The following is a 72089-nucleotide window of genomic DNA, read 5'->3' on the forward strand; positions in this document are numbered from 1 at the left end:
AGGTCATGAAGTAATTTGTTTTTACACATTTGAGGACTGCCGCACTCTGAGTGGTAATTACTTTCTTAACTAGTGTTAGTAGTAATATATGAGTGAATCAATTTCTATAGATTTTTTAAACTTTTTTGTAGATATTCCTTATAAAAGCCAATCGAGCTTTAAAACAAAAGACTACTTGTTTTCATCAATGCTCCCTGACGGATCAGTGAATGTTCCATCGTCACAGTTTGACGGCGAGGACGTAACAATGTAAACAATGCCACTTTATGTATCTCCTAATTAGAACCATTAATTTGAATTCCAGTTGAAATCTATTTGCGACATATTCACAGCTGGAAACTAATTAGTTGGTTTAGTGTGTTACGTTAATGAAAGTATTCTGTTGATGTCTGCCTCGCGAGTAATTGCCATTGCGAGAGCACCTTGTGTGATGCCATTGGATAATTGGGAGATACAGTGATCACCTGCCTACTTCATTTACTGTGCAATTACCTGAAAGAACAAGAGATGCTCATCGAAATTCGGTCGTGAATCATAATTGTACCGGCGGTACAGTATCTCACTTCGAGTATTTCGAGAGATGTCCATCTCTGTTAAAGAATCTGAAATATGTGATGCTGTAATGTTTTATTAAATGGCCCTACCAGCGATATAAAAGAGAACTCTTGGGGACAAAACCCTAATTAATCTTAAAAGAACGTCTGATTCTCAATGTTGGTGAAATTGTCGGCAGGCTATTTCTATTTCCGAAGTTGTCAATACTTACTCTACCATCTCGACTAATTCTATCAGGCTATCTCAAGCTAGACCTATCACGGCCCTTCTTAGTTAATGGATACCGTCAATTCCGATCATTGGATTTTATACATCCAGACCTTTCGGGTTTTCTCTCTATATAAGCGGAGGCGTTCTCGCCCCCAGTGTCTTGTATTGCTGTTGTGATTGTGAGCGCGTATAGATGGAGGAGGGAGAGGGTTCGCCTCGGGGATATCTGGAGGCGAGGGTTTCGGCGTGAAGGAAGTCCCAACTAATAATAAAAAACGTATCTAAGTGTACATAACTCCCTGTAAAGTGTGGGGAAGATCTTCGCAGCTTTCGTTTGAATGTAACTGTTAACTCTCTTGGTGCCAAAGTCGCTGTAATCGATCCATAAAGATGATGAAATGATGCTTGTTGTTTTAAGGGTCCTAACATCGAAGGTCATCGGTCCCTAATGGAACAAGATGGACGACATGATACATGATATTTAAAATTAAAAAATGTATTTACTGACAAGAGTTTAAAAAATGGTGATGAGAAAATGAGTATAAGATTAAAACAGCAGTGAATCTAATTCGCAATGTCTTATTTTGTAATAAAATGAGAGAAAATACAGGGAAAAAAGGAATAAGGCATTGCCTGGTAGTGCAGATATATATACATAATTTATATTAGACGTTAAAATAACACATTAAAATACGCAACACGAACTAAAATGAAGTCAATGGGATAAAAGCGCAATTGACACAAATGCACGAGGACAAAGGACATCATTAGACACGATAAAACAGACCACTAACCTCAATAAGCGGATGACGAGGTCGTCTGACTCCTCGTCATCTCACAAGATAAGGGAGATGGTACCCGGGAGGTTAAGACTACGGCGAAGATCGACCAGGTCCATACACTCCTTAAGGATGTGTACCACGGTAGGATGGTCGCCGCAGGTACACACCGGAGGGGGTGCTCCTTTCAAAAGATGTGAGTGAGTCACGATACCGTGGCCGATCCGAAGACGCGATCCACAAAGAATAAACTAAACTTGCCAGGGGCTCTCTGAGAGAAGCTTCATTTCTTTATTCTTCGATAGGCTTCTAGACCGAAAATAGCGCCTAATCTTGGCACGACCATTAAAGAGAGTTCAGGCTGCCATATTCGAACAACCATTCATTTGCTTTCTATCAGTAATATTGAGCGATATATACAGTTCCTTGATTTGTTTTCTCTTGACTCGAAAAGGCATAAGGTATAAGAAGAGTGGTGTAAACGAGTAGGACATTACAGAACTAATTGTTTCAGGAAACCTGCGCAGGACTGTCCTGGTCAATATTCCTCTCCTCCTAGTCGCTATTAGTACCAGCATCATCACTATAACTTGCCTGGTTTTGCACAGTGACATTCCGCACCGGCAATTCACTGTCTGAGACGAAATCGTCAATTGATCCAGCATACACACGACCGGAATCACTGTCCACAAAGTTCGAGAGGTCAGCACTCGAGTCACTTATTTTATTTTGTTTATTTTCACTCTCATCATTTAATTTTTACATGTGTGATTGTCATAGTTGGTGTATTTTTCTTTTCAATATGTTAGATTTTAGAATTTGAGATATTTAAACCCCTGCAGATATTTTTAGAACAAACAAAATGCGTTTCTTCTTTCTTGTACTCTATATGTGTGCCCTCCAGTATTCGTTTTACTCTATTTGTTAGCGTGCGGTAGTAGCAACAATCACATTTTCCGAGTATATGTGGTACCTGTTGAAGAGAACATCCAACATATCTTTCCCTGAATAAATTATTCATTTAATTAATTAAGTGAAGAATACATTTCATAATGATCTGTAAATGATGCTGAAATTAGATGACTGTGTTTCGTACTCCCTGATCAAGTTTCGCTTTCAAATCTTAAAAAACCAGAAGAGTTACTTTTTTAAGCTTAAAATTTCCATTAAAACAACTTGGCTCTCTTAGATCTTACATTAACATTTTCGGTTGGCATTAAAAGGGTTATGGTTTTCTTTCCTCATCGTAATGTACGGTAGTCTCCGGACTTAAACAACTATTTACCTTATGGTATGTTGTTTGAATGTAAGGGAGCACCAGTGGTTACCCTCGTAATTCTCCAATTGAATTTGAATTGATGATGGTGATGATGAAGATGACAATGATGATGATGATGTTGCTTGTTGTTTTAAGGGGCCTAACATCGAAGGTCATCGACCCCTATGGAACGAGATGGACGACATGATATATTGCATCCGCCCCCACCCTAAAATGTACCGGCATTGAATCTACAGGGTCGCACTTGGGTCAAGAAAAATTATAAATAAATAGGCGCTGAACTAAAGTAATCTTAAAGGCGTACAGGGGAGGATAAGCGGGTCATACATAACTAAAATGAGAACACATTCGAATTAAAGATTTAACTCACAAACCGGTTTATTCAACCTTAATGATGATGGGAAATGGCGCATTAAGATACACTGATGAACTACATTAATATTCATAATTGTTGTGAATTATCATGTGGACGTTTGTCCGTTATGCTTGATAGAAATGAGTACGTTTATCGCGAAGCGATGTATCGTGACATGAAGCGAATGGAAAATTTTACCATAACATTGAGGCTACATTATATCACTATCAGATAAAACTAACATGCACCGACAACATGTCTGAGCAATCCCTACTCTAATGAAGACCTAGATTTCCCAATGAAATGACGTAAAAGAAAAATGCACTCATATGGAACAACACCTGGGTTCGAACCGACCCTCGCTAGTATAGACATTGCCAGGCTGATGGACAGAACCACCGCTGACCTTATTTACAATCAAACATGACACAAAGAACACATAAAAATCATACATGATATGCAGCAAAATACGCGTGGCACTTTAATCTTCCTTCTGACGCTGTAGGCTTCCAATGCCTACGTTGAGCATCGAACTGACAACCCCTTGTGATGAAGACAGGGTCCTGTAATCCCTATCTATATTATACTCAAACAATTAACAATTATTCACTAGCAAACATTAGCATTCTCGGCCGGGCCACTTGTTAATAAATACACTACCCTGGCGTGTTGAATAAATCACATATTTAGCCGTCCAGAAAGGCCTATTTCTCTTTACTTTAAAAGCCCCTTTCTTTTTCACAAAGCTGGGACACTTACAAAAACACGACTGGTGACAGGGTCAGACGATCTCCTCCCCTTTCCACATGCTGTCAACGGCCTCACCATTAACAGGCGTAACATTTCCTTTCATGAGGACACAAGACCGCTTCACTAGGAAGTACGTCTACAATAAACTGAGGTCTCATAACTCACGCAAATCACCTTGAATTCAACACATATTTTCCCAACTGTATCACGTCACTTTCACAACGCGACTCCGGTATTACGATGCTAATATTTGCGCGATCATTATTATTATTATTATTATTATTATTATTATTATTATTATTATTATTATTATTATTACTGCCATTCTACATGACTTACCCGCTGCTTTGATCATACCTGGTCATCGTTTGGAATCTATTTAGCAATTACAATATAATTACGTACTCGCACAGCAATTAACATCTAATTACTAACTTCTAGTTAATCGATGGTTAGCACCTGGTTACTTTATCGTCACACGGCAATACATTAATTAATCAATTAATATTCACACGGATTGATATTTGACACTCGCATTATGATCACATCCTGGTAAATTTAATCACATAATCAATTTAAATCATAACGCTCCCTATCTAAGTATTTCAGGGGGGCTTTGTTTGTCAGTTCTGCCGGCGCTTTGTAGTTCCGTACCTTCACACCATATAGTACTTACCATTTTTACTTGCCATGCACTTATCAAATTAGAATAATTACTCTAATTAATAACTACTCTAACTGCAATCCCCTAAACTCATTACTACTGGTCTTCTGACGCAAATAATCAAACAAAATCTTCCAAGATAAAATAATTGAACAAATATCTACCACATGCAAAACTAAAGTATTATATTCCCTAAATTATTTACAATCAATGACTCAGACCTGTCGTCGGCTTCCTAAACTAAGAATTAACAACTACGCGTCCATTTCGGCGCTTTATTTCAACTGGACTACATCTTTAACCTTTTATAGCGTCAGCTTACGATAAACATTACCCATCCCCACCAGGCGTGCCAGATATTAAAATTAATACTCATCTCTATCACATGACGACACCCTCGTCAATTCAGGAGGTCCACCCTGGGCTTACTCTTGGTCCATGGGCACCGCGGTGATTACTTGTATTTCCATACCACCTTGAAGTTGAGAGTCCATGGTTCCTTGCTGGTGGAGCCGCTGGCAGTAAATCCTGTGCACAGACACGTCACTGTTTAATTCCACACTCTGGTTAACAGCGTTCAGCTTGAACGTCCGGTCACGATCTCGGATACGACTACGTAGTTCGCGGTTCAGTACCGAATCCCGTCTATCTCTCAGCCACTATTCAGTCTGCCGCTACGTAATACTATCGTGCTATAGTAATGATAATAATATTACTTTTAGCACTGAATGTTCGCGACACATCACAGTTTTATAAAACGTTAACACTGGTGTCACGGAGACCAAATCTATACACTGTTTATGCGAATTCTATTATTTCACTTGAAATGGGAGTTAACTTCACTTGAACAAAGAACTAATGAGGGCTTAACCAAGCATAGCTTCACCGTCGATAAGCCGCGAGTCCCGAGTGACGCTCGTCCCTTACTGCAGTGGTTTTTACAAGGGAGCGATACCCCTTCCACTAATTTGCGTGTTGCCTATCCACGGCACGCTTTAGGTGTAATAGTACGGCTAATCAGGTGACCAATATTTAGTTGATGTGATTGAGACATATCCATTCAATTATCCTTCGGTGGATCTCCTTTAATTAATTAAAATCTGTCGGGCTTCCCTTACCACGTGGGGTGAACTCCCTCCGTCAAGGACGTGTCATGAGAATAAACAGATGGCCCCGGTACTTTTCCACGCAGAAACAACACAATATTCTTTCTTCTTCAGAAAGTTATCAAGAAAGGGGACATTAGACACTCTAAATAAATGTCCTAGTGACATTTATCCATTTTAAATCGGGAGACGACTCCAGAATTTGAGTTTCATTAATTTCTAGATCGTAGATAATTAAGTTGGCTGGTCCGAATTCAAGATGGCTCCTATATTTCGTTTCGAAACAGTTGGTTTCCCCTCATTCTCTGAGTCTTGAGGAGGGATGTCTTCTCTCGAGTGATGTCATGGGGAATCCCAATTCATAACCACTCCCGGGTCCAGTTGGGCTTGCGTTCCGCTGCGGGCCCCCGCTACACAAAGGACAATATGGCGCAATAGGTCGCAAACAAAGAAATCTCGTAAAATAACTTTAAAAGACTCAATTTATCTATCTTAATGGGATGAATATTAATTAGTTTCGGTATTGCCTGTATTAGTGATAAGAATATTATTCAATTTCAGCATTGTTTTCCTTAAATAGCATTGCGTGCGTAATTACGAAGATCAACATCACCCAAAGTCCTTAGATCATGCCCCTGTCGGGTTGAATATGACAATTAAAATTTTAAAAGCTAAAAAGTTAGAGCTAAAAAACAGTGATGAAAAATGAGTATCAGATTAAAACAGTCAGTGGATCTAATTAGCAATGCCTTACTTTCTAATAAAATAACAGAAAATACAGGAGACAAAGGAATAAATCATTGCCTACTAGTACTTATACATTCTTTATGTTAGACGTTAAAATAACACATTAAAATACACAACACAAACTAAAATTAAATCAATAGGATACAAGCGCAATTGAAACAAATGCACGAGGACAAAGGACATCATTAGACGCGAGAAAACATACCACTATCCCTCATAAAGCGGACGACGAGGTCTGCTGACTGCTCGTCATCTCGCAAGATAAGGGAGATGGTACCCGGGAGGTTAAGACTACGGCGAAGATCGACCAGGTCTATACACTCCAAAAGGATGTAAGGTGATCGCCGCAGGTACACACCGGAGGAGGTTCTCTTTCAAAAGATGCGAATGAGTCAGGATACCGTGGCCAAGTGGACAACAGAGGTCTTTGCGGTGGAAAGCCGAAAGCAATGTTCTAAGGTCCACTGCTCCACTCTAATAATTGTAGGTCTGTAATTGTAATGCCATGTTGCGCGAACTATAGTACAGAGGAAAATCGATAACATATAGCGACGGTATTACTACTGAACCAGCAGCAGCGACAATTCCGTTTATGACAATCGCAAAAGGAGTAACACTAACAACCGATCCCAACGGGACTCCATTTTCCTGAGCGTGATATTGCGAATATGTCCTCCCTACACGACACGGAATAGACGAAGTGACAATAAATTCGCAATAAATACCGGCAAGTTACCACAGGGGGCCAAGATGAGGCAGATAGAGTATAGTCATATACAGTTGAAAAGATACCACTCAGTCGCAGAGTACAAGAGCGTTCAAGGTTTTACGTAAGTCCGCAAGTTAGGACCATAATGAATTTAGGCGTCACAAGTTTAGCATCAACGTTTCTCGACGTTGAGTATGTTTCCTTTCATGCATAGAGGATAACCATAGAACAGTCTTACTTGGAATGGTGTGCAAGAAGACGGTGTTCAAATGGCCAGTAAGGACGGCGTACAACGCACAAGGTGGAAAACAGACACATGACTTGCAAACGGCAGCACCAAATGTTGAGCTTCAATGACATCCAGCGGTGTACCATTCCTCGGTTGCTTCAGAAGACAGCAGCTTCAGGATGGAGAATGCGCGCGCAAGCTGCAACATGAACAAGCAGCAGACAACGAGGGAACAGGCACATCACACATATTTTAAGTAATATAAAATGGTCCGGTCACATACATTTGGGGAGTACATTTAATATAAAGTGGGTTCTCGCAACCCGGGGAACAATAGGTTTTAGAAAAATCACGGGGCAATAGTAAGTACCAACACTTACAGTGACATGAGATGTCATCTCAGAAATTTACAAGAGACAATACGTGCACACGGCACGGACCACTGTTTTACAATTTGGCAAGTGCTACCATAACAGGTACCAACCCACCAAATTATTACACGGAGCGATAAGGAGCACCTAATCCTCACTAGTTACACGGAAATACTAATGCCATAAAGGCCATACACATAAAATGGTACATACAGGATGTAAATATTAAAACATATAATAGGTGCTTAACATTTACAACTGAAAAAATTAACAATTTAAGCGGGCTTTACTTGACTGAGATGTACCCTTCGAATTCTTTTAGAATGGGAGTCATTTACCAAAACAGAAACAGGGGTCAAAAACTCAAGAATAGTACAAGGACCATGAAAACAGGGAGCAAGCTTACGAGTGAATTTATCAACCGCCTTACTTTGGTAATGAGTCTTGATAAAGACTTCGTCACCAACAGCCAGGTCAGAGGGTCGACGGCCCTTATTATTTTGTTTCTCCACTTTAGCATATGAAACCTTTAATCTATCTTTGGCTTTGTCCACACTCTTTTATCTCCTCAGGATATTTCTTCTCATGAAGTAGTTCATCAATCCTCAGTAAATTAGAAATGGGGGAAGAGGGGGTGAAGATGAACATAAGTGACATTTGGGTTTGCATATGAGACTCACGCACAGCGGAATTTAATGCATATGTTAGCCAGTGTAGAGAGGAATCCCAATTTTGATGATCGTTATGATGGAATGCAATCAACGCAGACTTAAGTTTCCGATTCACTCTCTCAGCATATGATGGGGGAGGATGATAGGGAGAAGTAGTGACAAGGGAGATAGATAGGTCAAAACAGAATTTCTTGAACAGATTACATGAGAAGTTCTTAGCATTGTCCGTTATTAGAAATTTAGAAGGGCCAAAAGAACTAAAGACGGAGTTCAAACATTTAATAACCGTAGGTGCGTTAGCTGAACGAGTCGATAAAGTCCAGGAAAAACGAGAATATCCGTCTACACACACAAGTATAAATCTGGAGCCTCGCCTCGAACGGGGTAACGGGCCAACGAAGTCTACGAACAGTCTTTCCATGGGAGAGAAAGCTTGGGACGATGCTAACAAACCATTTTTAGTGTGCAACGCCGGTTTGTTAATTGCACACACACGACAAGATTTTACCATTTCAGCAATTTAAAAATCCATGCCCTTCCAAATTAAGAAATGTCTGATCTTTTGAAGAGTTTTGAAGATACCAAGATGTCCACCAATAGCAGAATTATGATAGTACTTAAAAACAAACCGGAATGAAGAGTTGTGGACATACAATTTTCCACTTCTTGTCATTACGTGCTCTACAGCACAAGACACCATTACGCATACTATAGGGTTTTACAATTTTACCAGATTTGATATCGTTAATGATAAAATGCAACTCAGGGTCGTCCTTCTGATGCTTACTAATGTCTTGATATAACAGTGGGCAGTCAGAAAATATAGCTCTGACGCAACCAGAGACACAATTACATGGTTGAGGGAGATCGACGGTTATAGGACCAGTATTCTCAACAGGGGAGTCACCAAACATACGACTCAGACAGTCTGCAATGACGCTGTCAGTCCCTTTTATGTGACGTACCTCAAACTTGAAGGCAGAAATGCGAATTGCCCATCTAGTAAGACGACCAGTTCCACGCGGGCGATTAAGGACCCAACTTAAGGCCATGTTATCAGTTTCCAAGAGAAAGGGGGCATGCTCAATGTACATCCGAAATTTTTCTAAAGCAAAGATGACCGCCAAACATTCAAGCTCATACTCGGAGTACTTAGATTCTAACGAGCTCAATGCACGAGATGCATACGCAATGGGGCGTCTGCCAAGTTCAGACTCCTGAAGAAGGACTCCGGCTACAGCGCAACAAGAGGCATCAGTTTGCACGATGACATTTTTGGAGAAATCAGGAATGGCCAAGACGGGAGAGTTAGACAATGCGGTTTTCAATTCTTTGAAAGCTTCTCTTTGGGGCAGGTCCCTAACAAATTTAGCGTCTTTACGCCTTAAGGCATTGAGAGGGGCAGCAATTTCAGCAAAATTTGGCACAAATTTTCGAAAGAAGTTAGCCATGCCAATGAAACGAGCAACGTCTTTTGGGTTTTGTGGAGGAGGGAAGTCGTGAATCGTTTGAGTTCGAATTTTATCGATAGCAACCCCTTCGGGAGAGACAATGTGGCCCAGAAAGGACATTTGGGGTTTAGCGAAGGACACCTTAGCAATTTTGACAGTTAGGCCATCTTTCTTTAACCGAGTAAGCACCCCTTGGATATGTTGGATATGTTCCTGGAAAGTTTCAGAGTAGATTATAAGATCATCCAGATAATGATAAACGTAGTGAAATTTAATGTCCGAAAGGATAGAATCTAGGAAGCGCGTGAGAATAGCAGCACCAGTGATCAAGCCAAATGGCACGCGACAGAATTCATACAGATTCCAGTCCGTCGCGAAGGCAGTTAGATGACGAGACTCCTCTGCAAGAGGAATCTGAAGATACGCGCTGTTCAAGTCGAATGACGTATAAAATTTAGCACCATGAAACCAGGAAAAACAAGAATGAATATCAGGTAACGGTACAGACTGCAGAGCCACCTTGCGGTTTAGTGCACAATAATCCACAACAGGACGATAACCACCATTAGGTTTAGGCACAAGAAAGATGGGGGAGGAATACGCCGAGGTAGATGGACGGATGACACCCTCATTCAGCATATCCTGGATAATGTCCTTTAAAATTTTCATACGGGGAGTAGCCAAACGGTAAGAAGGAGATCTGACAGGGATATTATCGGACACATCAATTTTATACTCAAGGACATTAGTCAACCCAAGCTTATCGGTAAAAACATCCGAAAATTTTGCACACAAATCACGAATTTGACTAGCTTGGTCACTACGTAAATGCTCCAAGTTAATTTGGACAGTTTCAACATGAGCAGCGCTCTCGACAGAAGAAATTAACCTTGAGGGAATTATATGCCTGCCAATTAATGGAATTTTAGAATCAGGAGAAAACTTGAAAAATAATTTTCTTTCCTGAAGGTCAATCACCAAACCAACATGAGTCAAGAAATCAGCTCCTAAAATAAGATCACGACACAATTTCTTAACTACTACTAAGTTAAATTTCCACGTGAATTTTACAATTCTGATTTTGATAAGAATAGGCCCAAAAACACATGCAGTAGAACTGTTAGCAGTGACACAATTAACAGTTACCGGTTGCAGCTCAGGAAGGTTACAAGCGGATTTATACTTTTCATACCAAGACATGTCGACCAATGAATACACACTCCCAGAATCCACCAGAGCGGATACAGGCTCACCGTTGATCTCAGCTGGAATAAACGGCAAGTTTGCACATACATGGGCAGAGATATGCTGGCAATCAATATGACATAAAACATCATTAGACAGGGTACACAATTTCATAGATCTAGCTGAGTCAGGAGAAAATTTCACAAAACCCTTAGGATCGCCTAGTCAGATAGTTGATTTATTGGGATTATTCGGGCAAGAATGCTTACTATGTTCCTTGGACCCAAAAACAAAACAGGCGAAGTTGGGGTTAGAATAATTCTTAGGTGTAGTGGGCTGCTTCAGGCTCGGACACTTGTCCCGAAGATGATCTCTGGCACCACACGCGTAACATTTCTTAATCGGTTTGCTAACTGGGGTAGACATTTGAGAAACACTAGGTGGACAAGGTAACGGAGGGGGAATGTTCGCCACGAATCCTCATATCGAACACTCTCCGCTTCGACACAAGCAGCCTCCAGCTCCTTAAAAGTTACGGGTCTAGCACTAAAGCACATGTAGCACCGATACTGTGGTGAAATGCCCCTGACCAAGTGGTTCACTAAGTTCGTTTCTGGGATGTCTTGTCTCAAGACCTTGCAATAATACTTGACGTCTTTAATATATTTAGATAGCTTTTCGTTCAGGGATTGTCCCCTAAAGCAACAACTCCGGATCAGGGACTGCTGGGCAGTCCAAGGGATATATTTGTTTAAAATATTATCATGAAATTTGTCAACGGTCACATTTTCAGAGATGGCATCCCGTAATTCGTCTTTTAACATTCCCTGACAATGAGGGAAGCAGACCCTGAAGACATTCAAAGAAGACAGCTCAAAAATATACGCTGTTTCCAGCAATTCGACCCAGAATCTTAAGAATCGAAGGGTCTCTTCAATGGAATCAACAGAAAAATCGGCCAAACCCTTAAATAATTCTAAGACCGGGGGTGGCACAATGAACGAGGTACTAGGTGAGCATCCACGACATTGATTTTCATTTCGGGGAGACAAGGTACCAGTCGGACTATGGTTGGATGTAGTAAGATGTGCAACATTACTAGCCTGGTCATCAACATCAACAAGGGTAAGCATTTGGACATCGATAAATACTTCAAGTGCGTGAACAACATAAGACAAGAAAATGGCTTTAGTCAACAAATCGGACACAACTTGACGATTATCAGGGCTAAGATTTAGGGAAAGCAGATCCTTAATTCGATTCAAGTAGTGTTCCACTCTAACTTTGAGTCTTTTTAATTGAGCCTTAGTTGGTGTAAAATCAGCAAACGAGGAACATAATTCTCATCAATATTATCCGAGACAAGGACAATCGACTCACCGACTTCCTGTTGGTCCAACTCCGGTAAAGTGATGGGAAAGTGGGCGCCTTCGATGAGCCTGTCTAACTTGTCAGCATTGGGTCCCCGCTTTCAAGGCCTCGTATCTGCAACTCGTAGGCTAACTCAGCACTACGCAGGAACCGCGGGTCACTTACGGTGCGTACAGCCATCAGAGGAGAGTACATGGGTAAATAAAATAAATTCGGAATTACATTAATTCATTATATTCCCCTAACTACACTGGTGCACCAGTTCCTTACCATCCCCATAAGAAAATATTTATACGAAATAAAATTTTAGATTAACACAGGAAAATTGGGTTTTAAGTTAAATGAAGGGTCTCCGACAGCACCCAACGGAGGTAAAGTCCACACAAACCCCAACGTAAAACAAGCTCACAAGACACATCACGTTAAACACACGAAAACACAAAATTTCAACATAATGTCATCGCCCAAGATCAAACAGAATCAGGAGAATAGCCCAAATAAAAATAATTTAAATCGCAGAAGCACAAGAAGGCCAGGACAGTAACTAAGACGCTCAACACATATTAATATAGAAAAGGCAGGTAAACTTCACAACACCGAAACCGAAAAACAAAATGACATGAGAAGCAAACAATGCATTGTGATCCACATGGAGCACAAACAAAACTGTTATCTCGGCCGATACCACACGCAATAATAATAACAGCCGAGCACAAGAGATAACCAACAATAAGAAGAGCGACATCTCGCGCTAGGGCTGCCCAAAACCCTTGACTTAAACCAGCAGACGTTACATGTGCATTGTTGAATTGTGATGTTAATATAGTGCGGGATTACATACGTTAGTGAGTAAAGATCACCTTAAATACCCGCAATAGAAATAAAACAAGGAATTTCAACCCAATCCAAGTAATACCTTGCCATGATAAATTAAAAATTATACAAGATCAATAATAAGAATAATAATATTTTCTAATAAAAAAAAATAGTGCAGCATAGCATTAGCTCAAATCACGGACAAGAAGGCCAAAAAATACGAAATGATGCACAGAACAAAATAGGGAAACACAACACCAAAACCAGGGGGAAACACGAATACAATAACATTAGCGTTACATACCAAATTTTAAAATAGTAACCGCACACGCATCCAGGAAAGTGCAGAAAACAAAACACATATATATACGCAGGGAAACAAATGGATACTGGGAAAGACAACATTAAATCAATGCAAAAGCGAATTTCAAAGTTACGCAGACAATAATGACCTTCACTGCTATACCGGACAATCACTTGAAGCGAGAACACAATCACACCAAACTTAGATAAAAATTCAAACTATAGTTCAAAACACAACCTATAATATAAATGACTCACCTCAAGAAACAATAGTATTAATACAAATTAAATAAGAACGGCGTACTTACAGAGAGGTCATATGACTGAGTAACCGACGTGTTTCGAGCTAGCACTAGAACACTCACTAGAGATCATATAATTAATCTTACAGTACATCACACGACTATTCTAATACAACAGATAAATATTAATGTGAGAACAATCCCCTGCTGGGGGTAGTGATGCTTTCTTAGCCAATACCCGTAGGTAGGTTCATTGTTTCCTCTGTCTGAAGGCACACCATATTTAACAGTCAACGTCCGCTCCGGTCCGGATCAGCCAGTCGACAGACACACTCAGAGCAAGGCCACTAGGAGCGACACTGCCTAGCCTAGCAACACGCCCTGGAGGGCTCCGTCCAAAACACACCTAGCAGTACCGAATCACGCGCATAGATAGCGCAAGCATTCATGTTGCTGTACACAGAACAGTCAAACACACTAGAAACCACTCGCAGGATAATTTAATACAACCATGTCCTAATATCCGTATGTTAGATGAGTATTATTATTATCAACTCAGGCACATGGTGTAAAATTAGAGTTTCAAATGGATAATGCCAATATTACAGCTTATCACATCGGCACTTTTTGTCAATAAAACAGAGTCCGGCAAAAAAATGTCTAATTCACAAAAATGTTACTTGTGCGGATAGTGCACGCAATATAAGAAGTGTCGTGGAGACAGTTGATAGTCCAGATTATATTACATAACTAGCGAATGTACCCGTGCTTCGCTACGGTATTCTACATTGTATTCGAATATCGAAGTAAATAGTGTACATGCCGTAAATAAGACTGTTTTAAAATTGCATGTCTCTTAGCGTTATCCGAGAAAGAGCATGGGGAGGTCACCGTACGTTGTTTCCAATGTAAAGTGTTTGTTACGGATTTGTGATATAACGGCAGGCTCACTTGCCTACTGCCATTCACAATCGAGTTGGGAAATTTACATTATAATTGCAGGCCCCATTGCCTACTACGCGGACAGAATCGATTTGGGGAGTTTTCGTTAAAATGGCAGCCCCCTTTCCTACATCCAGACAGATAACAGTTTTGCAGTTTTTATTATAATGGCAGGCAATTACCCTGCTATCACTCGAAATTGAGTTGTGCAGTTATCATTATAATGCCAGGACCATTTTCCTACTTCCAGGCAGCTTACTTCCAGTCACACCAAGTTGGTGAGTTTCCATCAAAATAGCAGGCCACTATGCCTAATGCCAGTCACATTTTAGATGAGGATATTTCTTTATAATGGCGGGCACCCTTGCCTACTGCCAAACACAATCGGGTAGGGGAGTTTTAATCAAAACTGCATGCTCACTTGCCTTCTGCAAGTTAAATCGAGAAGTGAACTATTCATTACAATTGTAGGCCTTCCTTACTAATGACAGTTACACAGGAGTTGGAGAAGGAACCCTTTCATACTGCCAGTCAAAGTCGGTATGGGGAGTTCTGATTACAATAGCAGACCCACCCTTTCTCGATCGCTACAAATCGACATCAGTGAATATATATATAGATCGACATACGAAAGTATATGCGTGTTTACAATATTGAAGACCTTCATTTACAGATTAGCTGCTACTAAACGTACGTCATATCGACAAAGGATTATACCATGAGACACGCCGGATTTAGTGGCCTAAATGGCTGGTCCTATGATATGTCATCTATTCATGGGTCAGATTGAGTTAGAAACGTGGAACAGGGTAACGTTTTTGTAAGATTATCTCACATTACATTACTTTTCGGATAATTATGTGACAGCTACATACACAGCATTTGGCTCACATATGGCTACTGGGTGGGCCAATTTTCGTGAACAGTTTGATGATTCTGTATTTCATATAAGTAATCGAAAGTATGAATTATGCATGTGAAAATTACAACTTGACTAAACATCGATTAATAGAGAAAAATGAAACGTAAGAGGAATACAGATACGGCAAAAAGTCATAAGACCAAGGTTGTAGATCATTCCAAATTGAACGGAGATTGTGCAATCAGTTATGTGATAGGAATATCCGAAGGTCTGCACCATCATTAAAATTGCCTGCATATTTCGATATTCTTCGGGGATAAAAAGTGAAAAATTTAATGATCTTGGATGTTTTCCGTTCGTTACAGGCTAAAACGTATAATTTTGTCAAATTTCAATTATCTTCTTTTTCTTCTGGCAGATTATGCCGTAATCTGGATTTTGGGCGAGGCGGGTAAAAATTAGGACTTTCAGGAAACTAAACCAAAAATTATGCAGATGGTCATTATTACCCCTTAGACGGAAAGCTGTACGAAAATTTCGCCAAAATAGTCAGTGTAGAGGCACACAGTGGTTACGATTTGATTTATATAGATAAGGAATCTGCTCCATGTAAAACACCTTTTGGGCTATGTCCGCTGGACTTAGCCTGCAAAACTGACCATTCATGATATCTCCCTTATTAATCCTCCTGACGAAAAAATGCACATGAAAAAATGGTTTAGATGTGGAATTCCATCACGTTTGGTCGATTTCCAGTCAGGTTGGTCTTGTTCTGTATATATTGTGGAAGAGTAAAATCACCATTTCGATTCCCTATAAACCGCCAGTCCGTTCCGGAACATGAAATGTTATTTACGTTTAAAACCTACCTTTGGACAGGTGGATGCTAAATATAAATTTTGGTTCGAATGTCTTCAGTAGTTTTCAAGTTGTAAGGAATACGCTTTACACGAACCCGCTCGTGAGTTATGTCCGATGGGACTTGTACAAAAAAACGGTCCGTTAATGATATCTCCCTTATTAATCCTCGTATCGAAATGATTCACATGAGAAAAAATGTTTTAGAAATTAATTTCTCCCTAGGCAGGTAGATTTAAATTAACGATGGTTGTGTATATTTTGTGGAAGTGCAAAATCACTGTTAGGTTTCGTATAAACCCCCAGTCAGTTCAGGGATTTATAAACAATATTTGCCCTAAAACCTATCAAGGACAGGTGTATTCTAAATATGAGTCTTGGTGGAAATACATCCAGTAGTTTGTAGCACTCGCGTACCTACGGCGTAATTAAGGAAGAAAATATACAGTTAAGAAAGCTGAAAGTAATAGAACATGGATTATAACTGAGGACAGCCGGATAACGACAAATATGTAAATGCCAAGTTAATGTATTGGAAAATCAACTGCCCCTGAATAAATTATGCTAGTGGGAGTTATGGATATAATAAAGCGGTAACAGAGGAGAAATTTAGGACAAGTGATTCCTAGGTAAACAATAATAAGATGACTAATGGTGTTATTACTTAATCTATTCGAGGTCGGTTATAACATCCAACGATATTCCGCCAATATCCCGCAGATAGGCCGATTGACGCCTCTCTTGCCTTCTACCCAAGGAACAACCACAAATTTAAAAGCATGATGAGGAAAATGGGAATACGTTACTTCCCTGCTGGCATGAAGTCAGAGACGTTGCCATGGTAACCTGTAGGTTCGTTGACGGTCTGTCGGTCACTCAATGCAGAGCATGATACCAGCGGAAAATTGTAAATTTCTCCGTCATGTTAAGAGTAAGGTAAATTATGAACATAACGAAAGTTGTTTATAATGAAGAGACGTTTCACGTACGGTAAACGAAGTTTACAGAAAATCAATAGTATAAGAGAAAATGGAGGAAAACCAGACTGGTTTTCCTATAAACCCCCCGCCTATTCAAAGATTTTAAAATGATATTCATATTGAAACCTTTCACGGGATGAGTATACTCTAAATGTGAAGTTTGGTTGAGATCTATCCAGCCGTTTCGACGTGATGGTGGAAAAACCATTCTCGTTTTCCTATAACCCCCGTGTATTCAAAGATTTTAAAATGATATGCTTATCGAAACCTTCCCCGGGATCAGTATACTTTAAATGTGAAGTTTGGTTGAGATCTATCCAGCCGTTTCTACGTGATGGTGGAAAAACCATACTTGTTTTCCTATAAACCCCCGTGTATTCAAAGATTTTAAATGATATGCATATCGAAACCTTCCCCGGGAGGAGTATACTCTAAATATGAAGTTTGGTTGAGATCTATCTGGCCGTTTCGACGTGATGGTGAACAGACAGACAAACAGAAAGACAAACAGACAAACAAAAAGACACGAAACGTAAAAACCACCGGTTCGGTCTTGAGTTGACCTAAAACGGATAAATATCTGAAAAATTGGCAAAACAAAAGAAATTACAGACAGCGGACCCCCTACAATTTTATTTATATAGATTAATATTTCTTTTGCGTAATGACGCCACAGCACCCCGCCTGAAAGAGTACCACAGGGGGCCGAGATGAGGCGGATAGAGTTCAGTCACATGCAGTTGAAAAGATACCACTCAGTCGCATAGTACAAGAGCGTTCAAGGTTCGAAATAAGTCCACAAGTTAGGTCCATAATGAATTTAGGCGTCACAAGTGTAGCATCAACGTTTCTCGACGTCGAGTATGTTTCCTTTCATCCATAGAGGATAACCATAGAACAGTCTTACTTGGAATTAGATGACATCGAAGAATCAACACGGGGCATACATGGACTGTTCGGTGTGCAAGAAGACGGTGTTCAAATGGCCTGTAAGGACAGCGTACAACGCACAAGGTGGAAAACAGACACATGACTTGCAAACGGCAGCACCAAATGTTGAGCTTCAATGACATCCAGCGGTGTACCATTCCTCGGGTGCTTCAGGAGACAGCAGCTTCAGGATGGAGAATGCGCGCGCAAGCTGCAACATGAACAAGCAGCAGACAACGAGGGAACAGGCACATCACACATATTTTAAGTAATATAAAATGGTCCGGTCACATACATTTGGGGAGTACATTTAATATAAAGTGGGTTCTGGCAACCCGGGGAACAATAGGTTTTAGAAAAATCACGGGGCAATAGTAAGTACCAACACTTACAGTGACATGAGATGTCATCTCAGAATTTTACAAGAGACAATACGTGCACACGGCACGGACCACGGTTTTACAATTTGGCAAGTGCTACCATAACAGGTACAAACCCACATAATTATTACACGGAGTGATAAGGAGCACCTAATCCTCACTAGTTACATGGAAACACTTATGCCATAAAGGCCATACACATAAAATGGTACATAAAGGATATACATATTAAAACATATAATAGATGCTTAACATTTACAACTGACAAAATTAACAATTTAAGTGGGCTTTACTTGACAGAGATGTACTCTTCGAATTCTTTTAGAATGGGAGTCATTTACCAAGACAGAAACAGGGGTCAAAAACTCAAGAATAGTAGTACAAGGACGATGAAACCGGGGAGCAAGCTTACGAGAGAATTTATCAATCGCCTTACTTTGGTAATGGGTCTTAATAAAGACTTCGTCACCAACAGCCAGGTCAGAGGGTCGACGGTCCTTGTTATATTGTTTCTCCACTTTAGAATATGAAACCTTTAATCTATCTTTGGCTTTCTTCCACACTCTTTTAATCTCCTCAGGATCTTTTTCTTCATGAAGTAGTTCATCAATCCTCAGTAAATTAGAAATGGGGAAAAGGGGGTGAAGGTGAACATAAGTGACATAAGGGTTTGCATATGAGACCCATGCACAGCGGAATTCAATGCATATGTTAACCAGTGTAGAGAGGAATCCCAATTTTGATGATCGTTATGATGGAATGCAATCAACGCAGACTTAAGATTCCGATTCACTCTCTCAGCATATGATGGGGCAGGATGATAGGGAGAAGTAGTGACAAGGGAGATAGATAGGTCGAAACAGAATTTCTTGAACAGATTACATGAGAAGTACCTAGCATTGTCCGTTACCAGAAATTTAGGAGGGCCAAAAGAACTAAAGATGGAGTTCAAACATTTAATAACCGTAGGTGCGTTAGCTGAACGAGTCGAGAAGGTCCAGGAAAAACGAGAATATCCGTCTACACATACAAGTATGAATCTGGAGCCTCGCCTGGAACAGGGTAACGGGCCAACGAAGTCTACAAACAGTCTTTCCATGGGAGAGGAAGCTTAGGACGATGCTAACATACCAATTTTAGTGTTCCACGCCAGTTTGCTAATCGCACACCCACGACACGATTTTACCATTTCAGTTTTTTGAAAATCCATGCCCTTCCAAATGAAGAAATGTCTGATCTTTTGAAGAGTTTTGAAGATACCAAGATGTCCACCAATAGCAGAATTATGATAGTACTGAAAAACAATTGGAATGAAGAATTGAGGACATACAATATTCCACTTCTTGTCATTACGTGCTCTACAGCACAAGACACCATTACGCATATTATAGGGTTTTACAATTTTACCAGATTTGATATCATTAATGATCAAATTCAACTCAGGGTCGTCCTTCTGATGCTTACTAATGTCTTGATATGACAGTGGGCCGTCACATAATATAGCACTGACACAACCAGAGACACAATTACATGGTTGAGGGAGATCGACAGTTATAGGACCAGTATTCTCAACAGGGGAGTCACCAAACGTACGACTCAGACAGTCTGCAATGACGTTGTCAGTCCCTTTTATGTGACGTACCTCAAACTTGAAGGCAGAAATGCGAATTGCCCATCTAGTAAGACGACCAGTTCCACGCGGGCGATTCAGGACCCAACTTAAGGCCATATTATGAGTTTCCAAGAGAAAGGGGGCATGCTCAATATACATCCAAAATTCTTCTAAGGAAAAGATGTCCGCCAAACATTCGAGCTCACACACGGAGTACTTAGTTTCTAACGAGCTCAATGCACGAGATGCATACGCAATGGGGCGTCTGTCAAGTTCATACTCCTGAAGAAGGACTCCGGCTACAGCGGAACAAGAGGCATCAGTTTGCACGATGACAATTTTGGAGAAATCAGGAATGGCCAAGACGGGAGAGTTAGACAATGCGGTTTTCAATTTTTTGAAAGCTTCTTTCTGGGGCAGGTCCCAAACAAATTTAGCATCTTTACGTCTTAACGCATTGAGAGGGGCTGCAGTTTCAGCAAAATTTGGCACAAATTTTCGAAAGAAGTTAGCCATGCCAATGAAACGAGCAACGTCTTTTGGGTTTTTAGGGAGGAGGGAAGTCGTGAATCGTTTGAGTTCGACTTTTATCGATAGCAACCCCTTCGGGAGAGACAATGTGGCCAAGAAAGGACATTTAGGGGTTTAGCAAAGGACACCTTAGCTATTTTGACAGTTAGGCCAGCTTTCTTTAACCGAGTAAGCACCTCATTGATATGTTGGACATGTTCCTGAAAGTTTTAGAGTAGATTATAAGATCATCCAAATAATGATAAACGTAGTGAAATTTAATGTCCGAAAGGATAGAATCTAGGAGGCGCGTGAGAATAGCAGCACCAGTGATCAAGCCAAAGTGCACCCGACAGAATTCATACAGATTCCAGTCTGTCGCGAAGGCAGTTATATGACGAAACTCCTCTGCAAGAGGAATCTGAAGATACGCACTGTTCAAGTCAAATGACGTATAAAATTTAGCACCATGAAACCAGGAAAAACAAGAATGAATATCAGGTAACGGTACAGACTGCAGAGCCACCTTGCGGTTTAATGCACGATAATCCACAACAGAACGATAACCACCATTAGGTTTAGGCACAAGGAAGAGGGGGGAGGAATACGCCGAGGTAGATGGACGGATGACACCCTCATTCAGCATATCCTGGATAATGTGCTTTAAAATTTTCATACGGGGAGGAGCAAAACGGTAAGGAGGAGATCTGACAGGGATATTATCGGACACGTCAATTTTATACTCAAGGACATTAGTCAACCCCCCCAGCTTATCGGTGAAAACATCCGCAAATTATGCACAGAAATCACGAATTTGACTAGCTTGATCACTAGGTAAATGCTCCAAGTTAATTTGGACAGTTTCAACAGTAGCAGTGCTCTCAACAGAAGAAATTAACCTAGAGGGAAATATATGCCTGCCAATTAATCTAATTTTAGAATCAGGAGAAAACTTGAAAAATAATTTTCATTCCTGAGGGTCAATCACCAAACCAACATGAGTCAAGAAATCAGTTTTTAAAATAAGATCACAACACAATTTCTTAACTACCACTAACTTAAATTTCCACGTGAATTTTACAATTCTGATTTTGATAAGAATAGACCCAATAACACCTACAGGAGAACTGTTAGCAGTGACACAATTTATACTTACCGGTTGCAGTTCAGAAAGCTTACAAGGGGATTTATACTTTTCATACGAAGACATGTCGACCAATGAATACACACTTCCAGAATCCACCAGAGCGGATACAGGCTCACCGTTGATCTCAGCTGGAATAAACGGCAAGTTAGCACATGAATGGGCAGAGATATGCTGGCAATCAATATGACATAAAACATCATTAGGCAGGGTACACAATTTCATAGATGTAGCTGAGTCAGAAGAAATTTTCACAGAACCCTTAGGATCGGCTAGTCAGATAGTTGATTTATTGGGATTATTCGGGCAAGAACGCTTACTATGTTCCTTGGACCCACAAATAAAACAGGCGAACTTGGGGTTAGAATAATTCTTAGGTGTAGTGGGCTGCTTCAGGCTCGGACACTTGTCCCGAAGATGATCTCTGGCACCACACGCGTAACATTTCTTAATCGGTTTGCTAACTGGGGCAGGCATTTGAGAAGCACTAGGTGGACAAGGTAACGGAGGGAGAATGTTCGCCACACGACAGGAATCCTCATATTCAACACTCTCCGCTTCGACACAAGCAGCCTCCAGCTCCTTAAGAGTTACAGGTCTAGCAGTAAAGAACATGTAGGACCGATACTGTGGTGAAATGCCCCTGACCAAGTGGTTCACTAAGTTCGTTTCTGGGATGCCTTGTCTCAAGACCTTGCAATAATACTTGACGTCTTTAATATAGTTAGATAGCTTTTCTTTCAAGGATTGTCTCCTAAAGCAACAACTCTGGATCAGGGACTGCTGGGCAGTCCGAAGAATATATTTGTTTAAAATATTATCATGAAATTTTTCAACGGTCACATTTTCAGAGATGGCATCCCGTAACTCGTCTTTTAACATTCCCTGACAATGAGGGAAGCAGACCCTGAAGACATTCAAAGAAGACAGCTCAAAAATATACGCTGTTTCCAGCAATTCGACCCAGAATCTTAAGAATCGAAGGGTCTCTTCAATGGAATCAACAGAAAAATCGGCTAAACCCTTAAATCATTCTAAGACCGGGGGTGGCACAATGAACGAGGTACTAGGTGAGCATCCACGACATTGATTTTCATTTCGGGGAGACAAGGTACCAGTCGGACTAGGGTTGTACGTAGTAAGATGTTCGACAATACTAGCCTGGTCATCAACATCAACAAGGGTAAGAATTTGGACATCAATAAATACTTCAAGTGCGTGAACATCACAAGAGTAGGAAATGACTTTAGTCAACAAATCGGACACAACTTGACGATTATCAGGGCTAAGATTCAAGTAGTGTTCCACTCTAACTTTGAGTCTTTTTAATTGAGCCTTAGTTGGTGTAAAATCAGCAAACGAGGAACATAATTCTAATAACTCATCAATATTATCCGAGAAAAGGACAATCGACTCACCGACTTCCTGTTGGTCCAACTCCGTTACAGTGATGGGAAAATGGGCGCCTTCGATGAGACTGTCTAACTTGTCAGCATTGGTTCCCCCGCTTTCAAGGCCTCGTATCTGCAACTCGTAGGCTAACACAGATCTACGCAGGAACCGCGGGTCACTTACGGTGCGTACAGCCATCATAGGAGAGTACATGGAACAATAAATCAAAAGATTCATCAGGGTCCACCTCAGCTTACAAATACATACTTAAATAAATTTTTGGTGCCATTTTGCGTGCCTGCTTCGCAATTTTTTGCAAGTAGCTATTCAGCGTAGCTTCACCCACAAAACCACGCGACGACGCTACCAACTGCAACGCCCCTAACAATTTAACAAAATAAATGACGTGTGTCATAGGGACGTGCACATAAGACAAAATGAAAAGAGCCAATAATACATAACACATGAGAAAATAACACAACAAACAGGAAGTGTGCATGAACCAACCCAAAATGGAAGGAGAGAGGAGTGGATCAAGGGACTACGAGGCAAGCAACATCAAAATGACACCGACATTTTCAAAAAATTAAATATATAATTAAATAAAAAATATCATTTACATTACACACGAAATTATGAAACAAAAGGAAAATTCTAAAAATAACGAGGAAGTAATAGAAGCATAAATTTTCATTAAATAAATAATCTATGGGTAAATAAAATAAATTCGGAATTACATAACTTCATTATATTCCCCTAACTACACTGGTGCACCAGTTCCTTACCATCCCCATAAGAAAATATTTATACGAAATAAAATTTTAGATTAACACAGGAAAATTGGGTTGTAAGTTAAATGAAGGGTCTCCGACAGCACCCAACGGAGGTAAAGTCCACACAAACCCCAACATAAAACAAGCTCACAAGACACATCACTTTAAACACACGGGAACACAAATTTCAACATAATGTCATCGCCCAAGATCAAACAGAATCAGGAGAATAGCCCAAATAAAAATAATTTAAATCGCAGAAGCACAAGAAGGCCAGGACAGTAACTAAGACGCTCAACACATATTAATATAGAAAAGGCAGGTAAACTTCACAACACCGAAACCGAAAAACAAAATGACATGAGAAGCAAACAATGCATTGTGATCCACATGGAGCACAAACAAAACTGTTATCTCGGCCGATACCACACGCAATAATAATAACAGCCGAGCACAAGAGATAACCAACAATAAGAAGAGCGACATCTCGCGCTAGGGCTGCCCAAAACCCTTGACTTAAACCAGCAGACGTTACATGTGCATTGTTGAATTGTGATGTTAATATAGTGCGGGATTACATACGTTAGTGAGTAAAGATCACCTTAAATACCCGCAATAGAAATAAAACAAGGAATTCCAACCCAATCCAAGTAATACCTTGCCATGATAAATTAAAAATTATACAAGATCAATAATAAGAATAATAATATTTTCTAATAAAAAAAAATAGTGCAGCATAGCATTAGCTCAAATCACGGACAAGAAGGCCAAAAATACGAAAGGATGCACAGAACAAAATAGGGAAACACAACACCAAAACCCGGGAGAAACACGAATACAATAACATTAGCGATACATACCAAATTTTAAAATAGTAACCGCACACGCATCCAGGAAAGTGCAGAAAACAAAACATATATATATACGCAGGGTAACAAATGGATACCGGGAAAGACAACATTAAATCAATGCAAAAGCGAATTTCAAAGTTACGCAGACAATAATGACCTTCACTGTTATACAGGACGCTAACTTGAAGCGAGAACACAATCACATCAAACTTAGATAAAAATTCAAACTATAGTTCAAAACACAACCTATAATATAAAGGACTAACCTCAAGAAACAATAGTATTAATACAAATTAAATAAGAACAGCGTACTTACAGAGAGGTCATATGACTGAGTAACCGACGTGTTTCGAGCTAGCACTAGAACACTCACTAAATATGATATAATTAATCTTACAGTACATCACACGACTATTCTAATACAATAGATAAATATTAATGTGAGAACAATCCCCTGCTGGGGGTAGTGATGCTTTCTTAGCCAATACCCGTAGGTAGGTTCATTGTTTCCTCTGTCTGAAGGCACACCATATTTAACAGTCAACGTCCGCTCCGGTCCGGATCAGCCAGTCGACAGACACACTCAGAGCAAGGCCACTAGGAGCGACACTGCCTAGCCTAGCAACACGCCCTGGAGGGCTCCGTCCAAAACACACCTAGCAGTACCGAATCACGCGCATAGATAGCGCAAGCATTCATGTTGCTGTACACAGAACAGTCAAACACACTAGAAACCACTCGCAGGATAATTTAATACAACCATGTCCTAATATCCGTATGTTAGATGAGTATTATTATTATCAACTCAGGCACATGGTGTAAAATTCCAGTTTCAAATGGATAATGCCAATATTGCAGCTTATCACATCGGCACTTTGTCAATAAAACAGAGTCCGGCAATAAAATGTCTAATTCACAAAAATGTTACTTGTGCGGATAGTGCACGCAATATAAGAAGTGTCGTGGAGACAGTTGATAGTCCAGATTATAATTAATGTTTCTTTTGCGTAATAACGCCACAGAGGCCTAACATCTAGGTCATCGGGCCCTAATGGTACGAAATGAGACAAAATGAAATGACAAATTAAAAGCCCAAAAACATCCACAGACCACAAATCAAAACGTTAGGACGAAGAATGAATGGATGGATGGATATGAATTTTAAACGATCAGAGGAACCGACCCACAGTGCCTCACATGTACAGAAGCTGGCGTAGAACAATAGTATTAAGGACCTAGGGACTGCGCCTATACCACAATTCTCAATCGATGATACTTGTAATCGAAAGGGGTTCAAATTTCAAGTCAGTGGCCCCTCACAATGGTACTTATCGCTAGGAAAGTAGAACCATTTTGTCGTGTTGCGATAGTAATCAAGAGTAGCGTAGACTCGCGTTACGCCACGCATTGTCGTACGACTCACAGGTAATGAAATTCCAACGCGTATTACAGACCGCACATTGTGGCGCCATTTACACGCAGCGCAAACCTATGGTGTTTATCACATAAGGGTTCTAACCAAAGGGACTCGTACTATCCCGTGGTGTTCCTCATATAGTGCTACTAATCACAGGACCGACCTCTATAGCTGCAGTCGCGTAAGTGCGGCCAGTATCCAGTAATCGGGAGATAGTGGGTTCGAACCCCACTGTCGGCAGCGCTGAAGATGGTTTTCCGCGGTTTCCCATTTTCACACCAGGCAAATGCTGGGGCTGTACCTTAATTAACGCCACGGCCGCTTCCTTCTCACTCCTAGGCCTTTCGTGTCCCACGGTCGCCGTAAGACCTATCTGTGTCGGTGCGACGTAAAGCAAATAGCAACATAGCAAAACTAATCACAGGTACTGTAAAAGCCGTCGCGCTCTCGGTTGCTACTAATCACAAACCTATTTGGTACCCAACATAGGCGCGCAAGTAAAGGCGACCCATGGTGTTCCCCTGCGTGGTGGTACTAATCACAAGTAGTTTCATGGTTCTAATTGGATCATCCCTTGGTCGCCCCTTTTAATCGCCTCTTACGACAGGCAGGGAATACCGTGTGTGTATTCTTCGTCGGCGTTCCCCATCCACAATGGGTTGTGAATTTGGTCCGCGAGAGATATTTTATTTCCCTCAAGTCCGCCGGCAAGCCGGTTAGGACCCCCCTATCCGCCACCTGGGACGCGCCACTTTGGAGTATAACCTCTCCCCCCTGTTTCACCAGCGTAGTGGGCTCGTGGTATTTCTAGACTTTTCAGTAATCGGGAGATAGTGGGTTCGAGTCCCACTGTCGGCAGCCTTGAAGATGGTTTTCCGTGGTTTCCCATTTTCACACCAGGCAAATGCCGGGGCTGTACCATAATTAAGGCCACGGCCGCTTCCTCCCAACTCCTAGGCCTTTCCTATCCCATCGTCGCCATAAAACCTATCTGTGTCAGTGCGACGTAAAGCAAATAGCAAAAAGACTTTTCAGGGTGTCTAATGTGTTTTGTATTACTAATGGTGCCAGCTGTTAACAAAGGAGCTGAACGCTGTCAAGGTCTGGCTCACTGGCAACACTCCAGCAGACAAAACAGATACAATTGCATAAAGGAATGTTGTATGGGAACTTCTAAACAACTGACAAATTCCATTACGCCAGGCATTGATCGTCTTGTGCTTCAGTGCACTCTAGAAGGATAATGTTAGCGTTTTACACTTACATGAAGTCCGAATAGGAATAATGATTGATTGTTATTTTCAACCACTAGATTTAGCGTATTGTATTCTTCACACTCAAACAAAGTTGTTAGTATTTGATGAGGTTCTTGTCAGGGACCCGTCAAGGTGTAGAGTCACTCAAAATAAGAATGACCACATGGCATTGTATAAGTTTCTTGCTGGCACATCTGCTCATATCTGAGTCCATCGTGCACTGTTCCCAGTTTGGTTGTATCGCTAACGTTATTTGAGTGTTCTGGACAATGGATTGACAGAATGTGAGCAATTTTAGTTTGATGATGATCATGGTGATGATGCTTGTTGTTTAACCCTTTATATTTGATTAAATATAATATCATTGCGGTCTACTGTTTAGGTTTTGAGCAAAATCTGAGTCAATACATTGTTTGATTATGCGATATGGGCTGGTAAGTATTTTTACCAGACAGCATTTAGGATTTTTTTCCCACTGAGTGTGCACTGGTAAATATATTTACCACTTTGCTTACATGACTACTTTCCACTGTGTTTTGGAAATAATAGTTGTATCATGCAGATGGAAAGCAGGGAACAAGTAGTACGTATAATTACAAATGTCACACTGGCTCCGAAAATTGCACTAGAAACATGGGGTCATGGGGTCTGTGGTGAAATAGATGATAGCCTCTTCTGAGAGGCCTTTGTTCTTAAAAGACATTGCTGGAACAATATAACAGATATAGAACTAAGGCACATAGTTCTCCTTACAAACTATACGATTCAAAACAAGTCATCGTCTAAAATTAATTTGTAAGATCGTATTAGAATATCTTACAAAATAGCATAAATATGCATTCAGGCAGGCAAGTGCCTAGGGGAGCGAAGTTAATTTTGAGTTATATCCCCCCAATATATGTCCGATTTGTCAACCCCTCCCCTGAGGGAAGCCCTGATGTCAGCCACTACATGAGGCAGTCTATTCTTACATACATAATTACCCTGAAAATATATTTATTATTATTATTATTATTATTATTATTATTATTGTTATTATTATGGGATATCTGTGGAACGCAGAGGTGAAAGAATGTGCCGGGGTGAACGAGTCTAACTACAAAATCAAGAATGGAATTTAAAACTTTAACAAAGGTTATATTTTCTTTTCTTTTTAGAATTTGAAAAAAATCAACGAAGAACAATATAACAGGTCCCATAGGCACGTTAGAAATGAGTCAAGTAAAATACAAGGTAGTGAATTCTATAAGTCCTGGGCTTCAAGGCCCTCGCTTACATTTCCCGAGCTACACGCTCAAATTTACAAAGATCACAACTTTACTTAAGGGCAGAAATCCGCTAATACATGGAGCCCTTGCATCAGCAATTACAATATCAGGCCTCCCAGAGGCACTTTTACAACACTTGAAAAGAGCTGACACGCTCTCAATTTTTCAAGCCCATTCAAAGCAATATCAGACTTTACAATTACTTGCCATCAAGGCACAACTTACACAAATGAAATGGGGGTATCTCATATCCAACCTACTGGGCCTTAGCAGAAAAAGTACAGGTTAAGTAAATGGCCCGAAACACCAAGCTGAATGGAGGCGTGTACTTGCACTCCTAAATATGCATTCTTAAAACCTAAAAGGCACTAGGCGAATGAAACAGCGGCTATTCCCAAACTATGGAAGTGACTCGTATAAGAATAATATTTAAGACATTACAGAAAGGAAGAAAACCAGTTGCAAAACGTAGTCACCTCAAACCAATATGAAGGGGAGCTCGAGAGGGTAAATCACTCTCTATCCCCGAATTACAGTTACCGATTTTATGAAATTTTCACATTAGCCGGCAGAAGTTACATTTTAGAGAAGAAGGTTACATATTAAAGTTTCGGACCTTTCCCTCAGGTTAAACTGCGGAGCTAGCAAGAAATAAAGATGTTAAACGACCATTACCTTGGTGAAGAACTGCTGCCTGATGAAAGAGGCACCTCCCGCCAACTGCTTCACATACACACACTCAAATGGCCAAGAGATATGAAAATCCGCAGTTTATGAACCCTTGGGGAAAGTTCGAGACCTTTCAAGTATAATTTAGCCACACACTCTCAAGTTTATTGGCTACCTTAAAGATACACACCAAATCGAAGAAGAAGCCTGTGATAGGCCGAAAATTAATTACAGAAATTAGGGATTGGCTGAATTCAAAACTGGCGGAAAGAAAAGATCAATATTGCCAACCCAAAAAATGAACGAACGAAATTTATTAAAGATAAAACTTAAGAATACAAAATTTCTTCAAAAAGGGTACCTTCACTTTGCACCAGAGTGCATGATCATAGTTTTTGTAGTGATATCTGTTGCAGAAAGTCCAAACTTCTTGATAAATGGTAAACAAAACGCGCAGAATTTTATACAGTACTGGAAACTTCACAAAATTAAGGAGTGACAACTTCTGAGGAAAGGTTTAAGTAGATCTAGTTCCAAGTTCTGTCTTTCTCCTGTAGAGGAGTTCTAATTGGCGCAAGATTTAAATGTGTGGCGTAGAGGTGTACCGCCCAGTACAATTATCATTATTATTATTATTATTATTATTATTATTATTATTATTATTATTATTATTATTATTATTTTCTATATACGCCCCTGAACTCAGAGGAACTGAATACCATACAAACAGAATAAATTTATGTTTTTCTGAAATACACTTGAAGTGTTGTTTGGATATAAATCAATTTTTCATAATTTGGGAAACTAATACATCTTGTGACCGATACAACGTACGTTCATCACCTTACATTCTCGCTGCATGTTTTCATGTTAGTGAATATAACATGTTGGCCAGAATATTGTAGGAAAGGGCATATGTAAAACATGTAATTAGAAGCTCTGAGGTCTATTGAAAATGAGTACGTTATCAATGTGGAAAATTGAGCACATTTTCCGCCTTTCTTGGTACTTTATTTGTAGGCCAAGATAATTGGGATAAAATCTTTCGAAGTTAACCAAAAATATGCTATCTATGTTCACAAAATAATCAAAATATTCAAAAATATATATCGTTCCCTTATATAAATCAGGGAAATCCAGTATCTCGCTTAAAATGAGTTGTATTTTACGGTCAACACAATGCTACACGAGCGAATTTCAAGTGGCGCTCTCTGGTAAACATATGTACCACTTCCTGAAGTGGAACGATTCAAATAGCCGTGAAGCGCGAGTTTCGGAAAAAGTGGTAAATATTCTTACCAGAGAGCGTTACTAGGCTAGAAAGCAGACAGTTACGGCCACTTAGTGTATTACCATCTGAATAGTTTCTATGGAAACCCAAGTGGTAAATATATTTACCAGCGACCTATAAAGGTTAAAGGGGCCTAACATCGAGGTCATCGGACCCCAAAGTACGAAATAAAATGACAACAAAAAGTTCAAAATCATCCACTGACCAACATAAAAATAATCATGAAGAATAAATGGATGGACATGAACACACAACAAAACAAAAAAAAGTGGATCTGGCTCAAAAAAGGTCATAAATAATAGTATTACTGACCAAGGGTCCACTTATAAAGCACAATCCTGAATCGAGGATGCTTGATGTCTAAAGGGGCCAAAAATCCAGGTCTAAGGACTCCCACAATGGTACATGTCGCTAGTAAAGTAGAACGATGGTATTTGTCTTGTTGGGGTACTAATCAAAAGTGGCGAAGGCTCACATGATGGTACTACTCACAAGTTTTGTACTTCGTACAGGTAACGCAGACCTATGGTGTTTCTCACACAATGGCGCCACACACAGCAAAACAAACCGCTGAGGCTCCTCACCTAGGTGTACTAATCACGGGCGCCGGTATTCCCGTGGTCTTCCTCAAATAGTGGGTATTAATCACAGGCAACGCAGACCCACGGTGTCGCTCATATAGTGGTACAACTCACAGGCTACGCCGAAACCCGTGGTGTTGCTCGCGTGGGTACTGGGAACACACAGTCCATACCTACTGTTGCTACGAATGACAAACCTACTGCGTACCTAATATAGTGGCACTACTCGCAAGTAACCAGTCGATTGGAGCCCTGCAAACGAAGCAGACGTGTGTGCGGAGTGCTGAGTGTTGTGGCGTAAGCATAATGGGAATAAGCATAGAACTCTACCGAGCGGTCATCGGCCGATGGAACAATCGAATATAATATCAGGTATGTGGTTTAAAATGTGATATAAAATACTCTGAAATCATGCTGGCAGCGTTAGTGATTGCTGCATTATTAGTAATTGGAGGAGTGGAAAGCAACCCTGGGCCACTGAATTGGGAAGATATAGCTAAGTTCAAGGAGGTGATAAAAGAGGGCAGCCAAACAGACACAACGAGGGAGCTCATTATGGCACAGAACAAAGATATTCAGGATATGAAAGACAGCCTTCGGGGTGATATGGCAGGTATAAAAGAATCTCTAGATAAATACCAGGAAGAAATGAAAATTGCTAAGGAACACAGACTGGTATTGGAGCAGCGCACACGGGAGCTGGAGATGCAGGTCCGGAGATCAGTGCTTGCCCAACGTAGCAGATGTCTGGTCATACATGGGATTAAGGACAATAGAAGCGAGGACAAACTGGCGTTACTAGATGCTGTGTTGGAAGTGTTCACACAAGGAGTGAAAGTAAATTGCACGGAATCCGATGTGGACGACGTGCAGAGAATAGGAAGGATCCAAGGGAACAGACCGATTAAAGTACAATTGGTATCTGGAATGAAAACTCACCAAATTCTCCGGAATGCCAGGAATTTAAAAGGGACGGAAGTCTGGATCCAGAGAGACCTGGGAATTGAAGAAAGGAAAGAGATGAAAATCCTAAGATTCCACTTGGGGAGAGCAAGAACAGAGGGCCTTACAGCGTTTATTAGAGGCAAGAGACTATTCATCACAGGCGACGGTTGGAGAAAGAGCTACACGCCATCCCAGCTGGAAGCCCTGGCGCGAGGAGGAAGTGCGGTACCGGCGCAACACGGAAGAAAGAATGATGACGTGCAGGAAACAGGAGCAGAGCTCGTGTCGCCAAGGTTGCTGACACCTACTGACAGTGAGGGCGTTGCCACTACTACGGAGAGACGACCTGTAAGTAAATGTTTAACACCAGATGAGGAACCGGGTCATAGCTCATGTACTACTCCGGTAGCTGAAAAAAGCAGCTGCAGGACAGAGGACGATAAGAAAAAGAAGCAGGGACAGAGCTTGAAGGACTTATGGGCTAAGAAGGGAGTGTTCTCAGATGGAAAAGGTAATAAACGGGAAGGAAAGAAGTTAGGGGAAATTTATAGTTCCCCTCATGGAAGTATAGTACAAATTGATAAAACAATAAACACACGTAGTAAAACAGGTAGTGTCTCAGATAATAGGAAAGTGAAATAACTAGCATTGAAAATTGGTTTTGTAAATATAGAAGGCATATTAAGTAAACTGGGGAATGATGGAGTGTCTGAGCTTGTGGAAAATTTTGAGATATTTGCTTTTTTAGAAACATGGATGCCGGAAGGAAAGATTTTAACATGGAAGGGCTATGTTACGAGAAGTGTAATAAAAAGAAAACGAGGGACTCGAGGGAGAATTCCGGGAGGAATAACACTTCTGACAAAGGAAGAGTTTAGTAGTCAGATAGAAGAATTGCCTAACGATATGCAAGATGTAATTTGGATCAAACTTAAACTGGAAGGGAGTAAACAGAGAGACATATGCTTAGCCTTTATATATAACCATCCGATGGGGTCACCATATACCAATGTGAACTTTTTTGAGGATTTAATAGAGGAGATCAACCTAATGAGAGGTAAATATGAAGAAGCAGGAATCATTATGTTGGGGGATTGGAACGCACGAATTGGAGAGTCAATTCCCGCATATAGTAAAGAAGGAATAGAGCCAATGAGAGGTAGCAGAAACAGTCGGGATAAGGAACGTAATGTATATGGGGATAAACTACTAGAACTATGTACCGCAGAGAATTTATATATTCTAAATGGATGGTGGCGGGGAGATGAAACGGGAAAGCTAACATATATTACAGCGCAGGGAGGTAGTGTAATTGATTTGGTTGTGTGTACGGGAGATATTTTAGAGATGGTAAAGGAAATAGAGATATTAGAATGGGCCGAATCACATCATTCCCCGGTATCTGTTACCCTAGAAGTGTATGAGAAAGAACAGGAGGAACGTAACACTGTAACAGAAAAAGATAATATTAGGATAATAAATAAATACAAGTGGTGCAAGAATACCCCAAAAAGAGTATAGTCATATTTAAAGGGAGAAGAATTCCAGATAATTAAGAGTGGAATAGAGGTTGCGTTACTGAGTAGTAAGGTGGACTTAGCGGTAGAACTGGTAGAGAAACCCTTTAAAACTATAGCTCATGTGAAAAGGAAACAGAATAATAATAATAAAGATAAAAGGAAAGGATGGTACAATGATGTATGTAAAACAAAGAAAATGGAGGTGATTAGAGCCCTAAAGGCATATAGAAAAGAGGGGGAGCCTAAGGTTCGGGCACACTATTGTAAACTAAGAAAAGAATATAAAGTGTTGTTAGTAGAGCAAAAGAGGATATGGCAACAGGAGGAGGCAAAATTAATAAACATAGACTGTAAGAATAATCAAAGTGATAAGGTATGGAATAGAATTAATAAAATAAGTAGAGGTGAGAGAGGATATGCCAATGTTAAAATTGAGAATGGAGTCTGGATTGATTATTTTAATAAATTGATAGGAGGACAGGATACTTGGATAAATAATAGAACATGTATGGATATCTCGAGGGGCTTAGAGATTTGTATCCCCTGCTTAGATGAAGAAATAACAGAATGTGAGGTTTTAGAAATGATTAGAAAGGTCAAATGTAGGAAAGCGGGGGGGCTTCAGTGGTATAACTAATGAATTTTGGAAAGAAGCAGTAAAAAGTCAACAAATGCTGGAAATATTAGTAAAATTGTTCAATAGGATATTTGATTCTTTGGAGTTTCCTAAGGCATGGCAGACAGGTATAATATGTCCAATTTACAAGAAGCGTGGGGAGAGAAGTAATCCAAACAACTACAGAGGTATAACACTATTGGACTCCCTAAATAAATTATATACAGGAATTCTGGCAAATAGACTGATGAAATGGGCGGAAGAATTCTCCATCCTCTCGAAATATCAAAGTGGTTTTAGAAAACGCAGAAGAACAATAGATAACATCATGATTGTAAAAACAATAATAGATAAGTATATAAAACCGAAATCAGGAAAATTATATATATCGGCTATAGATTTTGAAAAGGCCTTTGACACAGTCAGCAGGAGTGCATTGTTCGCAAAATTACGCCTATTAGGGGTATCTAGTAAGATGGTACAATCATTGGAGGCAGTTTACCGAAGGGTGCAATGCAGTATAAGGGTAGGTGATGGGGTAGCATGTGGTCAAATAGATTCTTTATTGGGTTTGAAACAAGGATGTAAGCTATCTCCTACTTTATTTCTGTTATTTATAAACGATATATTAAACGGACATGGAGGTGATAACTGGATGAGTCCAGTTTTAGTAAATCAAGAAATACCAGGCCTAATTTTCGCGGACGATGTCCTGCTGATGACGTTAACGGCCGGAGGCATGCAAAAGAGCATTAATGCTGTGACAGAGTTTGCTAAAACGTGGTCATTAAAAATTAACATTTCCAAGACGAAAGTTCTGATCTGTAAGAAAGGCTGTAAACGAGCAAAGAATGAACAATGGACGATTGATGGTTGTCAAGTGGAGGTCACAAATAGATTAGAGTACCTGGGAATATATATAGCAAACAACGGGAAGTGGATCCATCAAATAAAACAAGCCAAATGGAAAGGTCTTGCAGCATTATCAGTAATTAGAATTCTTGAAAATAAATTCCCAAATATAGACTATACGATTCAGAGAAATGTCCTGCAAGCCGTAGTTGAAAATCGAATAGAGAAAGAGTGTGAGATGCTGAATCAGGTTATAAGTAAGTTCTGTAAAATTGTAATGGGGTTACCAAATTGTACAGCAAACTGTGGAGTAAGATTAATATGTGAAGAAAATATCCAAGTAGATGTTCTTAAGAGAGTTCTGAAATATCTGTTGAGATTGAAAGGAAGAGAGGGTGGCGAGCTTCTGCAGATCGCATATCAACATCAGAGAGATAATATCCAGGGAGAGTATTGGTTAACGAAAATCAGAAGTATATTAGATAGGTTGGGATATGGAAGTTATTGGGAGAGGTTGGAAAGATCAACGAATAAAGTAATCATTAGACGACTCAGAGATATTCAAAGACAGTGGTTGGTATCCGAGTGTAGAAGCAAGGCGACCCTCTCAGAGTTTATTAGGATAAGGCAGGATATGAACATAAATATTGTGAGTGTAAATAGAAGAGAAATCAGGGGTTTGATATGGTGGTTAATGGGAATTTACAAGAATAGGGGATGGATTAAAGTGAAAGATGCAACAAGGTGCCTTCTCTGTGGTGAAAACAGAGAAGAATTTCACATGTTGAAATCATGTAAAGAAACCATAGCGGTGAGAAGGAAATTTTTGAATAACAAGGAACAATATATGATAAATGAGGATGAGAATGGCTATAGGATTATTAAGATGATAAGCAAAGAATGGTATAAACCTGGTAATCTCAGTAAACTGTTAATTGTAATTAGAAATTCATGTAGAAGAGTGTTGAAAGAGCCTACAATGAGGGTAGGTCATATTACGGATGGATGATTGTGTGCCGAACCGATTAGTTAAGAAATTGCCAATAGGGCTATGTAGTAAAAGGAATATTAGTATATGTAGCACTGTAAAGTCGATATGTTAGTAAGCCATAACGTAATTAATTGTCAAACTGTTTGTAATGAGACAGGGCCCAATGGATATAATGTTTCATCCTCAGCTGCTGGCGATCCGTGGCTGAAGGTTGATAACATTCACTCATTCATTCACTACTCATTCCACATATTATTCATTCAATCATTTATTTAATTCATAACAAGGACTCTCTCCCCAGTTACTGGTTATCCGTACTGGGAGGGATGAGTATTTTTTCCTAACATGCATGCATGAATATCCATATACCCATTCATAAATCCATCCATACGAGTTTTCTCAATACAGTTAGGGAATTGGTAATTAATTAATCAATTAATTCATTTATTCATACACTCATGTAGATAATCGTAGGCGTGGCCCTTGCATGTGGAATGGCGATCCGCCTGTGCAAAGGGCACTATTTTAGAGAGGGAATCATAGCCAATTAATTAATTAATTAATTAATTCATACACTTATGTAAGGCTATAACCGAAGTAGGACGGGATAGGACGGGCCTATCCCAATCGAATATGTAGAGTGATCTAAATGCAACAGAGAAAGAAGAATAGGGAGGGGGCACATGAGGTGCGGGATTTCCGCTTACGTGTGCCTCGCAGAAATTAGGGAATGGTGAGAAATTAGTGTTTGACAGCTATTAGATCAGGTGGGGTCTTCCGTTTGGGCCTCAAGGGAAAGGGCCGGACGTGTTATCCTTGGGAAGGTGGCTCCTTTTTCTCACCCGGGGTGGATAACACGACCGGGCAGTAGTCATGCATAATCCCATCCATGCATTTATCCTGCCAACCGAATGCTCTCTCCTCAGTTGGTGGCTATCCGTGACTGGGAGGGAAGTGTTCATTCATTTATTCATGCATGCATGACAATATTATTCGGTCATGGAATCATAAAAAAAAACCTCATTCATGCATTTATGTACACCTATGTATAGTGTCTGTGAAAATGGAGGAGAACTCTGTACAGACTTATGATAAATAAATAAATATACTCGCAAGTAAAGGCGACTCATGGTGTTCTCCGCGTGATGTTGCTAATCAAAAGTAGTTTCATGGTTCTAAGGCAATCATCCCTTGCTCGTCCCTTTTAGTCGCCTCTCACGACAGCAGGGGATACAGTGGGTGTATTTTTCGTCTGTGCCCCCACCCACAGGGGTAGAGAGAGAGAAAAAGGAGAAGAAAGAAGGGATCCATCATTTCAAAAAATGAAGTAACGGACGAAGAAAGGCAAGGCCCACGGAGGGCGTGAAAATGAAAGACTCCCTAGTGCTCGAATGCTCTAATACAGTCGGGGTCGGAAAAGAACAAGAGTTGACCAAGGGAGGTCGGACAGGTTAGACGAAAGTGAGGAGCTTGGCACAAGTAAGTGGAAGCAATGCCAAGACACAGTTAAGAGCCCCGTGGTCGCCAATGCAAACTCCCAAGTTGAGAGCTCATTGGAACCTGTTATTCGCCTCTTATGACAGGCAGGGGATACCGCGGGTGTATTCTACATGTGCGTCCCCCAACCGCAAGGGGTTGTGTGTTTGGTCCGCGAGTGGTATTTTTATTTCCCTCAAGTCCGCCGGCAAGCCGGTTAGGAAACCCCTATCCGCCACCTAGGACGCGCCACGTGGGAGTATCACCTCTCCCCTGATACGCCAGCGTAGTAGGTTCGTGGCAATTTTAGTTCGATGATGCTTGTTGTATAAGGGGCCTAACATCGAAGTTCATCGGCCCCTAATGGAACGAGATGAACGACATGAGATATGATGTTAAAATTTTAAAACGTATCGACTGAATAGAGTTTAAAAAAAATGGTGATGGAGAAAAATGAGTATGAGATTAAAACAATCAGTGGATCTAACTCGCAATGCCTTATTTGCTAATAACATAAGAGAAAATATAGCAGACAAAGGAGTAAAGCCCTGCCAGGTAGTACAAATGTATATACATAATTTTCGCTAGGCGTTAAAATAACAAATTAAGATGCGCAACACAAACTAAAATTAAGTCAATAGGATGAAAGCGGAATTGACACAAACACACTAGCACAAAAGACATCATTACACACGATAAAATAGACCACTATCCCTCATGATGCGGATGACGAGGTCTCCTGACTGCTCGTCATCACGCAAGATAAGGGAGATTTTACTCGGGAGGTTAAAACTACGGCGCAGATCGACCAGGTCCACACACTCCGTAAGGATGTGTACCACGGTAAGATGATCGCCGCAAGTACACACCGAATGGGGTTCTCCTTTCAATAGATGGGAGTGAGTCAGGATACCGTGGCCGATCCGAAGACGACATAACATCACAGCTTCCCCCCGCGAAGCCCGAAAGGAAGTTGTCCATAACTTCCTTGTACCTTTTACCGCTCTCAGCTTATTTGCAAGAGAAGTGGCCTGCCACTTCGTCTCCCAATGAGACATAACCAGATGTCTCAGCTGAGAGCGAATATCACTTGCTGGAACCTGGAAAGGCAACGGGGGCAATGTAACTACCTAATTGGCAGCCTTATCTGCTAATTAATTTCCCTCTACACCCATGTGGCTTGGGAGCTACATAAAAGTGATTCTGGTGCTGGCATCCGAACACCCAACCAACAGGCCCTGGAACCGCTGCACCAGAGGGTGTCGAAGGAAACAAGAATCAATTGACTGTAGCGAGCTCAAGGATTCCGTACACAGAACAAAGTGTCGGCGTCCATTGGATAGTGCATACCGCAGAGCGTCACAGATAGCATAGAGCTCTGCTGTTTACACACTACAGGTTTCCGGGAGAGCAAAAATAAACCTTTCATTGTCGACAACGAACGCACAGCCCACTTTCGTTTCTGTCCTTAAACCATCCGTGTAGACGACGACTGAACCTGGATAGCGGCCAACAACGGACAGGAAGAGCCTCCGATAAATCGAAGGGTCCGTGCTTCCATACGGGGCAGTGTGCAAATCCACGATTATTTCAGGTCGTCGTACTACCCACGGAGGTCCCCCACTTGGTTGTCTGACGAAGCAAGGAATCGATTGTATGTCAAACAATTTGTAACTGCTACCCAAGCGTATCCCAATCGGCCGCGTCTCTCGAGGGCAAGCAGGGTACAGCAAAAGGTTGCCATGGTTGAACACGCAAGGATAGCTTAGATGAAGTGGCATCTGTCGCAAATTTGCAGCATACGTATAAAGCATTTGCTGGCGCCTCAAGTGTAAAGGCGGCACACCACACTCAGCGAGCAGGCTGGCAGCGGTGCTTGTACGAAAAGTTCCCGTCGCCAACCTAACCCCGCCTTGTGGATGCTGTTCAGCTTCGCAAGAACGCTTGGTCTTGATGAGCCATATGCTGCACTTCCGTAGTCTAACCGAGATAAAATATGTGCCCTATAGAATCGAAGGAGCACTGTGAGGTCAGCCCCCAAGTAGTGCTGCTAAGACTCTTCATGATATTCAGGTTCTTAGTGCATTACTCTTTTAACTGCCACACATGTGGCTCCCACGATAATTTACTATCGAAAAGGAGCGCAAGAAATCGGTCAGTAACAACTACAGGAATAGCTACATTTCGTTAATAAGGTTCAGGAGGAGGGTGAAAAGAACGTTGGCGACAAAAGTGGACAACACCGGTCTATGTGGTGGAAAAACGAAAGCCATCTTCGAAGGTCCAGTGTTCCACTCTCGTAATTGCTTGCTGTAATTGTCACTCTGCGTCTGCCATATTACGCGAGCTATAGTGCAGCGCAAAGTCGTCCACATATAGCGACGGTAGGACCGCTGTACCAGCAGCAGCAACAATACCGTTTATGGCAATCGCGAACAGCGTGACACTAAGGACCGATCCTCGTGGGACTCCATTTTCTTGAACGTGGTACTGCGAATATGTCCTCCCTACTCGGACACGGAACAGACGGAGGGACCAAAAATTCGCAATGAAGACCGGCAAGTTGCCTCGGAATCTCCATTGATGCAGGACTGAAAGGATACCTTTTCGTGATGTGGTCACCTTCTCTAAGTCAAAGAAAACGGCTACCAATGCTGTTTGTGGTGAAACGCGTCCTAGATAGAGCTCTTCAGGCGTAGCAAGTGGTCAGTGGTCGAGCGAGCGGCTCGAAAACCACATTGGTACTCGAAGGAGAGTCTTCCTTTATCCAAACACCACACAAGTCGGCGATTGTCCATCCTCTAAAAGAGCTTACACAGGCTGTTTGTAAGACAAATCGGTCTGTAACTTCCAGCATACTTAGGATCTTTGTCAGGCTTCAGGACAGGAATGACTATGCCCTCTCGCCACTGAGACGGAAAATCACCGTCATTCCAGATTCGGTTGAACACACTAAGGAGATATAGTAGACTATCATCACTAAGGTATTTCAACATCTGTTTATGAACGTTGCCTGGTCCAGGAGTCGTGTACTTACAAAGCGCCAAGGCGCTGCGGAGTTCCCACTCCGCAAAAGGCACGTTGTAGTCCTCTGAAACTTGAGTGGCAAAACTAAGGTTATTACGTACTGCCTCCCGCTTCAGAGCGAGGAAAGCACGATGGTAATTCCCGGAGCCAGATACATCCGCGAAATAACTAGTTACATGGTTAGCAATCAAGAGTGTGTCAGTGACGATATTGCCTGCAATGGAGATTGCAGGTACAGAATATGATCCTTGGATACCCGAAATAGTTTGAAACTTAGTCCACACTTGAGATGATGGAGTATTTGACATCATAGACGACACATGCCTCTCCCACGAAGCCTTCTTACTTTTGTCGAATAAGAACTCGCGCCTTAGCGCGGTGTGTCTTAAACATTACCAAGTTGGCCGCAGTAGGCTGTCAGCGGTAAGGTTTGTGAGTGCGACGGCGTTCTTTGATGGCTGCTGCTATTTCATTGTTCCACCAAGGAACGAGTTTTCGGCGAGGAGTCCCCGAGAAGAACGGAATGGATTCCTTAGCAGCAGCAAGAAGAACTTGGGTGACGTAAGTTATTTCCTCGCCTACGGTCCGCCTGATATCGCCATTAAAGACAGCTAGTGATGTGTACTTTAGACAATCAGCATGTTTAAGAATCCATCGTGGGGAAACCTCGACGGATTTATGTTTCAACAATGTAATGATGATGGGAAAATGGTCACTGTCACGGAGATCATCGTGTGTATTCCATCAAAACAGCGGAACCAACGTTCGGCTGCATAGACTTACATATATACGAGAATATGTGACGTAACGTACACTAAAGTGAGTTGGTTTCCCTGTGTTCAAAATACATAAATCCAGCTCTGTTACTAATCTTTTCAGCTCTCTTCCCCATGAACAAGGCGTCTCAAAGCCCCATATGGGGTGATGGGCGTTGAATCGCTCAATAAGAGGAAAAGGGGCGGAAACTGGTCTTTAAGATCAGTAACATCATTTATTTTAAGAGGCTGACCTGGTGAAAATTAACATTACACGCTGTTGCTATGAGAGGCAGAGGTACCCGCACCGCAATTGCCTTACAGGAACCTCTTCGCTATTAGAATCAGAACGGACACAAATGGCCACGCCACCAGACGCCCGGTGGGCATAATATCGTTCTGTCGAGTATAGTTTGAAATTTCTCAAGACCATATGAAGACCAGGTCTGAAGTTGGTGTCCTGAATACAAACTATATTCGCTGCGTACTCACTAATTAGTCGACGTAACTCAGCAAGATGCCTGTCATAACCGTTACAATACCACTGTAACAGTGCTATAGAGTGGACTATAAAAGGGGTGTTAGTTTATGGGGGACAAAATGCTAGCAAGCATTTACATCTACATCCGTAGATTTACAGGACAGCGCGATATCCATCCCGTCATCAACAGACGGCGGGAATGCCGCCCAGAATTTCGACGCTTTTCGGGGGCGAGCAGGTCCCCTACGAGGAGAGCGCGCAGGTTTGGGAGCAGGAGTACCTCCCGCCTTGGGCGCAGCGATCAGTACAGGTGACGATGTTGTAAATAACGAACCTGGAAGACCCCGAGCTATCATGCTATAGTCGAGTGTACGGGCAGGTGTATTCATAGAATTAAACTTACGGCGCGCTTCCAGTTAGGAAAGACCGTCAAGGTTTTGATCTCCTGGATCTTCTTCTCACTCAGATATGTCGGACTTTTCCCATCCCTAGGAGAATGAAAAACGGAGCAGTTAGTGCACTTGTACGGAGTAGTGCACTCTTCCGCGCCGTGAGCAACTCGGTCACATGTACCACATACAGACTGATTCGAACAGCGAGATACCATATGTCCGAATCGCTGGCATTGATAGCATCGCATAGGAGGCGGGATGTACGGCTTCACATCGCAACGATAAGTTGTTACCTTTCTTTCTCTGGTAACACTGACAACTTGAAAGAGGCAATGAAGGCACCAGTGGCAACGTCTTCACCGTTGACCTTGCGCGTAATGCGCCGGACGTGTTTCACGCCACGGTTCTTCAAGTCGTCAGTGTTCAAAATAAGTTCGCGGTGAAAGATGACTCCGCGAACTAGATTCAAGGACTTATGCTCCTCCACTTTGATGGGGATTTCGCAAAAGTGGTCGCACTTAAGCAACTGATCAGCTTGCAGTGCGGTACGAGTCTTCAAAAGCATTTTCTCGAGGTCCTCAAGTTCGCCGTAGACGTCTTCAATGTGTCTACCAAAAAGGATCGATTTCACCAGCTTAAAATCATGCCCGTCGGTTCTGGTAGCTACCAGAAACTTAGAGAAGCTGGATCCCATTCCTCCACGCTGCGCATGTTCCCAGGGAGTTGAACCTCTCAGGGAAGCAAAAGCTAATGACTTCGGTGGGGGACCATCTTGAGAGGAGCGAATTCGTTTGGAAGCCATGCTCGAAAACTTCCTCCACGAATGCCACCCAATCCGATCAAGGGTCTCTTTAGCCGAACCACGCAGCCAGGCAAAACTCACCTGGCCATAGCAAGTACTGCCCGGGTTCCGATGTTGGACGATGCCTAATATGCGATGACTGAGGCAATGAGCACTAGGACTCCCTTCCTCCAGTCACCCGCAACAGCATGTACCCCATAGCGTGTACAGAGCACTAAATATAAAAATATAAAAAATAATTAATAATAATATGTCTTTCTGGCTTTCGCCTGCGTGAGGACCTGTGTTGTCAGGCGGATACCACTGCCCAGGTGTATGGCGCTCCCACCCGTAATATTCCTGGGTGTGCAATTGCGTGCTGTTGGGCGTAATCGCGCACGTAAGAGGTCCATCTCCGGACAGCAATTACATCGGAAAAATAATAAAAAATAAAGAGGGGACCATGGCCACATGACCCTTTAAGTCGCCTTCTACCACAGGCAGGGATTACCTGTGGATGTATTCAATCCCTCCCATCCAGAGGAGGTCCAGCACATTATACCAAACCGCATTCCATATCCGCGCCTAGGTCGCCCCTATTAGTCGCCTCATACGACAGGCAGGGGATACCGCGTGTGTATTCTACATGTGCGTCCCCCACCCGCATGGGGTGGTGTGTATTGTCCGCGCGATTTATTTTATTTCCCTCATGTCCGTCGGCAAGCCGGTTAGGAAACCCCTATCCGCCACCTGGGACGCGCCACGTGGGAGTATCACCTCTCCCCCTGCTACGCCAGCGTAGTAGGTTCGTGGAAATTTTAGTTTACATTAGCTCTTATTCATCCGGTAAATTAAGAATTACACATGTAACGAATGTGATACAGACCAGCCTGCCAAAATAAATACTCGGACCCAGCAGATAGAACCGTAAAAACTATAAATAACTGATATAATCGTAATTAGAAATATATTGTCATCTTATGTAGACAAAGGGATTATTTTTTATTGTAAGATTAAAAAATGATAGGGGTTAGTTGACAGCACAGTTTAACGACTAGGCTGCCAAAATGCCAACAGTACACCATTGTTCGTACTCAAAATTGTTTACATTTTTCGGTCACTGCAGAACTACACTCCGTAACTGATACCGAAGTGATGAGGATAGGCGCCTAACAGCTAGCATCCTCACATATTGCTACGAAATGTAACGATAATTTGAAAACCCGAAACTCATCCACTGACCAGAATTCTAAACGTGATGATGAAGAATGAATGGATGAATATGAATTTAACATTATCAGCGGATTAAACTCGCTATATTGAAACTTAAAATTCATTGCGAAATTGATCTACTGACTAGAATTTATCCAAAAAAGAGAAAATGAACAATGACTATGAACTTAAAGCAATCAGTGGATTCGACCCCAATGCTCCACCTTCACAGACACTCTCTTAAAACAACAGTACCTATATACTGACCAAGGGGCTGCTTCCAAAGCACAATCCTGAATAATTGATGATGCTTGTTGTTTAAAGTGGCCTAAAATCCAGGTGAACGGCCCTCATAATGGTGGTTATCGCTAGTAAAGTAGAACCATGGTATTTCTCATGTTACGGTACTAATCACAATTAACGTAGACTCAAGGTGTTCGACACATTGTGGTACTACTTACAGGTAATGTAATACGCACAGGTAACGCAGAAATGTTGTGATTCTCACATAATGGTGCTACTCATAGGCAACGCTAAGTCAGGTGTTTCTCACATCAGTGAGTACAAAACACAAGCAAGCAGACCCACGGTGTCGCTCATACAATGGTACTGATGATGATGATGATGATGATGATGATGATGATGATGATGATGATGATGATGATGATGCTTGTTGTTTATAGGGGGCTAACATATAGGTCATGGGCCCCTAATGATACCAAGTGTAACGACAAATTAAAAGTTCAAAATCATCGACTGACCAAAAAAAAAATGCCATGAAGAATGAATGGATGGATATGAATTTAAAACATCAGTGGATTCTACCCAAAAACTATCATAAAAATATATTACTTACCAAGGGACGCTTCTAAAACACAGTCCTGAATCGAGGATGCTTGTTGTCTAAAGGGGTCCGAATTCCAGGTCAAGAGTGGTACTTATCGCTAGTAAAGTAGAACCATGGCATTTGTCATGTTGGGGTACTCATCAAAAGTAGCGTAGACTCACGGTGTTCCACATATGATGATACTACTCACAAGTATTGTACATAGTACAGGTAACGCAGACTTATGGTGTTTCTCACATAATGGCGCCACTAAGAGGCAACGCAAACCGATGGTGTTCCTCACAAATATACTAATCACGGGTACTGGAAATCCAGAGTGAACCACTCTCTGCTGGTACAAATCACTTGCCTATTGTGTTCCCCGCGTGATGGTACTAATCAAATGTAGTTTCTTGGTTCTAATACAATCATCCCTTGGTTGCCCCATTTAGTCGCCCCTTACGACAGGTAGGGGATGCCGTGGGTGAATTTTCGTCTGCATTTCCACCCACAGGGGTAGACAGAGAGAAAAAGGAAAAAAAGAAGAAATCCGTCACTTCGAAAAATGAAGTAACGGACGAAGAAACGGACGGAGGGCGTGAAAATGAAAGACTCCCTAGGCCTCGAATGCTGAAATGCCGTCGGGTTCGGAAAACAACAAGAGTTGACGAAGGGAGGTCGGACAGGATAGACGAAAGTGAGGAGCCTGGCACAAGTAAGTGGAACCAATGCCAGGTTTCAGCCAAGGACTCCGTGGTCGCAAACCCATGTTCCCATATTGAGAGCCCCTGGGGATCCTCTTAGTCGCTTCTTATGACAGGCAGGGGATACCATGTGTGTATTCTCCATCCAAATTATGAAATACACATGTCGCTTTTAATTAGGTGTGGTGATGATGAAGCTTGTTGTTCAAAGGGGCCTAACGTCTAATCCATCGGCTCCTAATGGTGCGAAATGAGACGAAATGAAATGACAATTTAAAAATCCAACATCATTCACTGGCCAGAATTCAAAATCTAGTGATGGAGAATGATTGGATGAATATGAAGTTAAACCAATCACGTGATTCGACCCGTAATGCATCACCTTCCCAGAATCTATCATAAACGTTGTATTACTGACCAAGGGACGGGTTCCAAAACACAATTCTGAATCGCGGATGCTTGTTGTCTAAAGGGGACCAAAATCCAGGTGAACGGCCCCTCATAATGGTACTTATCGCTAGTAAAGTAGAATCATGTTATTTGTCATGTTGCGGTACTAATCAAAAGTAGGGTAGACTCGCGTTATTCCACACATTATGGTACTATTCACAGTTAACGTAATACGCGCATGTAACGCAGACATGTGGTGTTTCTCACACTGCGGCGCCACTTACCCATGGTGCTCTTTACTTAGGTGTACTAAACAGAGGGACTCATACTATCCCGTGGAGTTCCCCACATAGTGGCTACTAATCATAGGCTACGGAGGCCCACGGCCTCTCTCATATATTGGTACTAATCGCAGGCAACGTAAGTCCGTGGTGTTCCGCATGTAGAGGTACTGTAAAGCTCGTTGCTACTGATCACAAATCTATTGTGTACTAGTGGTACTACTCGCTAGTAAATGCGACCCATGGTGTTCCCCGCTTGATGGTACTATTTACAAGTAGTCTCATGGTCCTAATTCAATCATCCCTTTTAGTCGCCTTTTAAGATAGGCAAGGGATACCGTGGGTGTATTCTGCGTCTGTGCCTCCAACCACAGGTGTTGTGTGTTTGGTCCGCGAGAGGCATTTTATTTCGCTCAAGTCCGCCGGCAAGCCAGGTCTATCCGCCACCTGGGACGCGCCACGTGGGAGTATCACCTTTCTCTCTGCTACGCCAGCGCAGTAGGCTCGTGGTTAATCATGGTTAAGCGCCCAAGATCCGTAGTATGATGCTCAGGAGCGCACTGCGTCTCTGTGCCACGTGGCGATGATGGCTGATCGCGGTTCGTTGTCATTGCTGGTTAAATGGCTTAACCTGCAGCTGATTATTGTTAGTCAACCATTCTTTTGTGTTTCTTACGAAAAATGTCGATTTCTAGTACATTCTTGCAAAGTCTAAGGGAATATAGTAATACATTTTGTTACCGAGTTTTTGTGGTAGTTACACGTGAAAGAAGGTGCGGGGTGGTGAACAGGTCTCAAGCTGCTAAAGTAAAATTAATTTAAAATTTAACAAGGTTATATTTTCTTTTCAAAACAAAGAAATAACAAGCATGGCAGGTACAAAGTAGCAAGTTCAAAGGGTAGTTACAATATTTACAGGATTTGGGCTTCGCGCCCTGACTTCACAATGCTAGGGCAATCAGCTCAGTTTTACCCCACACACACAAGTTTCAACAGAGGGGCAGAAAACCCCATTCATGCCTAGGAGCCCTTGCTCCAAATTACACTGAAAAGCCTCCACGAGGCATACAATACTCAATTTTCAAAGGAGCCACTCGCTCTCAAATTTAAGCCTCTCCCAGGCCACACCAAACTCCACCTTCAAGCTGTCCTCAACGGACGTAAACACAGGGGTAAAATACCCAATCTACTGAGGTCTATTAAATGAAAAGGAGGTTAATTAAATGACCTCTAAAATAACAATTTGAGAGGAGGCGAACTTGCACTCCTAATACACTTTGATTAAGACCTACTTGGCACTAGGCCGTTAATACAAGGGCTAATCCCATACTAAAGAGGTGACTTAAGAAGAGAACAATTTGTTTTACGTTAACGAAGAATAGGTTGAGAAAAATAAGTTCACCTCAAAACAATATGAGTGGGAGCTCGAGAGGGTTAGCACTCTCTATCCCAGTATGTAGCTTTAAAAGAGAATATATGAAAAGAGTAGTTACATTTAGGAAAAGGTTACATGGTGGAACGCTTCGAACCCGCCCCGAGAGTTAAACTGCTGAGCTAGCAAAGAAAGAAGTTATTAATCGGCCATTACCTTGTTGTTGACCGCTGCCGAGGAAAGAGGTGCTTCCCGCCTCCTGCTATGTACTTAATACACTGAAAGATGGAACAGAAGTGGCCCGGAGACCCTAAAATCAGCAGTTTATATACTCTCGCGGAAGTTTCTAGGCGTTAGGGGAATGAGAACACCCTCCCACGAGGATTTTATTGGTTCATCCATAAACCCCCTACACAATACTAAGAAGAAACACATAATTGGTGGAAAATTAATTTAAGAAATTCGGGATAGGCTAGATTTAAAACAAGGGGAAAGAAGGGGTTAATATTGCCAACTTAACCAATGACTGAAAGAAATTTAGCAAAGGACGAACATTTGAAATAAAAATTTCTCCAACAAAATAGTTCTTTGACTCCGCACTAGGGTGCACTATTGTTGATCTTCAGTAGTGTCCTCTAGAAGAGAAAGTTCACACTTCTTACTTCAAGCAAAACAAAAACACATAAAAAATGACACAGTTCAAAAACTCAAAATTTTCCACGTGGTGACATCTTCTGAGAAGGTAGCGAATTAATAGCGTAGATAAAGTTCAGACTTCCTCCAGCAGAGGAGTCTCAACTGGCGCAAATTTTAAATTAGCGGCGTGGAGGTGTACCGCCCGGTACAGACCTCCCCCCCCCCCAAAAGTACCTCCAGGGGTGACACATGAAATCTGTTTGAAACAAGGTCCAAGTTATGCTGTGGATATGAAGATTGATTGCAGAAGCATTTATAAGATTTCTTAATTTGGTTTGATTCAGTTTCAAAATTTTGTTGTTGCAGGTGAAGTAAAGTCTTTATATTTGTAGAAGTTGAATTTCTGAAGATAAACTTTTAATACTTAGAGGTAAAGAAAAATTTTGCAATTGCCACCAAATATTGCTGTTGAATTCTTAAGTGTAGTCATTGCTTATCGTAACTGTCCATGTAGTTGATGTTGATTAAGTTGAATGGCCAGACCGGCCGTTGCAGCTTGCGTCCAAAGGGAGGCCGCTCGGACCCCTCAAGTACCCTGAGAGACCGCTCGCCCGCACTATGAGGGGAGCAGAGGTGTTGAAACACGCCGCGCCCGCGGTGAACATATACAGGCCGCGGGCAAGTAGCAGGTCGTGCGCCGCGCATCAGCCTTGGCCGGGAGGAGAGCTCCGGCTCGCCGTGCACCTGACGTACTCGCTGGAGAAGCGGGGGCCCGTCCTCTGCCCCAGTTGCTGCACGGCGCCGCGCAGCTGCGGGGGCACTGAAACATTAAAGCTAGGCGGCAGAATTGTGTTGGACCATCATCTTTTTGAGGGCACAGGCTTGGTGAAGAGGTTGAGGGGTCAGCGGCGTGCAGATGTCCATGGCATTTAATATAATCCAGCCACAGTGTGTATTGGAGCAGGAGACGGGAGCGTGGTAATGGCCGAGGCAAGGACAGGATGGCAATTTAACAAATCGGGGGAGGTTTCACACAAATGCTTACATATAAAACAAAATATTATAGAAGGGGCAGAATGCCTAGAAATTGAAAACTCAAAAAAAAATATAACTTTCATATCCCCTTTCACAATAATATGAAGCAAGTTAACACAGAAATTACACCGGTTTCACCTGTGACAGGTGAACCCTAAATATCCTCTCGGTGGCTGGATTGCTTACTAACAACGTAACTGGCGTAAGAAAATCGAGAATGATACAAGGCCCATGAAATCTGGGGGCAAGCTTGCCCGCGGGAACAAAGTTCTTGACCATCACCTGGTCACCTACATTCAAAGTGGTGGGTCTCCGTCCACGATCATACCTTTCCCTAACCTTTTCATGAGATACCTTAAGATTGGCTTTAGCCTTCTTCCAAAGATCTTTAATATTATCCGGATCTATTGTCTCGGGTAGAATGTCACTCAGAGACCAGAGGTTAGAGAGCGGCGAGTTGGGAACAAACTTGAACATCAAAGAAGCTGGAGTAAATTTATGTGATTCATGAACCGCCGAATTCAAAGCAAAAGCTAACCAATGCAGGGACGTGTCCCACCTGGAATGATCTTCATGATGATAGGCAATAAGTGCGGACCTGAGATTACGATTAACCCTTTCAGCCAGAGATGGTTGAGGGTAATAAGCAGAAGTAGTTACATGAGAGATGGATAAGTCAAAACAGAATTTACGAAAAAGATTTGATGTAAACGCCTTAGCATTATCGGACACAATATATTGGCACGGACCAAAAGAAGCAAAAATAGAATTTAGGCAAGTAATGGTGGACTGAGCGGTAGCCAGCTTAGTCGGAAATAACCAAGAAAATCTGGTAAAACCATCTACGCATACGAAGATGAACTTGTTAGCATTACCCTTTGACTGGGGGAAGGGTCCTACATAATCAATGTACAGGCGTTCCATGGGGCGCGACGCTTGATGGGAAGACAAAAGGCCTACCTTGGTGGACATGGTTGGTTTACTAATCAAACAGGATTTACAAGCCTTTACTAGTTCACGGATTTCACCATCCATACCTTTCAAGATGAACATTTCACGAATCTTTTCACGAGTTTTAAAGATACCCAGATGCCCTCCTAATGGGGTCTCATGATAATACTTGAAGATCATAGGTACAAGAACAGCTGGAACGACAACTTTCATCATCTTATCATGCCTCGATGGGCAACATAGAACACCATTCCTCAGAACATAAGGGACAACATGTTCCCCAGAAGAAAGGGTTTCCATTATCGGAGCCAGCGTCGGATCTTCATGTTGGTATTTCTCGATATCCCTAAAGAGCATGGGGGCATCAGTTAAGGTGGCATTAACATCAAATAGTGTGGACTCGGGAGGTGATGAACGGTCGACCGGTTCATGGATCTCAACGTCGTTTGAAAACATACGACTGAGTCCATCAGCAACAACATTTTCGGTACCTCTGATATGCCTGACATCGAATTGGAAGGCAGAAATACGGATGGCCCAACGGGCTATACGACCAGTACTACGCGGCCTACCTAAGACCCAGCTTAATGCTTGATTATCTGTCTCCAGGTCGAATTTAACATGTTCCAGATAGAGACGGAACTTCTCTAAGGCGAATAAGACTGCCAAACCTTCGAGCTCATATATGGAATACTTGGCTTCTTGAGCCGACAATGTCCTAGATGCATAGGCGATGGGTCGCCTCCCTAGTTCAGTCTCTTGAAGAAGGACTGCCGCTACTGCTGACGACGACGCGTCGGTTTGGATGATGAATTTCTTCGAGAAATCAGGCATAGCAAGTACAGGGGCATTACAAAGAGCTAATTTAAGGTCTTCGAAAGCGGCTTGTTGAGAAGGTCCCCACTCAAATTTGATGCCTTTCCTACGAAGAAGGTTTAAGGGCGCCGCTCTATTAGCGAAGTTAGGAATAAACTTCCTGAAGAAATTCACCATACCAATGAACCTGGCGATACCTTTAATGTCCTTGGGAGGTTTAAAATCACGGATGGCCTGTGTTCTAGAATGATCGACGGCTACACCATCAGGTGACACAATATGCCCTAGGAAAGACATAGAGGGCTTAGCGAAGGCAACCTTGGACAACTTAACAGTTAACCCAGCCTTACGAAGGCGATCTAGAACTTCTCGCAGATGATCTAGATGCTCTTCAAAAGTCTCTGAAAATACGACGACATCATCCAAGTAGTGGTACAAGTATTCAAATTTGATGTCCGAGAAGACCCTATCTAGCAGCCTAGTGAGTACAGCGGCTCCCGTGGGGAGCCCGAAAGGCACACGGTTGTATTCATATAAATTCCAGTCCGTGGCAAACGCTGTAAGGTGTTTAGACTCTTCGGCAAGGGGAATTTGATTGTAGGCCTGATTCAAGTCCAAGATAGTAAAGAACTTGGCCTTACGAAACCATGAAAAACAAGAATGAAGGTCGGGAAGGGGCACAGATTGTAACACCACCTTCCGATTGAGAGCCCTATAATCAATGACAGGCCTGAAGCCTCCTTGGGGTTTCGGAACTAGAAAAATAGGCGAAGAATACGCCGACTTAGAGGGCCTAATAATACCATCCTTCAACATCTGATCGATAATTTCTTTCAGAGCCTTCATTTTAGGTGGAGATAGCCTATACGGTGGAAAACGGACAGGAATCAAATCAGTGACCTCAATTTTGTATTCAATAAGGTCAGTAACACCAAGAGTATCAGAGAACACCTCTGGGAAGGACTGACACAGCTTACGAATACTATCAGCCTGCTCCTCAGGTAGATGTCTAAGGTCTAACAACATCTCATCCTGGGTAGGCGAAATAGAAGAACATGATGCAGAATTACACTTTAATAGAGGGATATTACAATTAGAGGCAAATTTGAAAGTGCAAGACCTACTCTGAAGATCGAGCACAAGACCAGTGTGAGAAATAAAGTCCGCTCCCAATATAATGGGGCAAGACAAATGCTTGGCCACAAACAATTTAACTTTCCATGTGAATTTAAAAATACGAATTTTGACCAATAAGGAACCTAGAATTTCTAATGGGGATGAATTAGCCGAAACATATTGAACAGGAGATGAGACATAGTCAGGTAGTTTACAAACAGATTTCAATTTAGAATACCATTCAGCCGAAATAATCGAACAAACACTGCCTGAATCTAAGAGAGCTGTTATAGGCTCGTTATTTAACTCAATCTTAAGAAAAGGAACAAGTGCGGGGAAATCCGCCGCAATCCTAAGACACTCTTTGGGACCTTCAAAAGATAAATTTGAACATTGCTCGTTCCCTGAACTTACAACCTGTTTACCAGGGGCTGAGTTTCGGGAAGATGGATTAGTCGACTCAGCCGAAGCCACTAGTCACTTTTTATTATTGGCATAGGTAGAATTTGCACCAGAAGTTGAGCAGGAGGGGGTGCTATTCGAGTTTGGGCAATTCTTGGCGATATGTGAGAAAGCCCCACATTTAAAACAGCCTTGTGCTGAACCAGCTCCATTATTTGCCCTACTAGTTTTGACCAATGGACATTTATTGCGAAGATGGTCAGGCGACCCGCAAGCATAACATTTACGGGGTGTGACTGGTCGGCGAGGTGGAGGCCGAGTATTACTAAACGAAGGAGGGGGTTCTTTTGCCACACGCAAAGAATCGGCATACCTAACTCCTTCCGCTGAGACGGCCAACGCTTCAAGTTCAGAGAAAGTTTGCGGGCACGCCGCGAAACACAAGTATGACCTATAAGATGGTGAAATGCCTTCTACAATAGCCTGTACAATCTGATCTTCAGGAAAATGAAGGGCAAACACCCTAGTATAAAACTTAATGTCTTGTATGAAATCAGCCAAGTTCTCATCCAATCGCTGTACACGATAATAGTACTTCTGAATCAGAGAAGACCTCGCGCGGGCGGGAATAAAATTTGCAAGCAAGTGTGCATGAAAATCTTCAATCGATGACTGTTCGGCTATGGCTCTTACTATTTTGTCAGAAAGAATACCAATTGCATAAGGATAGATGATTTGCAAAATTTGACATGGAGAAAGAGAAAACACAAGGGCATGATCTTGAAATTCAACAAGAAATCTTAAAAATGAAATTACTTCACTGGTGGTATTAACCGAAAACTTAGAGATGCCTCTGAGCAACATTGCCAATGGATGAGGCAAGCTGCTAAACCCGGGTGACATAGTAGGTAAAGGTTTCAATGGCAAGGTAGTTAATTCAGAACGGATGTTACTCAACGATGCACGGCGTTCAGACTCGTTGTCCAATGGGGCAGAGATAGTTTGGGCAGCGATGGTTTTCCTATTTACTTCTCCCTTAGGAGGTTCTTCCTCACTACCTACATTCACTATGGTGGGTTGATCAGATTTGGGAGGAACTTCCCCCGTTAACAATTGAGTGACCTTGCTAGATAATTCAGAAATATTTTCCAGGAGCGTACTAGCTTCCTTCCTCTGAACGTCATTCAGTTTTAGAGACAACAGATCGTTAACTCTATTTGAAAAGTGATATAGCCTGGCTTGCACACGCTTAATTTGATTAGGAGAAGGATCATTTTCATCAAAAAAACTAACTACAGATGCTAGCCCAGTAATATTCTCGACGATCGTGGAAAGAGAGTCGTCAACTTCTTTCTCTCCCAGTGTGGGGATGGAAATGGGCAAATCAAGGGACTCTCTAAGCTTATTTGTGTCTACTGCAACCGTGCCTCCAGATTGCACATTTCTAATAGTCAATTCGTAAATCAACTCCTCCTTGCGCAAATAGTTAAGATGGAGAACATCGCGAGGGCCGGGCGTGATGACAGAACAATTTTGAAAAACTCAAAAATTCCAGCAACTGAAAAAATGGTTAGGGTTCGGAACAAACAATGTTTAGCCGTCAAAAGGGGCTAAATTGAGACCCATTCAACCACGCTCTGCTACCACTTGTTATCGAGTTTTTGTGGTAGTTACACGTGAAAGAAGGTGCGGGGTGGTGAACAGGTCTCAAGCTGCTAAAGTAAAATTAATTTAAAATTTAACAAGGTTATATTTTCTTTTCAAAACAAAGGAATAACAAGCATGGCAGGTACAAAGTAGCAAGTTCAAAGGGTAGTTACAATATTTACAGGATTTGGGCTTCGCGCCCTGACTTCACAATGCTAGGGCAATCAGCTCAGTTTTACCCCACACACACAAGTTTCAACAGAGGGGCAGAAAACCCCATTCATGCCTAGGAGCCCTTGCTCCAAATTACACTGAAAAGCCTCCACGAGGCATACAATACTCAATTTTCAAAAGAGCCACTCGCTCTCAAATTTAAGCCTCTCCCAGGCCACACCAAACTCCACCTTCAAGCTGTCCTCAACGGACGTAAACACAGGGGTAAAATACCCAATCTACTGAGGTCTGTTAAATGAAAAGGAGGTTAATTAAATGACCTCTAAAATAACAATTTGAGAGGAGGCGAACTTGCACTCCTAATACACTTTGATTAAGACCTACTTGGCACTAGGCCGTTAATACAAGGGCTAATCCCATACTAAAGAGGTGACTTAAGAAGAGAACAATTTGTTTTACGTTAACGAAGAATAGGTTGAGAAAAATAAGTTCACCTCAAAACAATATGAGTGGGAGCTCGAGAGGGTTAGCACTCTCTATCCCAGTATGTAGCTTTAAAAGAGAATATATGAAAAGAGTAGTTACATTTAGGAAAAGGTTACATGGTGGAACGCTTCGAACCCGCCCCGAGAGTTAAACTGCTGAGCTAGCAAAGAAAGAAGTTATTAATCGGCCATTACCTTGTTGTTGACCGCTGCCGAGGAAAGAGGTGCTTCCCGCCTCCTGCTATGTACTTAATACACTGAAAGATGGAACAGAAGTGGCCCGGAGACCCTAAAATCAGCAGTTTATATACTCTCGCGGAAGTTTCTAGGCGTTAGGGGAATGAGAACACCCTCCCACGAGGATTTTATTGGTTCATCCATAAACCCCCTACACAATACTAAGAAGAAACACATAATTGGTGGAAAATTAATTTAAGAAATTCGGGATAGGCTAGATTTAAAACAAGGGGAAAGAAGGGGTTAATATTGCCAACTTAACCAATGACTGAAAGAAATTTAGCAAAGAACGAACATTTGAAATAAAAATTTCTCCAAAAAAATAGTTCTTTGACTCCGCACTAGGGTGCACTATTGTTGATCTTCAGTAGTGTCCTCTAGAAGAGAAAGTTCACACTTCTTACTTCAAGCAAAACAAAAACACATAAAAAATGACACAGTTCAAAAACTCAAAATTTTCCACGTGGTGACATCTTCTGAGAAGGTAGCGAATTAATAGCGTAGATAAAGTTCAGACTTCCTCCAGCAGAGGAGTCTCAACTGGCGCAAATTTTAAATTAGCGGCGTGGAGGTGTACCGCCCGGTACACATTTTACTACGCACAATCCGATATTCTGCGTGTCGGCATGTGGCTGGATCTAGTACTATCATTACTTTCATGGTGGATCTTGTTTGTGCTGAAGAAGAAGCTTGTCTAGTGAAAAGCAGATCGCAATCAAAGTTGGCAAATGAGGTGGGGACTTTTTATACCTCAGATTTGCCGGGGTGAATGGGTCTATCTACAATATCAAAATTAATGTAAAACTTTAACAAAGTTTATATTTCTTTAGGATTTCAAAAATCAACAAATAAAAACATAACAGGTACAATTTTAAATCTTGAAACAAGTCAAGGAAAATACAATATTAGTGAATTCTACAGGTCCTGGGTTTCAAGCCCCTCGCTTTACAATTCTTGAGCTCCCAGTTCAAATTTACAAAAGAGCACAAATGTATTCAAGGGCAGAAATCCCATAATTCAAGAGCGCTTGCTCCCTGAATAACAATATCTTGCCCCCAGAGGCACACTTGAAAAGAGCTAACAGGATCTCAGGTCTTCAAGCCTACTCAAGGCTTCGCTGGCCTCTCAGGGCACAACTTATAATTTGAAACTGATTTATACAGGGGTATTTAATATCTAACCTACGGGGCCTTCATGAAAAAGGAGCAGGTTAAATAACTGGCCCGAACACACAGTGAATGGAGGCCTACACTGTGCTCCAAGATAATGAACTTAAAACTTACTGGGCTCTAGGCCGATGAAGCAGGGGCTATTCCCACTCTACTGAGGTGACTGGCATAGAAATTACTTTAACACATTACAGAAGGAAAAACAGTTACAAAACGTACTTACCTCAAAAGAAGATGAAGGGGAGCTCGAGAGTGTACATCACTCTCTATCCCCGATTTACAATTAAAGATATGATGAACTTTTACATTAGCCGGAAGAAGGTTACTTTATAGAAACGTAGGTTACATGGTTAAAGATTCGGACCTTCCTCTTGGAATAATCTGCGGGGGTAGCTACAACAAGAAAGATGTAGTTTATGTGGCCATTACCTTACAGATGTTTTGCTGCCGACGAAAGAGGCCGCCCACCTCCTGCTTAACACACTCAGATAGACGACGATCAATTGGCCAAGAAACTTCAAAAGCCGCAGTTTATAAACCCTTCAGGGAAGGTTAGAGATCATTCAAGACTAAACTAGCCACACCCTCTCAATTTTATTGGTTGAGTTCAAAAGTAACACTCAGAATCGAACAAGAAGCCTGTGATATGTGGAAAATTAATTACGGAAATTGGTGAATGGCTAGATTCAAAACTGGCGGAAATAAAAGTAAATATTGCCAACCCGAAAACAAATGAACATCAATCAGTTACAAAAACCTAGAAATACAAAACTTCTTTAAATTATAAGTTCTTACACCTCGCACCGGAGGCCATGATCATAAAAGTTTTTAGTGATGTCTTCTGTGGAAAGATGTCCAAACTTCTTAATGAATATCAAAACAAAACAAGTAGAAATTCGCTCAGATTAGGAAACTGCACAATAACAAAACTACATAATATTTCGGTGGTGACATCTTCTGCTAAAACTTCCAAGATCGTGTTGTAGTAGTTTCCACTTTATTTCGATAAAAAAGTTCATTAAGACGCTTATTTTGAATGCGCAGCGTTGAGGTGTACTTCCCGGTACAGAATAGAATCGGGAGCTTCTTTACAGAGACCGTTGTTCCTCAATATCGCATCTCGCTGTGGCGTGTGGGTGTTCACAAGGGGGCTAGAATCTTAGATGCATCTAGAAGAGCCGAATCACATTATTTAATGGCTACAGCGGTTTTTACCCGTCTCAGTTCGTGGCGGTAGAATAACATCCATTGTATGCTCCACCTGTCGTAAGAGGTAACTGAAACGGGCTCTAGGGGCTCTTGATGATGATGATGATGATGCTTGTTAATTAAAGGGGCCTAACAACGATGTAATCGGCCCCTAATGGTACGAAATGAGACGAAATGGACTGACAAATTAAAAGTCCAAAATTATCCACTGACCAGAATTCAAAACGTGAGGACGAAGAATGAATGAATGGATATAAATTTAGAACAATCAGTGGATGCGACCCCCAATGCCTTACATTCAGAGAAACTGACGTAAAACAATAGGATTACGGACCAAGGGACTGCTGCTAGAGCATAACACTGAATCGATTATGCTTGCAGTCTAAAGGGGGTTAAAAATCCAAGTTATCAGCCCCTCATAACGGTAATCATCGCTAGGAAAGAAGAACCATGGTATTTGTCATGTTGAGGTACGAATCAAAAGTAGCAGAGACTCGCGGTATTCCACACATTATGGTACTACTCACAGGTTATGAAATTCGACATATAATACAGACCTATGGTTTTTCTCACTTTGCGGGCAGGGGATACCGTGGGTGTATTCTTCGTCTGCGTCCCCCACCCACAGGGGGTTGTGTGTTTGGTCCGCGAGAGGTATTTTATTTCCCTCAAGTCCGCCGGCAAGCCGGTTAGGACCCCCCTATCCGTCACCTGGGACGGGCCACGTAGGAGTATCACCTCTCCCCCTGCTACGCCAGCGTAGTAGGTTCGTGCTCTAGGGGCTCCTAGCTTAGGACCGTCGGTTAGCGTCCACGGGGCCATTAGCTGAGTCCTGGCTTTGCTTCCACTTACTTGAGCCAGGCTTCTCACTTTCATCTATCCTGTCCGGACTCCCTTGGTCAACGTTTGTTCCTTTCCGACCACGACGGTATTAGAGCATACGAGGCCCTTCGTGGCTCGTGTCCTTATTTGCCCGATAACTACATCTTTCGAAGTGTCGGACTGCTTCAATCTTTTCTCTCTGATTAATGTTAATAGAGGCTGTTTGCCTAATTTTTCCACCTCTCAAAGTAATCACCACCACCTGCAGAGGTTTCATGAGCCAAATTATCCCTACAACAGTTTGGTCTTTACGCACTGATTTTGATACCGTCTGAGGCCCTCATCCCCGCCAGGTAACACGCAGCGTGAATAATGCCGCAATCTGCTTCAGCACTTGCAACAGTCGCAATAAATTATGCGCGTATGTAATTCACTTTGTTTGTTCAATTACCATTTCATTGTGTCAGTAGGGCGGAAGATGTTTAAAGCACTCCGATGCTATCAAATATTTATCACGTGGTACCATTTGCAAACAACTGTGTCCCAGTGTGTTGGTTATTGATGAATTTGACATATATTTCAGATGGCACATTTGCTGGAAAATATGTCAGTAATTACAATGCTGAACACTTCGACAGCGAAAACAAAATAATAATTATGATGATGATGATACTTGTTGTTTAAAGGGGCCTAACATTAAGGTCATCGGCCCCTATGGTATGAAATGAGACGAAATGCAATTTTAAAGTCCAAAATTCATCCACTGACGAGAATTCAAAACGTGATGATAAAGAATGAATATGAATTTAAAACAATTAGTGGATCTGACCCGCAATGGCTCACAATCCCAGAGAAAAATATTACTGACGAAGGGGCCGCTTCTAGAACGCATCCCTGGATCGATGATGCTTGTCTAAAGGCTATCAATATCCATGTCAACGGTCCTTCATAATGACACCATAGTATTTCAAAAGTTGCGGAACTAATCAAAGGTAGGGTAAACTCACGGTATTCCTAACATTATGGTACTACTCACAAGTATTGTGCATCGTACAGGTAATGGAGACCTCTGGTGTTTCTCACAGAATGTAGACACTCATAGGAAACGCAAACCCATTGTGTTCCCCACCTAGGTGTACTAATCACGGGCGCCGGTATTCCCGTCGTGTTCCTCACATAGTGGGTACTAATCACAGGCAATGAAGACCCACGGTGTCGCTCATATTGTATTAGTAACCAGAGTCAACGCCTAGACCTGTGGTGTGTCTCACATATGGTACTAAACACAGGCAACACCCAAACCCGTGGCATTCTGCATTTAGTGGTACTAATCACAGGTACTGGAAACCCACAACGAACCCAGCTGGACTGCTACGAATCACAAAACTATTGAGTACCTAACAGAGTCGTACTACTCGCAAGTAAAGGCGACCCATGGTGTACCCCGCGTGATGGTACTAACCACAAGTATTTTCATGGTTCTGGTACAATCATCCTTGGTCGCCTCTTTTAGTCGCCTCTCACGACAGGCAGGGAATACCTTGGGAGTATTTTCCTTCTACGTCCCCCAACCAGAGGGGGTAGAGAGAGAGAAAAAAGAAGAAAAAAGAAGGGATGCGTCACTTCGAAAAATTAAGTAACGGACAAAGAAATGCAAGAGCCACGAGGGGCGTGAAAATGAAAGACTCCCTAGGCCTCGAATGCTCTAATACCGCCGGGGTCGAAAAAAACAAGAGTTGACCAAGGGAGGTCGGATAGGATAGACGAAAGTGAGGAGCTTGGCACAAGTAAGTGGAAGCAACGCCAAGACTCAGCCCGCAAGGGGTAGTGTGTTTGGTCCGCGAGAGGTATTTTATTCCCTCAAGTCCACCGGCAAACCGGTTAGGACCCCCCTATCCGCCACCTGGGACGCGCCGCGTGGTAGGTTCGTGGTCAAAATAATTATATTGTACCCGTAAATATCTGAGTCAGCAAGCTTAGTGTACATCAGTTTCCATTTCATTCTGTTGCATTTCTCCAGTGTTAGAGTTAGGTAGTCTGTACCGCGTTTGAGCGATCCGAGAAGAAATTCGTACGTTGGTTCTTGTTAAGTTGAAGAAAGTCATACATTTGATGATGATGATGATGATGATCATGATGCTTGTTGTTTACAGGGGCCTAACGTCGAGGTCATCGGAACCTAATGGTACGAAATGGAATAACAAAAAGTTCAAATTCATCCACTGACCAAAATAAAGGAAAATGTCATGAGGAATGAATGGATGGACATGAACACACACAAGAAAAAAAAGAAACAAGAAACAATCAAAAAGAGACTCACGATGTTCCACACAAGATGGTACTACTCACAAGTATTGCACTTCGTACAGGAAACGCAGACCTATGGTGTTTCTCACACAATGGCGCCACTCATAGCTAACGCAGACTGATGAGATTCCTCAGCTAGTTGTACTAACCACAGGGACTCGCACTACCCCGTGGTGTTCCTCACATAGTGGGTACTAATCACAGGCAACGCTCACCCACGGTGTTGCTCAAATACTGGTGCAACTCACAGGCTACGTCCAGACCCGCGGTGTTGCTCACATGGGTATGACGCACGGGTACTGGAAACCCCAGTCCAGCCTCTTTACTGCTACTAATTAAAAACCTACTTCGTACGTAATTTAGTGGTCCTACTCGAACGTACAGGCAACCAATGGTGTTCCCCGCATGATGGTACGAATCAAAAGTAGTTGCATGGTATCAATTCAATCATCCCTTGGCCGAACCTTTTAGTCGCCTCTCACGAGAGGCAGGGGATACCGTGGGTATATTATTCATCTGCGTCCACCACCCACAGGTTTAAAGAAAGAGAAAAAAGAAGAAAGAAGTGATCAAAGGTATCAATAGACTGGAGCGAACTGAAGAGGTCAGTACACACAAGAAACTGTCGGCGCTCATTGTACAGTGCGTACCGCAGAGCTGCACAGATAGCATAGAGCTCTGCTGTGTACACACTACAGGTTTTCGGGAGAGCAAAAAGATACTTATCATTGTCGACATCCAACGTACAGCCAACCTTCGTATCTGTCCTTGAACCATCCGTGTAGACAATGATTGAACCTGGATAGCGGCCAACAACGGACAGGAAGAGCCACCGACAAATCGAAGGGTCCGTGCTTTCCTTCGGGCCAGTGTGCAGATCCAGGATGATTTCAGGTCGTCGTACGACCCATGGAGGTACCCCACTTGGTTGTCTGACAAGGCTAGGAACCGAAGGTACGTCAAACAATCTGTAACTGCTAGCCAAGCGTATTCCAACCGGCAGCGTACTCGAGGATAAGCAGCGTACAGCAAACGGTTGCCATTGTTGAAAACGCAAGGATAGCTTGGATGTAGTGGCATCTGTCAGGATGGGGGTGAAGAGTACGTTGGCGACAAAAGTGGACAACACAGGTCTTTGGGGCTGAAAACCGAAAGCCATATTGTAAGGTTCACTGCTCCACCCTCCTAATAGCTTGCTGTAATTGTCGCTCTGCTACTGCCATACTGCACGGGCTATAGTGCAGTGCAAAATCGTCCACATATAGCGACGGTATTACTGATGGACCAGCAGCATCTACAAGACCGTTTATGGCAATCCCGAACAGAGTGACATTAAGGACCTGTCCCTGTGGGACTCCATTTTCATGGTACTGCGAATATCTCCTTCCTATTCGGACACTTAATAGACGGAGGAACAAACATTCGCAATAAATGCCGGCAAGTTACCTCGGAATCTCCATTGATGCAGGACTGAAATGATACCATATCGCCATGATTGTGGTGTCGTAGGCCTTCTCTAAGTCAAAGGAAACAGCTACCAAGTGCTGTCTGCGGAGAAAAGCATCCTGAATAGAGCTTTCCAGGCGTACCAAGCGGAAAGTAGTCGAAAACCACATTGGTACTGGGACAAGGGTCCTTGTTTTTCCAGACACCACACGGGTCGGCGATTTAACGTCCTCTCAAATAGCTTACACAGGTAGTTTGCAAGACAAATCCGTCTGTAACTTTCTGGACACCTAGGATCTTTATCAGGCTTGAGGAGAGGAATGAATATGCCCTCTCGCCACTGAGATGGAAAATCACCCACTATCCAGATTCGGTTGAGCACACGAAGAAGATATAGTAAACTATCATCATTAAGGTGTTTCAACATCTGGTTATGGATGTTGTACGGTCCTGGAGACGTGTCCTTGCAAAGTGCTAAGGTGCTGCGGAGTTCCCACTCCGTAAAGGGCACGTTGTAGTCCTCTAAAGCTTGAGTGGCAAAACTAAGGCGATGACGTTCTGCCTCCCGCTTCAGAGCGAGGAAATGAGGATGGTAATTCCCGGAACCAGATACATCCGCGAAATGACTAGCTAGATGTTTTGCAATCGTGAGAGGGTCGGAGGCGACACTGCCTGCAATGGAAATTCCCTGTACAGGAGATGAACCTTAGATACCCGAAAACCTTCGAAGCTTAGTCCACACTTGAGATGATGGAGTATGTGACGTCATAGACGATACATATCGCTCCCATGGCGAATAGGAACTCGCGCCTTAGCGCGGAGTTTCTTAAATGTTACCAAGTTAGCCGCAGTAGGCTGTCTACGGTAACGTTTGTGAGCGTGACGGCGTTCCTTCATAGCTGCTGCTATTTCTTCGTTCCAGCAAGGAACGGGTTTTCGGCGAGGACTCCCGAAGAAGAACGGAATAGACTCCTCAGCAGCAGCAAGAATAACTTGGGTGATGTAAGTTATTTCCTTGCCGATGGTCCGCCTGATGTAGTCGTTAAGGGCAGCTAGTGATGTGTACTTTGGCCAATCAGCATGTTTAAAAATCCATCGAGGAGGAGCCTCGACGGATTTTTGTTTCTTCAAATTAAGGATGATGGGGAAATGGTCACTGTCACGAAGATCATCGTGTGTGTTCCACCGAAACAGCGGAACCAACGTTCGGCCACATAGACTTACGTCTATGCGAGAATATGTGCCATAACGTACACTGACGTGTGTTGGTTCCCCTGTGTTCAAAATACAAAAATACAGCTCAGTTACTAATGTTTCCAGCTCTCGTCCCATGGGGCAAGGCGTCTCAGAGCCCCAGATGGGGTGATGGGCGTTATAATTTCCCAACAAGAGGAAGGGAGGTGGAAGCTGATCTAGAAGATCACTGACATCGATGATGTCAAGAGCCTGACCTGCTGGAAAATAGGCTGTACCGGGAGGGTGGACCGAAAAAACTTGAATTCCAACTTCCATGTCGTAATACCACGGAAAATTTGCGAAATGGGGGGAATAAAACGGGGTAAAAAAAGAAACAAAATAGGTTCATTTCTTCCGGTCGCGCTCTAAAGTTTGCCGAAATAAGGAAAAATGTATATTTTTACGATAATTTTATACCGTGACGCTCCGCCCACTTTTCATCAAACAAGCATCCTACTGGTGAGGACGTGTTTCGGTTTTGTTCACAGGAGAGATACCACTTAATTCTACTTGTTTTTGTTTTCCAGTCATCAAGAAGTTTGGACATTCTCTGATAGAGGTCACTACAAAATCTGATCATGCACCCTGGTGCGAAGTGAAAGAATCTTTCAGAAGTATTTTTTTCTCATAAGTTTTTCCTTTAATAAATTTCGTTCATTCATTTTTGAATTGGCAATATTTATCCTTTCTTTTCGCCTGTTTTGAATTTAACCAATCAAGAATTTCCTACCAATCACAGGCGTCTTCTTCGATTTAGTGTGTAGTTTTAAGCTACCCAATAAAATTGAGTGGGTGTGGCTGTTTTATTCATGAAAGGTCTCGAACTTCCCCGAGGGTTTACAAACTGCTGATTTTCAGTCTCTTGGCCACTCGATCAATATCTACGTAAGTTTTGGACGTGAGGCAGGATGCGCCTCTTTCATCAGCCAGCAGGTCTTCAGCAAGGTAATGGCCGTTTAACATCTTCTTTCTTGCTAGCTCAGCAGTTTAACCCGCGGGAAAGGTCCGAAACTTTAATATGAAACCTTCTTCTCTAAAATGTAAGTTCTTCCGGCTTATGTAAAAACTTATAAAATCTGTAACTGTAATTCGGGAATAGGGAGTGATTAACCCTATTGAGCTCCTCTTCATTTTGGGCTTGAGGTGACTACGTTTTGGTAACTGAATTTCTTCCCTTCCTTAATGTTTTAAATTTCTTTCTTATACGAGTCACCTCCATAGTTTGGGAATAGCCCCTGTATCATCGGCCTAGTGCCTGTTAGGTTTTAAGAAGCTGCATAGAGGAGTGCAAGTATTCGCCTCCTTTCATTTTGTGCTTGGGCCATTTATTTAACTGTCATTACTTTTACACGAAGGCCCTGTAGGTTGGGTACGAGATACCCCTGTTTCATTTTTGTAAATTGTGCCTTGATAGCAAGTTATTGTAAGGTCTGATATTGCCTTGAATAGGCATGAAAAACTGATAGCGTGCTAGGAGCTCAAACTTGTAAAACTACGAGCTTGTAGCCCAAGAGTGTTATCCTTCGGAAATCTTGGATCCTTCCTAGTCTTGTTTCTTTATCTAGTCAAAAGTTGTTAGATTTTTGTTGTTATTAATTGTTGGAACTCAAAAAACCCTTTGTTTAAGTTTCAAATTAACTTTGAATTGGTAGTTAGGCCCATTCATCCCGGCACCATCTTTCACCTCTGCTGATCCACCAAACCACGGTAACATAAGCATTACACACTGTTGTTATGACAGGCAGCGGAACGCGAACAGCTACAGCCTCCAGCGGGGTTCTTATTTGAAACTCCTCGCTGTAGGTATCAGAACGGACAAGAATACCGACGCCAGCAGAAGCCTGGTCAGCATAATGTCGTTCTGTCGAGTATAGTAGAAATTTCTCAATACCGTATGATGACCTGGTCGGAAATTTGTTTCCTGTATACAGACTATACTCGCCGAATACTCGCTAATGAACTGGCACAGCTCAGCAAGGTGCCTATCATAACCGTTACAATTCCATTGTAACAGTGCCATTTTGTACGTGTAGACTTCTGAGGTTTTGGTTAGGAGGAGCGTAATAATACCTAACCTAACCTACACTTACATCCCCATCCGAAGATGGAGATTCATGCTCCATGTGCAAAACCTCTTCACAAGACGAGGTGATGCATGCCCTCAATTTCTTCGACTCAGTCCGGGGGTTTCTTCCTACGAGGGGAGCGCGCAGGTCTTCGAGAAGGAAGACCCGATGGCGCAGAATCAGGCCTTCCAGGTGGAGGGCGTGAGGCCCCATTTGTAGGAGATGTAGAAGAACGCCTGTTACAGGCGCTCTTCTTCCCCGCCGTCGATTCTTGTTTAGACGGGCTGGGGGTGATTTCCCAGCCCTGGTCGACGATGCCGCCCCCGCCGGCTTAGGCGCGGCTTTCGCCGACCTCGTGAGGGAAGGACACGTTGTCTTCTTCCCTTTCTGTGCCGGCGTAGGTTTCTTAGCCGGCACAGGCTTATTGTTGGTCGAAGGCCTGGATGGACCCGCAGGGGCAACTGCCGCCTTGGGCGGAGCGATGTTATGGAAAGGTGTTCCAGATGAAAATGAGGAACCTGGCAGGGACTGTGCTATCAAGCTGAAGTCTAGTGTCTTGGCTGGTGCATTCAGAGAATTAAACTTATGGCGCGTTTCCTGGTAGGAAAGACCATGTAGGGCCTTGATCTCCTGGATCTTCTTCTCACTCATATAGGTCGGACAGTTTCGATGCTGAGGAGAATGAAAACCAGAGCAGTTAGGGCACTTGTACGGAGGTGTGCACTCCTCCGCAATGTGAGCTACTTTCAAACATGTACCACACACTGACTGATTCGAACAACGAGATACCATGTGTCCGATTCTCTGGCATTGATAGCACCGCATAGGAGGCAGGATGTACGGCCTCACATCGCAACGATAGGTTGTTGCCTTGATTTTTTCTGGCAACACTGACAATTTGAAGGAGACTATGAACGCACCATGGGAGCGTCTTCACCATTGACTTTGCGTGTAATGCGCCTGACGTGTATCACGCCACGGTGCTTCATGTCTTCCATCAATTCATCATCGGTGATCAGAATGAGATCACGGTGGAAAATAACTCCACGAAACAGATTCAAGCTTTTGTGCTTTCCACTTTGACGGGGTTGTCGCCAAAGTGGTCGCACTGAAGCAACTGATTGGCTTGGAGCGCAGCGCTCGTCTTCAGAAGCAAATAACCATTGCGCATTTTCTTTAGATCCTCAGGTTCACCATGTACACCTTCAATGTAACGACTGAAAGGTATCGATTTCACCAGCTTGAAATCCTGCCTATCGGTTCTGGTAGCAACCAGGAACCTAGGGAAGCTGGAACCCAGACTAATTCGCTGCGCTTGTTCCCAAGGGGTTGCCCCCCTTAGTGTGTCAAAAGTTAAAGAGTTGGGTAGCGAACTACCCGAGGTGGCAGGCGGAAGTTGTTTCGACGCCGTGCCCGAAATCATTCTCCCCGAATGCCACCCACTCCGATCAGGGGTCTCTGTAGCCGAACCAAGCAGCCAAGGCAATACCCACCTGCTCAGGTATTGCCCGGGGTCCGATGCTGGACGATGCCTAAACGGGAGGACTGAGGAAATGAGTAAAAACACTGTCCTTCTGGCATTTGGCTGCGCGGGGACCTGTGTTGTCAGGCGGATACTACTGCCCGGCTACATGACACTCCCACCCACCGATCCCTGGGTTGTTACTGACACGGGCTTTCCTCGTAGTCGCACACGCCGGAGCTCCCTCTCCGACCAGCACGCACATCAAAACGTTGAGATGGTCTACAACTAACCCTAAAAAGCAATAAAAAGTAAAGATGGGACCATGGCCACATGGCCCTTTTAGTGGCCTTCTACGACAGACAGGGATTACTTGAGGATGTATTCAGCCTCTCTCATCCACAGGAGGTCCAACACATTATACCAAACCGCAATCCATGTCCGCGCCTAGGTCGCCAGTTTTTGTCGCCTCTTACGACAGGCAGGGGATACCGCGGGTTTATTCTACATGTGCGTCCCCCACCCCCAGGGGGTGGCTGTATTATTAAATGTTTAGCGTGCTGGCCATTGTTCCAGAGGTTTCCGTGTTCGATTCCCGGCTAAGTCGAAGATTTGAACCTTAAATGGTTAATTTCGTTGGCTCCGGGACTGGGTATTTTTGCTGTCCCCAACACACACACCACACGTAACACAATCCTCCGTGCTCTTGTCGTCTGAAGGGTGGTCGAAGTTGCAGAAGGCTCACGCAGTATTTTTAAATATTCTTGAAATATGTATGGAATACAGCAAGAATGTACCTGGCATTCAGCCTGTTGGAAAACATATTCAAAGCATAGTAAAACAATACTTTAAAGTAACATCTCGAAACCTTACTTTAGACACTTAGTCTCTTTGTTAAGTTTTGATGTTAACTATTCAAACCTAGCCAAACGTTACATGCGTGTACTCAGTTCGCGAATGTTCTATTGTGAATGTTCAATATGTTTTATCCGAGACTGCGCATGCACACGTTTGCCACCTCTGCTTTAGACTCGTGTTAATTATTTTGATCTATGTACATACAGAGCAGTTGAGTCTAAACGAAATTTGGTACTGATTTGGCGTGAATGATAGATAGATGGATAGATAGATAGATAGATAAATGTCTTTATTGGCGTAGTTAAGGCCATTTGGCCTTCTCTTACATTAAACCAATTAGTATACATTAAAGTCATAAGTAATACTACCGTAATTAATACTAAAAGACACAATTTAAACACAATCAAAATATAACTGAAATAAAATTCCACCACAGTGAGACGTACATACAACAGCAGCAATAATAATAATAATAATAATAATAATAATAATAATAATAATAATAATAATAATAATAGCTAGTAATGATATTGTAGTAGCACGATCACTGAAGGGCCAGAAATGCACAGGTCACTCGCATCCTGCTGTACCCCTTAACGCTCTTTTAAATGACACTGTAGTTTTTATTCCTCTGACGTCGTCCGGTAAACGATTCCATTCTCGTGCGGCAAACACCGAAAATGAGCTGTTATATGCGGCAGTTCGATGGTGAGGGATGATGAGCAGGTTGGATGTTTGAGCCCTTGTATGTATGTCATGAACATTTGAGACGTAATGGAAACGCGAATAAAGGTAAGATGGGGAAGATGGAGGAGAGACAATGTATGATGGTTACGACGAACATGGAGTCGCGAGGAAACATGGTGATACGTAGTCATATTTTCTTAAATTGCATGTATATCTCACACATGCATTTTGAGCGCGCTGTACCTTAGGGAAAATTGTGGCCTCACGTCATTGAAAACAACATCACACTAGTCCAAATGTGGCATTACAAGAGCCTCAATTAATTTCTTTTTAAGCTTCATTGGAAATATATGTTTATATTTATATAAAGAATGTCAGTTCAGCTTAAGCCACGGTCGAGCGCGGACGTATAGTGTGGTGGGTCCCGGGAGTGGGAGTAGGGAGAGAGAGTGCTGAGTGCTGGAAGGTTGTGTGGAGTTGCATCGACAATGATTGGTGTGGAAAAATATAGAGCTACTATAGGAAGATGGCAGGGGAGAAAGAAGAAAGAAGAAGTGAAATCAGGTGGGTGTAAAATGGAAATGGAGATTAAAGGAGAATTATTGCTTTCAGCGGCGGTGGTTATGATGTTGCTATGGATTGGGGGGTCGAGCTAGACCCAGGTGCGACATCTAGTAGAAACGAGGAATGGATAGACTTTGAAGAATTCAGAAGTCTAGTAAAATAAGTGGTTGAAGAAGCCTGCCCCTTTGAGCAACTGAAAAATATGATTCATGAACAAACTAGGGAGTTTGAGAAAACGAAGGTATGGTTACGGGAAAGGACTGACGATATAACATCTCAAGTGAGGAGTAACGCCGAAGAAGTGGCAACATTGAGAGAAAAAATAGGACGATTAGAAGAGGAGACGCAGAAACTGAAAGCAGAAGTGGAGGTTAACACTTTAAATCGAAGGAAGAAGTGCCTATTTATATATGGTGTGCCGGAGGAGCGGAGAGAAGACAGAGTGCTTACAACCTATAAAGTAGTGGACTTAATACAGGGGAAATTGAAAGTTAATTTTAGTGATGTGGACATAGACGATGTGCAGAGAGTGGCAAGAATTAGGGGAAACAGGCCGATGAAAGTTCAACTATTTTCTACGCTGGTGGCTGATGCTGTGATACGCAATGCGGGTAATGTGCAGAGGAAAAAATATGGATTATGAGAGACGTGGGAAGGGAGGCGATTAGGAACAAAAATACGTAGAAAGCACAGGTTTCTAGCTATAAATCAGGGGCTGAGAGCAACTATCAAAGGACAAGAACTGGTGGTGTCAGGCAGCAACTGAAAGAGAATCTGGACTGTGAATAGTTTGCTGGACTTAGAAAGGAAGATAAAACAAGACGAAGAAAAAGAGAGAAGTGCTGCGATCAGTGGGGAAGAGAGGCAAAATACCAAAAGTAACAGTGTACTGTGTAAACAGAGGCAGGGAGAGGTACCAAGTGAAAATGTGACCGGAAACAGTGAAGAGGAAAGGCAGGAAAGTGAAGGCAGTGTAGTAAGGGATGCGCAGGGGAAAAAGGCAAGGTCAGAGACAACTTGGGGGAGTCTTGACCTGAGTAGGAGCAGAGGGAGGAGTATAAGCTTAAGGGAGCTGAAGGGAGCTGAAGTTGGTGGCAAAGGAAGTCAACAGAGTGAAGATAGTGATGAAATGGCGGCCAAGAGAGGTGGTAGAGAAGCAGGAAGGAATAAAAAATTGACAGACATGTGGGGTACAGGTGGAAATGAAGGGGTGTTATTACGCGAAGTAAAAAACATTAGAGTTTTGAATAGTGATGTCAGAAGCTGACATTGGTTGTATAATGTATAGTTTGTGGAGGGCTATTTATTGATTAAATATGTGACTGTGGAGAGGGAGCAGAGTCATGATTGTGGAGGTTGGAATGTGATGATGAAGACGTGATGGTATAAGAGAGCTTGGTATGAGTGAATGAAGATGGGAGTGTGAGAGTGATGAGTTAACGATGTGTGGGTGTTGAATTACGAGTAAATTGTTAATAAGGAATGAAGTCATAAGTGGATGTTGGTAGAGTGATGGTAGATGTGTTGGTATGGAGTTTAAGAGCAAGAGGTGGTATATGTATTGTTATTGTAGGATTTATTGATGTGTAGGTATTGGAAATAGGGGTAAGATATTAATTTGTGGCGGAATTGTGGAGATGGAGTGGTGTGTGGTGTATTTATTGCTATAATGTGGAGATCGAGAATAGATGGTAGAGGTATATCTTTTAACTATATGGTATTTTAGAGAAGTAGTACATAGGGGTCTATATGTATTTGTGAGAGTTGGGAAATTGTGGTTTTGTGGACGAGATGGCAAAATTTAATGTTGAGTATGGATTGGTATTTGAATTAGATCAAGCATGGTTAAGCAAGGATTAAGCAAGGATGAAGTTGCAACAGGAGAGGAAAAATGTAAACACAGACACGGCGGGTGAGGTAAGGTTGTTTGGGCTCAGCAATCCGGAGTAGGTCAAGCAGAAGAACAATGGCGGTGATGGAATGTGCTGTATCGACAAGGACAGTTGGATAGAAGGTGTAGTCTTGCTCCGGGATTGCATGTGTGGTATTCTATGTTTATTTTTAAGTATGCGCTGGCCTTTTATTTCTTTCTAGGGCTAACGCTTCCTCGAGGGAATTGACCGTGGGCCATTTGTTTGTTTATATGTCGTTTATCATGTAAGGGTGGTCGTAATGGTAAGGGATGGGTATTTTTGAAGTGATTATTTAAGGCTGAATTTTATGCTGGAAGGTGGTGCAGGAGAAGTATAGAGAAATGATGGTGTACAAGGCACTGCACCACATATTACATCAGGCAACTAACAATGTGTAACGGTAGCACAACAATAAGCCGTGCTGGAGAACAAAAGGCAGATAAGAATAACGACAGATGAGACTGAGCACAGCCTCCATGGACCAATCAAACGCAAGACAGATCCAAAGAATACAATAGGTACTCCCATGCGCAAATATGAAACCAACATGGCATCAGCCATGAATAATAAATAAATAAATAGTTCTGCGCTGAGAACAACACAAGGCGCAGAACTTGAAAGATAAATACAACAGGTCGATCGACATATCATCCTTTTCTCCCCCACACATCCAAACTCACATGCATACCACATTCACGCACACACAATGAGGGTATCGGGA

The sequence above is a fragment of the Anabrus simplex genome, chromosome 4 (assembly GCF_040414725.1).
Source record: "Anabrus simplex isolate iqAnaSimp1 chromosome 4, ASM4041472v1, whole genome shotgun sequence".
In the NCBI taxonomy this organism is placed as follows: Eukaryota; Metazoa; Arthropoda; class Insecta; order Orthoptera; family Tettigoniidae; genus Anabrus; species Anabrus simplex.